This window comes from Pseudophryne corroboree, chromosome 6 (assembly GCF_028390025.1).
Source record: "Pseudophryne corroboree isolate aPseCor3 chromosome 6, aPseCor3.hap2, whole genome shotgun sequence".
Classification (NCBI taxonomy): Eukaryota; Metazoa; Chordata; class Amphibia; order Anura; family Myobatrachidae; genus Pseudophryne; species Pseudophryne corroboree.
Genome location: NC_086449.1, coordinates 700,878 through 772,966, shown reverse-complemented (window position 1 = coordinate 772,966; position 72,089 = coordinate 700,878). Strand labels below are relative to the sequence as shown.

Genomic DNA, 72,089 nt, shown 5'->3' with positions numbered 1-72,089 from the left:
CGTAATTTTCAACAGTACATCCACTCAGGTGTCGACCCCCTAGGTGGTGACATCACTGTTACAGACACTCTGCTCCGTCTCCACATCATTTTTCTCCTCATACATGTCGACACAAACGTACCGACACACAGCACACACACAGGGAATGCTCTGATAGAGGACAGGACCCCACTAGCCCTTTGGGGAGACAGAGGGAGAGTTTGCCAGCACACACCAGAGCGCTATATATATACAGGGATAACCTTATATAAGTGTTTTTCCCCTTATAGCTGCTGTATAGTTAATACTGCGCCTAATTAGTGCCCCCCTCTCTTTTTTAACCCTTTCTGTAGTGTAGTGACTGCAGGGGAGAGCCAGGGAGCTTCCCTCCAACGGAGCTGTGAGGGAAAATGGCGCTTGTGTGCTGAGGAGATAGGCTCCGCCCCCTTCACGGCGGCCTTTTCTCCCGCTTTTTTTAGGAAAACTGGCAGGGGTGAAATGCATCCATATAGCCCAGGAGCTATATGTGATGTATTTCTTTAGCCATATAAGGTTTAAACATGTTGTATTGCGTCTCAGGGCGCTCCCCCCCAGCGCCCTGCACCCTCAGTGACCGGAGTGTGAAGTGTGCTGAGAGCAATGGCGCACAGCTGCAGTGCTGTGCGCTACCTTATTGAAGACAGGAACGTCTTCTGCCGCCGATTTCTCCGGACCTCTTCGCTCTTCTGGCTCTGTAAGGGGGCCGGCGGCGCGGCTCCGGGACCCATCCAGGCTGAACCTGTGATCGTCCCTCTGGAGCTAATGTCCAGTAGCCAAGAAGCCCAATCCACTCTGCAGTCAGGTGAGTTCGCTTCTTCTCCCCTTAGTCCCACGATGCAGTGAGCCTGTTGCCAGCAGGTCTCACTGAAAATAACAAACCTAAACTAAAACTTTCACTAAGAAGCTCAGGAGAGCCCCTAGTGTGCACCCTTCTCGTCGGGCACAGAAATCTAACTGAGGCTTGGAGGAGGGTCATAGGGGGAGGAGCCAGTGCACACCAGTTAGTCCTAAAGCTTTCTTTAGATGTGCCCAGTCTCCTGCGGAGCCGCTATTCCCCATGGTCCTTACGGAGTCCCCAGCATCCACTTAGGACGTTAGAGAAACAGAGTTTCTGTTTTCCTAAGTTGAGCCATTCTGGCGACATAAATCTTCAAGGCCCTGACAACATCGGGAGATTTTGACTCCGCGAAGGCGTCAGTAGCCACTGGTACCACAATAGGCTGGTTCATGTGGAACGATGAAACCACCTTCGGCAGAAATTGTTGACGAGTCCTCAACTCCGCTCTATCCTCATGGAAGATTAAATAAGGGCTCTTGTGAGACAAAGCCGCTAACTCAGACACCCGCCTTGCGGATGCTAAGGCCAATAGCATGACCACTTTCCAAGTGAGAAATTTCAACTCAACCTTCTGTAAAGGTTCAAACCAATGTGAATGAAGAAAATGCAACACCACGTTAAGATCCTGTGGTGCCATTGGGGGCACAAATGGAGGTTGGATGTGCAAAACTCCTTTCACGAAAGTCTGAACTTCTGGAAGGGCGAAATTTGTACTTTAATCGAGCCTAACTTTAGGCCCCCATCCACACCTGCTTGCAGGAAAATAAGAATTTACTTACCGATAATTCTAATTCTCGTAGTCCGTAGTGGATGCTGGGAACTCCGTAAGGACCATGGGGAATAGCGGCTCCGCAGGAGACTGGGCACAAAAGTAAAGCTTTAGGACTACCTGGTGTGCACTGGCTCCTCCCCCTATGACCCTCCTCCAAGCCTCAGTTAGGATACTGTGCCCGGACGAGCGTACACAATAAGGAAGGATTTTGAATCCCGGGTAAGACTCATACCAGCCACACCAATCACACCGTACAACTTGTGATCTGAACCCAGTTAACAGCATGATAACAGAGGAGCCTCTGGAAAGATGGCTCACAACAACAATAACCCGATTTAGTTAACAATAACTATGTACAAGTATTGCAGACAATCCGCACTTGGGATGGGCGCCCAGCATCCACTACGGACTACGAGAAATAGAATTATCGGTAAGTAAATTCTTATTTTCTCTGACGTCCTAGTGGATGCTGGGAACTCCGTAAGGACCATGGGGATTATACCAAAGCTCCCAAACGGGCGGGAGAGTGCGGATGACTCTGCAGCACCGAATGAGAGAACTCCAGGTCCTCCTCAGCCAGGGTATCAAATTTGTAGAATTTAGCAAACGTGTTTGCCCCTGACCAAGTAGCTGCTCGGCAAAGTTGTAAAGCCGAGACCCCTCGGGCAGCCGCCCAAGATGAGCCCACCTTCCTTGTGGAATGGGCTTTTACAGATTTTGGCTGTGGCAGGCCTGCCACAGAATGTGCAAGCTGAATTGTACTACAAATCCAACGAGCAATAGTCTGCTTAGAAGCAGGAGCACCCAGCTTGTTGGGTGCATACAGGATAAACAGGGAGTCAGATTTTCTGACTCCAGCTGTCCTGGAAACATATATTTTCAGGGCCCTGACAACGTCCAGCAACTTGGAGTCCTCCAAGTCCCTAGTAGCCGCAGGTACCACAATAGGCTGGTTCAGGTGAAACGCTGAAACCACCTTAGGGAGAAATTGTGGACGAGTCCTCAATTCTGCCCTGTCCGTATGAAAAATCAGGTAAGGGCTTTTATAAGATAAAGCCGCCAATTCTGACACGCGCCTGGCCGAAGCCAGGGCCAACAGCATGACCACTTTCCACAGATTTAAGCGGTTCAAACCAATGTGATTTTAGGAACCCCAAAACTACATTGAGATCCCAAGGTGCCACTGGAGGCACAAAAGGAGGCTGTATATGCAGCACCCCCTTGACAAACGTCTGAACTTCAGGAACTGAAGCCAGTTCTTTCTGGAAGAAAATCGACAGGGCCGAAATCTGAACCTTAATGGATCCTAATTTTAGGCCCATAGACACTCCTGTTTGCAGGAAATGCAGGAATCGACCCAGTTGAAATTCCTCCGTTGGGGCCTTCCTGGCCTCGCACCACGCAACATATTTCCGCCAAATGCGGTGATAATGCTTTGCGGTCACATCCTTCCTGGCTTTGATCAGGGTAGGAATGACTTCTTCCGGAATGCCTTTTTCCTTCAGGATCCGGCGTTCAACCGCCATGCCGTCAAACGCAGCCGCGGTAAGTCTTGGAACAGACAGGGTCCTTGCTGGAGCAGGTCCCTTCTTAGAGGTAGAGGCCACGGGTCCTCTGTGAGCATCTCTTGAAGTTCCGGGTACCAAGTCCTTCTTGACCAATCCGGAGCCACGAGTATAGTTCTTACTCCTCTCCGTCTTATAATTCTCAGTACCTTGGGTATGAGAGGCAGAGGAGGGAAACACATACACTGACTGGTACACCCATGGTGTTACCAGAGCGTCCACAGCTATTGCCTGAGGGTCCCTTGACCTGGCGCAATACCTGTCCAATTTTTTGTTGAGGCGGGACGCCATCATGTCCACCTTTGGTTTTTTCCAACGGTTTACAATCATGTGGAAGACTTCTGGGTGAAGTCCCCACTCTCCCGGGTGGAGGTCGTGCCTGCTGAGGAAGTCTGCTTCCCAGTTGTCCACTCCCGGAATGAACACTGCTGACAGTGCTATCACATGATTTTCCGCCCAGCGAAGAATCCTTGCAGCTTCTGCCATTGTCCTCCTGCTTCTTGTGCCGCCCTGTCTGTTCACGTGGGCGACTGCCGTAATGTTGTCCGACTGGATCAGCACCGGCTGACCTTGAAGCAGAGGTCTTGCTTGGCTTAGGGCATTGTAAATGGCCCTCAGCTCCAGGATATTTATGTGAAGTGATGTCTCCAGGCTTGACCACAAGCCCTGGAAATTTCTTCCCTGTGTGACTGCTCCCCAGCCTCGCAGGCTGGCATCCGTGGTCACCAGGACCCAGTCCTGAATGCCGAATCTGCGGCCCTCTAGAAGATGAGCACTCTGCAACCACCACAGGAGGGACACCCTTGTCTTTGGTGACAGGGTTATCCGCTGATGCATCTGAAGATGCGATCCGGACCATTTGTCCAGCAGGTCCCACTGGAAAGTTCTTGCGTGGAATCTGCCGAAAGGGATTGCTTCGTAGGAAGCCACCATTTTTTCCCAGGACCCTTGTGCATTGATGCACTGACACTTGGCCTGGTTTTAGGAGGTTTCTGACTAGTTCGGATAACTCCCTGGCTTTCTCCTCCGGGAGAAACACCTTTTTCTGGACTGTGTCCAGGATCATCCCTAGGAATAGAAGACGTGTCGTCGGGATCAGCTGCGATTTTGGAATATTGAGAATCCAACCGTGCTGCCGGAACACTACTTGAGATAGTGCTACCCCGACTACCAATTGTTCCCTGGATCTTGCCCTTATCAAGTACGGGATAACTAAAACTCCCTTCCTTCGAAGGAGTATCATCATTTCGGCCATTACCTTGGTAAAGACCCGGGGTGCCGTGGACAAACCAAACGGCATCGTCTGAAACTGATAGTGACAGTTCTGTACCACAAACCTGAGGTATCCTTGGTGAGAAGGGTAAATTGGGACATGGAGGTAAGCCTCCTTGATGTCCAAAGACACCATATAATCCCCTTCTTCCAAGTTCGCAATCACCGCTCTGAGTGACTCCATCTTGAATTTGAACCTGTGTATGTAAGTGTTCAAGGATTTCAGATTTAAAATAGGTCTCACCGAGCCGTCCGGCTTCGGTACCACAAACAGCGTGGAATAATACCCCTGTCCTTGTTGCAGGAGGGGTATCTTGATTATCACCTGCTGGGAATACAGCTTGTGAATGGCTTCCAATACCGCCACCCTGTCGGAGGGAGACGTCGGTAAAGCAGACTTTAGGGGAGTGCCTGAGTCCGCTTGTAAAGCCCAGCGTCATGCTGAGGACTTGGCAGAAAACGGGAGAGGGCTTCTGTTCCTGGGAACTGGCTGTTTGCTGCAGCCTTTTTCCTCTCCCTCTGCCACGGGGCAGAAATGAGGAGCCTTTTGCCCGCTTGCCCTTATGGGGCCGAAAGGACTGCGCCTGATAATACGGCGTCTTCTTATGTTGAGAGGCTACCTGGGGTAAAAATGTGGATTTCCCAGCAGTTGCCGTGGCCACCAGGTCTGATAGACCTACCCCAAATAACGCCTCCCCTTTGTAAGGCAATACTTCCATATGCCTTTTGGAATCAGCATCACCTGACCACTGCCTCGTCCATAACCCTCTTCTGGCAGAAATGGACAGCGCACTTACTCTTGATGCCAGTCGGCAAATATCCCTCTGTGCATCACGCATATATAGAAATGCATCTTTCAAATGCTCTATAGTCAGTAATATACTGTCCCTATCTAGGGTATCAATATTGTCAGTCAGGGAATCCGACCAAGCCACCCCAGCACCGTACATCCAGGCTGAGGCGATTGCTGGTCGCAGTATAACACCCGTGTGAGTGTATATACATTTTAGGATATTCTCCTGCTTTCTGTCAGCAGGTTCCTTAAGGGCGGCCGTATCAGGAGACGGTAGTGCCACCTGTTTTGACAAACGTGTGAGCGCTTTATCCACCTTAGGGGGTGTTTCCCAACGTGCCCTATCCTCTGGCGGGAAGGGGTATGATGCTAATAACCTTTTAGGAATTATCAGTTTTTTATCGGGGGAAACCCACGCTTCATCACACACTTCATTTAATTCCTCAGATGCAGGAAAAACTACAGGCAGTTTTTTCTCACCAAACATAATACCCTTTTTAGTGGTACATGTATTATCAGAAAAATGTAAAACATTTTCCATAGCATCAATCATGTAACGTGTGGCCCTACTGGAAGTCACATTCGTCTCTTCATCGTCGACACTGGAGTCAGTATCCGTGTCGGCGTCTGTATCTGCCATCTGAGGTAACGGGCGTTTTAGAGCCCCTGATGGCTTTTGAGACGCCTAGACAGGCACGAGCTGAGTAGCCGGCTGTCTCATGTCATCAACCGTCTTTTTAAAAGAGCTGACACTGTCACGTAATTCCTTCCATAAGCTCAGCCACTCAGGTGTCGACTCCCTAGGGGGTGACATCTCCATTACAGGCAATTTCTCTGCCTCCACACCATTTTCCTCCTCATACATGTCGACACAATTGTACCGACATACAGCACACACACAGGGAATGCTCTGATAGAGGACAGGACCCCACTAGCCCTTTGGGGAGACAGAGGGAGAGTATGCCAGCACACACCAGAGCGCAGGGATAACCTTATAGAAGTGTTTTTCCCCTTATAGCTGCTGTTTTATTTATACTGCGCCTAATTAGTGCCCCCCTCTCTTGTTTTACCCCTTTCTGTAGTGCAGGACTGCAGGAAAAAGTCAGGGAGACGTACTTCCAGCGAAGCTGTGAGGGAAAATGGCGCCCGTGTGCTGAGGAGATAGGCTCCGCCCCCTTCTCGGCGGACTTTTCTCCCGCTTTTTGCTGTATTCTGGCAGGGGTTAAAATACATCCATATAGCCCTGGGGGTTATATGTGATGTATTTTCGCCAGCCAAGGTGTTTCTATTGCTGCTCAGGGCGCCCCCCCCCCAGCGCCCTGCACCCTCAGTGACCGGAGTGTGAAGTATGCCAGAGGAGCAATGGCGCACAGCTGCAGTGCTGTGCGCTACCTTGGTGAAGACTGATGTCTTCTGCCGCCGATTTTCCGGACCTCTTCTTGCTTCTGGCTCTGTAAGGGGGCCGGCGGCGCGGCTCTGGGACCGGACTCCGAGGCTGGGCCTGTGTTCGGTCCCTCTGGAGCTAATGGCGTCCAGTAGCCAAGAAGTCCAAGCTGGCTGCAAGCAGGCAGGTTCGCTTCTTCTCCCCTTAGTCCCTCGATGCAGTGAGCCTGTTGCCAGCAGGTCTCACTGAAAATAAAAAACCTAAAACTAAACTTTTACTAAGAAACTCAGGAGAGCCTCGTAGAATGCACCCTTCTCGGCCGGGCACAAAAATCTAACTGAGGCTTGGAGGAGGGTCATAGGGGGAGGAGCCAGTGCACACCAGGTAGTCCTAAAGCTTTACTTTTGTGCCCAGTCTCCTGCGGAGCCGCTATTCCCCATGGTCCTTACGGAGTTCCCAGCATCCACTAGGACGTCAGAGAAATGGAGATAACGCCCTAGCTGAAATTCTTCCGTAGGAGCCTTCTTGGATTCACACCAAGACACATATTTTCTCCAAATACGGTGATAATGGTTAGACGTTACTCCTTTTCTAGCCTAAAGAAGTGTGGAAATGACTTCACTGGGAATACCCTTTCGGGCTAGGATCCGGCGTTCAACCGCCAAGCCATCAAACGTAGCCACGGTAAGTCATTATATACGCACGGCCCCTGCTGTAACAGAACCTCTCGTAGAGGAAGAGGCCAGGGATCTCTTCTGAGTAATTCCTGAAGATCTGGATACCAAGCCCTCCTTGGCCAGTCCGGAACAATGAGGATCGCCTGAACCTTTGTTCTTCTTATGATCTTTAGCACCTTTGGAATGAGTGGAAGCAGAGGAAACACGTACACTGACTGAAACACCCATGGTGTCACCAGCACGTCCACTGCTATTGCCTGAGGGTCCCTCGACCTGGAACAATATCTCAGAAGTTTCTTGTTGAGGCGAGACGCCATCATGTCTATTTGAGGAATTCCCCAAAGACTTGTCACTTCTGTGAAGACCTCTTGATGAAGACCACACTCTCCTGGATGGAGATCGTGTCTGCTGAGGAAGTCTGCTTCCCAGTTATCCACTCCTGGAATGAAGATTGCTGACAGAGCGCGTGTATGTCTTTCCGCCCAGCGGAGAACTTTTGTGGCCTCTGCCATTGCTGCCCTGCTCTTCGTTCCGCCCTAGCGGTTAATGTGCGCTACTGCTGTTATGATGTCTGACTGTATTAGGACGGGCAGGTTGCGAAGAAGACGTTCCGCTTGAAGAAGGCCGTTGCAAATGGCCCTTAACTCTAGAACGTTTATGCGTAAACAAACTTCCTGGCTTGACCATTTTACCTGGAAGCTTTCCCCCTGTGTGACTGCTCCCCAGCCTCGGAGACTCGCATCCATGGTTACTAGGATCCAGTCCTGGATCCCAAATCTGCGTCCCTCTAGGAGGTGAGAGCTGTGCAGCCACCACAGGAGTGAGATTCTGGTCTTGAAGGACAGGATTATTTGCCTGTGCATGTGCAGATGGGATCCGGACCACTTGTCCAACAGGTCCCACTGAAACACTCTGGCATGGAATCTGCCAAATTGAATGGCCTCGTAGGCCGCCACCATCTTCCCCAGCAATCGAGTGCATTGATGGACTGATACTCTCGCTGGTTTCAGAATTAGTTTGACCAAACCCTGAATTTCCAGAGCCTTCTTTTCTGGAAGAAAAACTGTCTGTAATTCCGTGTCCAGAATCATTCCCAAAAACGACAGCCGTTTCGTTGGATTCAACTGTGACTTCGGCAAGTTTAGGAGCCAACCATGTTGCTGCAAAACTGTCAGGGAGAGTGCAATGTCCTGCTCCAGCTTGTCTTTGGATCTCGCCTTTATCAGGAGATCGTCCAAGTAAGGGATAATTGTAACTCCTTGTTTGCGAAGGAGAACCATCATTTCCGCCATTACCTTGGTGAAAATACCTCGGAGCCGTGGACAGACCAAACGGCAACGTCTGAAATTGGTAATGACAATCCTGAATAGCAAACCTCAGGTAAGCCTGATGCTGAGGATATATGGGGACGTGTAAGTAGGCATCCTTTATGTCGACCGACACCATGAAATCCCCTTCCTCCAGACTGGAGATCACTGCTCGGAGAGATTTCATCTTGAATTTGAATTTTCTTAGGTAAAGATTGAGGGATTTGGTTCAGAATTGGTCTGACCGAGCGGTCCGGTTTCGGAACCACAAACAGGCTTGAATAAAAGCCTTCTCCCTGTTGTGACAGGGGAACCCTGATAATGACTTGATTTAGACACAACTTCTGTATTGCATCGCATACAACCTTCCTGTCCAGAAGAGAAACTGGTAAGGCCGATTTGAAAAATCGGTGAGGGGGAACGTCTTGAAACTCCAGTTTGTACCCCTGGGACACTATTTCTAAAACCCATGGGTCCAGGGCCGAAACGAGCCCAGAATTGACTGAAGAGCTTGCGACGTGCCCCCAGCGTCATGCGGTGGATTTGGCAGAAGCCGGGGAGGACTTCTGCTCCTGGGAACCTGCCACGGCCGGAGATCTTTTACCTTTTCCTCTTCCTCTATTGTCAAGGAAGGAATAACCTCTGCCTTTTTTGTATTTATTTGGCCGAAAGGACTGCATCTGAAAGTGGTGAGCTTTCTTTTGTTGTGGAGGAACATAAGGCAAAAATGACGACTTACCCGCGGTAGCAGTAGATACCAAATCAGTGAGTCCCTCACCAAACAAGACACTACCTTTATATGGGAGAGACTCCATAGCTTTCTTAGAGTCAGCATCAGCATTCCATTGATGAATCCACAATGCTCGTCTAGCTGAAATTGCCATGGCATTGGCTCTTGATCCCAAAATGCCAATATCTCTCACCGCCTCCTTTAGGTAGGCCGCAGCGTCCCTGATATAACCCAGAGTTAACAGGATGCTATCCCTATCTAGGGTATCTATATCAGATGACAAGTTATCTGCCCATTTTTCAATAGCAGTACTCACCCACGCTGATGCAATGGTTGGTCTGAGCAGGGTACCTGTGGCGACGTAAATGGATTTTAACGTATTCTCTTGTCTACGATCTGCAGGATCCTTAAGGGCTGCCGTGTCAGGAGACGGTAAAGCCACCTTTTTAGACAACCGTGATAGGGCCTTGTCCACAATGGGGGATGATTCCCACTTATCTCTATCCCCAGAGGGGAACGGATACGCCACCTGAATCCTTTTGGGAATCAGAAATTTCTGTCAGGATTTTCCCACATTTTTTCAAAAAAGGTATTCAGTTCATGAGAGGGCGGAAATGTTACCTCAGGTTTCTTTCCCTTATACATACAGACCCTAGTATCAGGAACAGCAGGGTCCTCAGTAATATGTAACACATCTTTTATTGCCACAATCATGTACTGAATGTTCTTTGCCAATTTTGGGTCTAATCTGGCATCACTATAGTCGAAACTGGAGTCAGTGTCCAAGTCGGTATCTGTGTCTGCCAACTGAGCAAATGAACGTTTATGTGACCTCGAGGGGGTCTGGAACTGTGATAACACATCCTCCACAGATTTCTTCCATGCCTGGTTCTGAGATTCAAATTTATCCAATCTATTATTACTAAGAGCAACATTAGCATTCAAGGCATTCAACACATTTGCCCAATCAGGAGTCGGCGGTGCCGACAGGGTCACTCCCACAGCCGTTTTTGTCCCTACCACAGTCTCCTCCTGGGAAGAGCACTCAGCCTCAGACATGCCGACACACGTGTACCGACATTCACAGACACACTGGGCAAATAGGGGACAGACCCACAGTAAAGCCTGTCAGAGAAACACAGAGGGAGTTTGCCAGCTCACAACCCAGCGCTCAATACCAGATCTGAAACTCTAATATAAAGCCCCAGACCAGTAGCGCTTTTATATTTACACCAAATCATGTGCCCCCCCCACACACGTTTTGCACCCTGCTACTTGTACAGCAGTGTTTGGAGGAGAGGACCAGCGTCTCTGCAGCTTCTGTGAAGAGAAAATGGCGCTGATAAGAGTTGTGAGGGCTAAGCCCCGCCCCCTTAATGGCGCGCTTCAGCCCCGCTATTTTCTAAATATAATATACTGGCAGGGGTTCGGATTTTGTGCCCAGGCACTATATTCCACTTTTGCCAGCCTGAAAATGAGGATTTTATGCTGCCCAGGGCGCACCCCACGCCCTGCACCCTGTAGTGCCTCTGTGTGTGTGGGAGCACGGCGCGCAGCGCGATCGCTGTGCGGTACCTCAGAAAGCCGTCACTGAAGTCTTCTATCTTCTTCTACTCACCTGTCTTCTGGCTCTGCAAGGGGGGTTACGGCGGGCTCTGGGAGTGAACCCTTAGGCGTACCTAGTGTTCCAAACCCTCAGGAGCTAATGGTGTCCTGTAGCCAAAAAGCAGAGCCTTTAAACTCAGCAGTGTCCCTGAAAATAAAAAACCTAACATAGTCTTTTCAGAGAAACTCAGTAGAGCTCCCCTGTGTGTGACCAGTCTCCCTGGGCACAATTCTAAAACTGGAGTCTGGAGGAGGGGCAAAGAGGGAGGAGCCAGTTCACACCCCTTCAAAGTCTTAAAGTGCCCATGTCTCCTGCGGATCCCATCTATACCCCATGGTCCTTGAAGTGCCCCCAGCATCCTCTAGGACGTATGAGAAAGTTTATTTTTATCAATTAACAAAATGTAAAGTGAATGAACAGAAGAGAAATTTATATCAAATCAATATTTGGAGTGACCGCCCTTTTCCTTCTGAAGAGCATCAGTTCTTCTAGGTACACTTGCACACAGTTTTTGAGGGAACTCGGCAGGGAGGTTGTTCCATACATCTCGGAGAACTAACCACAGATCTTCTCTTCATGTAATCCCAAACTCGATGATGTTGAGATCAGGGCTCCGTGGGGGCCATATCATCACTTTCAGGAATCCTTGTTCTTCTTTATGCTGAAGATAGTTCTTAATGACATTGGCTTTATATTTGGGGTCGTTGCTCTGCTGCAGAATTTGGAGCCAATCAGACGCCTCCCTGATGGTATTGCATGATGGATAAGTATCTGCCTGTATTTCTCAGCATTGAAGCAGAAAAAAAACGGGAAATTTGGGGACTGTAGAAGCAGTGGTCGCCATGGAAACTTAGTGCATCAGATGAAAGACACATCATGCTAACTTCCTTTCCAAATCAGAAGATGTCCAGCAGTGCCACCAGCTCAGAACGGGCAGAAACCAGTAGGACCCAGGTACATCCATCTACTGCTCGGAGAAGACTGGCCAGAAGTGGTCTTCATGGAAGAATTGCGCCAGCAGGTCAAGTGATGCATGCGCAGTGTGTCCTGTAGCGATGGGCATTTCATGACTGATCTATTCATGAAGAACCAATCCTCAAGTGAACTAGTTCATTCAGTTCACAGCTCTGGCAATGATTAGTGCATCAGGAAGTAAAGCAGGAGCGGAGCGTGAGGCGCAGACAGATAGAGCAGAGCAGCTGCATTAGGCTCCTCACTGTCTCACTCTCATCTGATGCTGTAAATGGAAAGTAGAAAGTACAACACAGCCCAGCAATACACATCTAATAAACATGACACCAGCGCTGTGTAGCCAGGCCTATGTGTGAGGGAGAATGTGTGTGTACATGCTGCTCACCTATTTTGTGATAAAAGCTCTATCCTATGAGTCCAGACACTTGCTGCTGGTTCTGGGTCCTGAATGTACCTGCTGAGCTAAATATTCTCCCGGGTTTTCTATATAGGCGCTACCGCAGCTGCACTACTTGTCAGCTCCCTCCTGCAATACTCTAATCTACCACAGGGGGCACTGCCCTGCTCAGACAGTGGGGTAGATTAACTAAAATGGGAGTTCTATTTAAGATGGGATGTTGCCCATAGCAATCAATCAGATTCCATGTATTATCTTCTAGAACCTTTGCCCCTCCAGCTGTTGTTGAACTACACATACCAGCAGCCCCTGCTAGTTTTGCTATTTGGCCATGCTAAAACTGTTGCAGGGCATGCTGAGATGTGTAGTTCAACCACAGCTGGAGGGCCGCAGGTTCCACACCCCTGTTCTAGTAGGCGCTAGAAACATGATAAGTAGAACGTGATTGGTTGCTATGGGCAACATCCCATCTTACATAGATCTCCCATCTTAGTAAATGTACCCCAGTGTGGTGACTCTGATAACGGACGGAACTTGGGGCCTAATTCACACCTGGTCGCTCCTGTGGGAATTTGCAGAGGTCTGTGATCGGATAGTCGCCGACCACACAGAGTGAATACCGCCCCGTGCGAGTCTGCGTAGGCCGTGCGAAAAGCTCTGCAGATGCCGGCCAGCTGCAAATCCGCTCGCACCTCACTCACCATGGAATGATTTCCCAGTGTGTGCGCAGCCCAGGCCTCACTCCTACAGTGCGATACACACAGGCTGACCGGCCCCAGAGCTGACGTCACCCCCCCCCCCCGCCCTGACAACGCTTGGGCCTGCGGTTTCCCTGACACTCCCAGAAAACGGCCAGTTACCACCCCCAAACGCCTCTTCCTGTCATTCAGCCTGCGTACGCCTAGCGATCCAAAAGACGGTGGATTTTTTAGCAGTTTGGCCTTGTGCCTGCGCACGGAGATCCGCACGCATGCCCAGTCGTTCCATAATCCGCCGCTGTGCGGTGTGACACAACTGTGACCCATCCACGTGTCATAGACGAGGTCTCTGTTTCCAGTCACACTCACTGACACAACCAACTAGATTTCCCGCCATCCGGCAGCTCAAGGGACGCATGCGCAGTATGTCCCTGTGAGTGCGGACTAGTGACGCATGCGCAGTGTGCCCCGGCAGCTCAGGGGACGCATGCGCAGTATGTCCATGTGTGTGAGGATTGGTGACGCATGCGCAGTGTGCCCCGGCAGCTCAGGGGACGCATGCGCACTACGTCCCTGTGAGTGGGACGCCGGCAGGTCAGGTGAAGCATGCGCAGCGTGTGTCTCCCCGTGCGAGGACAGGCGACGCATGCGCGGTAAGTGCCGGCCGGTCGGGTGACGCATGCGCGGTGTGTGAGGACCGGTGAGCGGAAGTGACGCGGGTGCTCCGCCATGGCGGCTGTCAGTCGGGTCCGCAGCGGTTCTGTTCCCGGGATGTGAGAGACTGAACCCTCCGCCCTCCCCCTGCCTGTCACCCGCCCGGCCCGCACCCCCCCACCGGAGACCCCCCGATCCCTGTCCCGGGATGATGCGGAATCCGGGGCTGCTCGGCCTGCGAGGATTCGTGGCGTTCGCGGCCAAACTGTGGAGCTTCCTCCTGTATATCCTGAGGAGACAGGTCCGCACCGTGAGTATTGTTACTCCGAGTACTATATATACACCCCCTGTGTACTGTGTATACCCCCTGTATACTATATATACCCCCTGTATACTATATATACCCCCTGTATACTATATATACACACCCCTGTGTACTGTGTATATACCCCCTGTATACTATATATACACACCCCTGTGTACTGTGTATATACCCCCTGTATACTATATATACACCCCCTGTGTACTGTGTATACCCCCTGTGTACTGTGTATACCCCCTGTGTACTGTGTATACCCCCTGTGTACTGTGTATACCCCCTGTGTACTGTGTATACCCCCTGTGTACTGTGTATACCCCCTGTGTACTGTGTATACCCCCTGTGTACTGTGTATACCCCCTGTGTACTGTGTATACCCCCTGTGTACTGTGTATACCCCCTGTGTACTGTGTATACCCCCTGTGTACTGTGTATACCCCCTGTGTACTATATATACACCCCCTGTGTACTGTGTGTACCCCCTGTGTACTGTGTGTACCCCCTGTGTACTGTGTGTACCCCCTGTGTACTGTGTGTACCCCCTGTGTACTGTGTGTACCCCCTGTGTACTGTGTGTACCCCCTGTGTACTGTGTGTACCCCCTGTGTACTGTGTGTACCCCCTGTGTACTGTGTGTACCCCCTGTGTACTGTGTGTACCCCCTGTGTACTGTGTGTACCCCCTGTGTACTGTGTGTACCCCCTGTGTACTGTGTGTACCCCCTGTGTACTGTGTGTACCCCCTGTGTACTGTGTGTACCCCCTGTGTACTATATACACACACCCCTGTGTACTATATACACACACCCCTGTGTACTGTGTATATACCCCCTGTACACTATATATACACCCCCTGTGTACTGTGTATACCCCCCCTGTGTACTGTGTATACCCCCTGTGTACTGTGTATACCCCCTGTGTACTGTGTATACCCCCTGTGTACTGTGTATACCCCCTGTGTACTGTGTATACCCCCTGTGTACTGTGTATACCCCCTGTGTACTGTGTATACCCCCTGTGTACTGTGTATACCCCCTGTGTACTGTGTATACCCCCTGTGTACTGTGTATACCCCCTGTGTACTGTGTATACCCCCTGTGTACTGTGTATACCCCCTGTGTACTATGTATACCCCCTGTATACTATATATACACACCCCTGTGTACTGTGTATATACCCCCTGTGTACTATATATACACCCCCTGTGTACTGTGTATACCCCCTGTATACTATATATACCCCCTGTATACTATATATACCCCCTGTATACTATATATATATACACACCCCTGTGTACTGTGTATATACCCCCTGTATACTGTGTATATACCCCTGTATACTATATATACACCCCCTGTGTACTGTGTATACCCCCTGTATACTATATATACCCCCTGTATACTATATATACCCCCTGTATACTATATATACCCCCTGTATACTATATATATATATATATACACACCCCTGTATACTGTGTATATACCCCCTGTATACTATATATACACCCCCTGTGTACTGTGTATACCCCCTGTGTACTGTGTATACCCCCTGTGTACTGTGTATACCCCCTGTGTACTGTGTATACCCCCTGTGTACTGTGTATACCCCCTGTGTACTGTGTATACCCCCTGTGTACTGTGTATACCTACTGTGTATACCCCCTGTGTACTGTGTATACCCCCTGTGTACTGTGTATACCCCCTGTGCACTGTGTATACCCCCTGTGCACTGTGTATACCCCCTGTGTACTGTGTATACCCCCTGTGTACTATATACACACACCCCTGTGTACTGTGTATACCCCCTGTATACTATATATACCCCCTGTGTACTATATATACCCCCTGTGTACTATATATACCCCCTGTGTACTATATATACCCCCCGTGTACTATATATACCCCCCGTGTACTATATATACCCCCCGTGTACTATATATACCCCCTGTGTACTATATATACCCCCTGTGTACTATATATACCCCCTGTGTACTGTGTATACCCACTGTGTACACCCCCTGTGTACTATATATACCCCTTGTATACTAAATATACCCCCTGTATACTAAATATACCCCCTGTATACTAAATATACCCCCTGTATACTATATATATATATATATACACACACCCCTGTGTACTGTGTATATACCCCCTGTATACTGTGTATATACCCCCTGTATACTATATATACACCCCCTGTGTACTGTGTATACCCCCTGTATACTATATATACCCCCTGTGTACTGTGTATACCCCCTGTGTACTGTGTATACCCCCTGTGTACTGTGTATACCCCCTGTGTACTGTGTATACCCCCTGTGTACTGTATATACACACCCCTGTGTACTATATATACCCCCTGTGTACTATATATACCCCCTGTGTACTATATATACCCCCTGTGTACTATATATACCCCCTGTGTACTATATATACCCCCTGTGTACTATATATACCCCCTGTGTACTGTGTATACCCCCTGTGTACTGTGTATACCCCCTGTGTACTGTGTATACCCCCTGTGTACTGTGTATACCCCCTGTGTACTGTGTATACCCCCTGTGTACTGTGTATACCCCCTGTGTACTGTGTATACCCCCTGTGTACTGTGTATACCCCCTGTGTACTGTGTATACCCCCTGTGTATACACCCCCTGTGTACTGTGTATACACCCCCTGTGTACTGTGTATACACCCCCTGTGTACTGTGTATACACCCCCTGTGTACTGTGTATACACCCCCTGTGTACTGTGTATACACCCCCTGTGTACTGTGTATACACCCCCTGTGTACTGTGTATACACCCCCTGTGTACTGTGTATACACCCCCTGTGTACTGTGTATACACCCCCTGTGTACTGTGTATACACCCCCTGTGTACTGTGTATACCCCCCTGTGGACTATATATACACCCCCCCCCCCCCGTGGACTATATCTACACCCCCCCCCCCCCCCGTGGACTATATCTACACCCCCCCCCCCCCCCGTGGACTATATCTACACCCCCCCCTGTGGACTATATCTACACCCCCCCCCTGTGGACTATATCTACACACACACCCCTGTGGACTATATCTACACACCCCCCCCTGTGGACTATATCTACACCCCCCCCTGTGGACTATATCTACACCCCCCTGTGGACTATATATACACCCCCCCCCCTGTGGACTATATATACACCCCCCCTGTGGACTATATATATACACCCCCCCCCCCTGTGGACTATGTATACCCCCCCCCTGTGGACTATATATACACCCCCCCTGTGGACTATATATACACCCCCCCTGTGGACTATATATACACCCCCCCTGTGGACTGTATATACACCCCCCCTGTGGACTGTATATACACCCCCCCTGTGGACTGTATATACACCCCCCCTGTGGACTGTATATACACCCCCCCTGTGGACTATATATACACCCCCCCTGTGGACTATATATACACCCCCCCTGTGGACTATATATACACCCCCCCCCCCCTGTGGACTATATATACACCCCCCCCTGTGGACTATATATACCCCCCCCCCCCCCTGTGGACTATATACCCCCCCCCCCCTGTGGACTATATACACACACCCCCTGTGGACTATATATACACACCCCCTGTGGACTATATATACACCCCCCCTGTGGACTATATCTACACCCCCCCCCCTGTGGACTATATCTACACCCCCCCCTGTGGACTATATCTACCCCCCCCCCCCTGTGGACTATATATACACCCCCCCCCCTGTGGACTATATATACACCCCCCCCCTGTGGACTATATATACACCCCCCCTGTGGACTATATATATACACCCCCCCTGTGGACTATATATATACACCCCCCCTGTGGACTATATATACACCCCCCCTGTGGACTATATATACACCCCCCTGTGGACTATATATACACCCCCCCTGTGGACTGTATATACACCCCCCCTGTGGACTGTATATACACCCCCCCTGTGGACTATATATACACCCCCCCTGTGGACTATATATACACCCCCCCTGTGGACTATATATACACCCCCCCTGTGGACTATATATACACCCCCCCTGTGGACTATATATACACCCCCCCTGTGGACTATATATACACCCCCCCTGTGGACTATATATACACCCCCCCCCTGTGGACTATATATACACCCCCCCCCTGTGGACTATATATACACCCCCCCCCCCCTGTGGACTATATATACACCCCCCCCCCTGTGGACTATATACACCCCCCCCCTGTGGACTATATACACACACCCCCTGTGGACTATATACACACACCCCCTGTGGACTATATATACACCCCCCTGTGGACTATATATACACCCCCCTGTGGACTATATATACACCCCCCTGTGGACTATATATACACCCCCCCCCCTGTGGACTATATATACACCCCCCTGTGGACTATATATACACCCCCCCTGTGGACTATATATACACCCCCCCTGTGGACTATATATACACCCCCCCCTGTGGACTATATATACACCCCCCCCCCCTGTGGACTATATATACACCCCCCCTGTGGACTATATATACACCCCCCCCTGTGGACTATATATACACCCCCCCCTGTGGACTATATATACACCCCCCCTGTGGACTATATATACACCCCCCCTGTGGACTATATATACACCCCCCCTGTGGACTATATATACACCCCCCCTGTGGACTATATATACACCCCCCCTGTGGACTATATACACCCCCCTGTGGACTATATATACCCCCCGTGGACTATATATACCCCCCGTGGACTATATATACCCCCCGTGGACTATATATACCCCCCGTGGACTATATATACCCCCCGTGGACTATATATACCCCCCGTGGACTATATATACCCCCCGTGGACTATATATACCCCCCGTGGACTATATATACCCCCCGTGGACTATATATACCCCCCCCCTGTGGACTATATATACGCCACCCCCCCCCCCCCCACCCCCGTGGACTATATATACACCCCCCCCTGTGGACTATATATACACCCCCCCTGTGGACTATATATACACCCCCCCCTGTGGACTATATATACACCCCCCTGTGGACTATATATACACCCCCCCCCTGTGGACTATATATACACCCCCCCTGTGGACTATATATACACCCCCCTGTGGACTATATATACACCCCCCTGTGGACTATATATACACCCCCCTGTGGACTATATATACACCCCCCTGTGGACTATATATACACCCCCCTGTGGACTATATATACACCCCCCTGTGGACTATATATACACCCCCCTGTGGACTATATATACACCCCCCTGTGGACTATATATACACCCCCCTGTGGACTATATGTACACCCCCCTGTGGACTATATGTACACCCCCCTGTGGACTATATGTAGCCCCCTGTGCACTGCATGTAGCCCCCTGTGCACTGCACTGTATGAATACCCCCCTGTGCACTGTAAAAAAAAAAACCCTGTATAATATATATATATATCTATCTATCCCCTGTATACTATGTATATATCCCCTGTATACTATGTATACCCCCTGTGTTGTATATATAGCCACTGTATACTGTGTGTGTGTGTGTGTGTGTGTGTATATATATATATATATATATATATATACACACACACTGTATATATACCCCGGGTCTTCCTCCTTTATATCCTGAGGAGACAGGTCCATACCGTGGGTATTTAATCCAAGTACTACATACCCCCTCTATACTGTATATACCCCCCTCCCCGTGTACTGTGTGTATATACCCCCCCCCCCCCCCCTGTGTACTATATATATACCCCGGGGCTTCCTCTTGTATATTCTGAGTGGACAGGTCCGCTCCGTGAGTAGTGTTACTCCGAGTACTACATAGTATTTTCCCCCCTTCTGTGTACTGTGTATATATACCCCGGGGCTTCTTCCTGTATATCCTGAGGAGACAGGTCCGCACTGTGGGTATTGTTAATCCGAGTACTACATACCCCCTGTATACTGTGTATATATCCCCCCTCCCCATGTACTGTGTGTATATACCCCCCTGTGTACTGTATGTATGTATACATACATACATACATACATACATACATACATACTTACCCCGGGGCTTCCTCCTGTATATCCTGAGAAGACAGGTCCGCACCGTGATTATTGTTACTCCAAGTACATAGTATATACCCCCTTGCGTCCTGTATTTATATATAGATATATACATACACAGTATATTTATATATATCCCCCGGTGTACTGTATGTATACCCCCTATTTACTGTATATATACCCCCTATGTACTATATATATACCGCCCCCCGTGTGCTGTGTATATATACCGCCCCCGTGTGCTGTGTATATGTACTCCCCCCCCCCACCGCCAGGTGTAAATCCTCCTGCATATCCTTAGGAGACAGGTTTACACCATGAGTGGTGTTAATCCGTATACTACATAGTATATACCCCCCTATGTACTCTACTTATACCCCCCCCACCATGTACTGTATTACTACTGCTGTGTGCTGTTGTTACTCCCAGTACTCCAGTATACTGTATATATACTCCTTTTATACTGTGTATGTACCTAGGGTTCTCCTCCTGTATACCATGAGGAGACAGTGTGTCCGGTCCACACTTAGTATTACAAGTAGTTCTGAGCCGCCTCCTGTATGTCCTGAGGAGACAGGTCTGCAGCATAGATATTAATACTTTGCACACTCCCTGTATACTGTATTACTACTTCTGGTACTCCCTATATACTGTATATCTACTCACTGTGGCCGGCCCGTGCATGCAGCATCTGACGATATTGTCAGATTGAGCTGCGTGCACAGCCAATGGAGGGAGACGATAATGATGCGCGGGACCGCATACACACTGGGCGATGTCGCTCAGAAGGCTGAAAATGTGTGATATCGTGTGTGATATCCCCTAGTGTGTACGGGCCTTATGGCTATCCTAAAAACCTGGAGTTCAGTGTGCCTTGAGGACAGATTGTGGAAAATACTGCTAAGGCAACTGTACAGTACATCTGTGTGTAACGTGAGACTGTTCCCAGCTCCTATACATCTCCTGTTATTACTGTAGCTGCTGTACAGTACATCTGTGTGTAACGTGAGACTGTTCCCAGCTCCTATACATCTCCTGTTATTACTGTAGCTGCTGTACAGTACATCTGCGTGTAACGTGTGACTGCTCCCAGCTCCTATACATCTCCCGTTATTACTGTAGCTGCTGTACAGTACATCTGTGTGTAACGTGAGACTGCTCCCAGCTCCTATACATCTCCTGTTATTACTATAGCTGCTGTACAGTACATCTGTGTGTAACGAGAGACTGCTCCCAGCTCCTATACATCTCCTTATATTACTATAGCTGCTGTACAGTACATCTGTGTGTAATGTGTGACTGCTCCCAGCTCCTATACATCTCCTGTTATTACTGTAGCTGCTGTACAGTACATCTGTGTGTAATGCGAGACTGCTCCCAGCTCCTATACATCTTCCGTTATTACTGTAGCTGCTGTACAGTACATCTGTGTGTAATGTGTGACTGCTCCCAGCTCCTATACATCTCCTGTTATTACTGTAGCTGCTGTACAGTACATCTGTGTGTAACGTGAGACTGCTCCCAGCTCCTATACATCTTCCGTTATTACTGTAGCTGCTGTACAGTACATCTGTGTGTAACGTGTGACTGCTCCCAGCTCCTATACATCTCCTGTTATTACTGTAGCTGCTGTACAGTACATCTGTGTGTAACGAGAGACTGCTCCCAGCTCCTATACATGTTCTGTTATTACTGTAGCTGCTGTACAGTACATCTGTGTGTAACGAGAGACTGCTCCCAGCTCCTATACATGTTCTGTTATTACTGTAGCTGCTGTACAGTACATCTGTGTGTAACGTGTGACTGTTCCCAGCTCCTATACATCTCCTGTTATTACTATAGCTGCTGTACAGTACATCTGTGTGTAATGTGATTCTGCTCCCATCTACTATACATCTCCCGTTATTACTGTAGCTGCTGTACAGTACATCTGTGTGTAACGTGTGACTGTTCCCAGCTCCTATACATCTCCTGTTATTACTGTAGCTGCTGTACAGTACATCTGTGTGTAACGTGTGACTGCTCCCAGCTCCTATACATCTCCTGTTATTACTATAGCTGCTGTACAGTACATCTGTGTGTAATGTGTGACTGCTCCCAGCTCCTATACATCTCCCGTTATTACTGTAGCTGCTGTACAGTACATCTGTGTGTAACGTGTGACTGTTCCCAGCTCCTATACATCTCCTGTTATTACTATAGCTGCTGTACAGTACATCTGTGGTTAACGTGTGACTGTTCCCAGCTCCTATACATCTCCTGTTATTACTATAGCTGCTGTACAGTACATCTGTGGTTAACGTGAGACTGCTCCCAGCTCCTATACATCTCCTGTTATTACTATAGCTGCTGTACAGTACATCTGTGTGTAACGTGAGACTGCTCCCAGCTCCTGTACATCTCCTGTTATTACTGTAGCTGCTGTACAGTACATCTGTGTGTAACGTGTGACTGCTCCCAGCTCCTATACATCTCCTGTTATTACTATAGCTGCTGTACAGTACATCTGTGTGTAACGTGAGACTGCTCCCAGCTCCTGTACATCTCCTGTTATTACTATAGCTGCTGTACAGTACATCTGCGTGTAACGTGAGACTGTTCCCAGCTCCTATACATCTGTTATTACTATAGCTGCTGTACAGTACATCTGTGTGTAACGTGAGACTGTTCCCAGCTCCTATACATCTCCTGTTATTACTATAGCTGCTGTACAGTACATCTGCGTGTAACGTGAGACTGTTCCCAGCTCCTATACATCTCCTGTTATTACTGTAGCTGCTGTACAGTACATCTGTGTGTAACGTGAGACTGCTCCCAGCTCCTATACATCTCCTGTTATTACTGTAGCTGCTGTACAGTACATCTGTGTGTAACGTGAGACTGCTCCCAGCTCCTATACATGTTCTGTTATTGCTGTAGCTGCTGTACAGTACATCTGTGTGTAATGCGAGACTGTTCCCAGCTCCTATACATCTCCTGTTATTACTGTAGCTGCTGTACAGTACATCTGTGTGTAATGCGAGACTGTTCCCAGCTCCTATACATCTCCTGTTATTACTATAGCTGCTGTACAGTACATCTGTGTGTAATGTGTGACTGCTCCCAGCTCCTATACATCTCCCGTTATTACTATAGCTGCTGTACAGTACATCTGCGTGTAACATGAGACTGCTCCCAGCTCCTATACATCTCCTGTTATTACTATAGCTGCTGTACAGTACATCTGTGTGTAACATGAGACTGTTCCTATCTCCTATACATCTCCCGTTATTACTGTAGCTGCTGTACAGTACATCTGTGTGTAACGTGTGACTGTTCCCAGCTCCTATACATCTCCTGTTATTACTGTAGCTGCTGTACAGTACATCTGTGTGTAACGTGTGACTGTTCCCAGCTCCTATACATCTCCTGTTATTACTGTAGCTGCTGTACAGTACATCTGCGTGTAACATGAGACTGCTCCCAGCTCCTATACATCTCCCGTTATTACTGTAGCTGCTGTACAGTACATCTGCGTGTAACGTGAGACTGCTCCCAGCTCCTATACATGTTCTGTTATTACTGTAGCTGCTGTACAGTATATCTGCGTGTAACGTGTGACTGTTCCCAGCTCCTATACATCTCCTGTTATTACTGTAGCTGCTGTACAGTACATCTGCGTGTAACATGAGACTGTTCCCAGCTCCTATACATCTCCTGTTATTACTATAGCTGCTGTACAGTACATCTGTGTGTAACGTGAGACTGTTCCCAGCTCCTATACATCTCCTGTTATTACTGTAGCTGCTGTACAGTACATCTGCGTGTAACATGAGACTGTTCCCAGCTCCTATACATCTTCCGTTATTACTGTAGCGGCTGTACAGTACATCTGCGTGTAACATGAGACTGTTCCCAGCTCCTATACATCTCCCGTTATTACTGTAGCTGCTGTACAGTACATCTGTGTGTAACGTGTGACTGTTCCCAGCTCCTATACATCTCCCGTTATTACTGTAGCTGCTGTACAGTACATCTGTGTGTAATGCGAGACTGCTCCCAGCTCCTATACATCTCCCGTTATTACTGTAGCTGCTGTACAGTACATCTGTGTGTAATGCGAGACTGCTCCCAGCTCCTATACATCTCCCGTTATTACTGTAGCTGCTGTACAGTACATCTGTGTGTAATGTGATACTGCTCCCAGCTCCTATACATCTCCCGTTATTACTGTAGCTGCTGTACAGTACATCTGTGTGTAACGTGTGACTGTTCCCAGCTCCTATACATCTCCCGTTATTACTGTAGCTGCTGTACAGTACATCTGTGTGTAACGTGAGACTGCTCCCAGCTCCTATACATCTCCCGTTATTACTGTAGCTGCTGTACAGTACATCTGCGTGTAACGTGAGACTGCTCCCAGCTCCTATACATGTTCTGTTATTACTGTAGCTGCTGTACAGTATATCTGCGTGTAACGTGTGACTGTTCCCATCTCCTATACATCTCCTGTTATTACTGTAGCTGCTGTACAGTACATCTGCGTGTAACATGAGACTGTTCCCAGCTCCTATACATCTCCTGTTATTACTATAGCTGCTGTACAGTACATCTGTGTGTAACGTGAGACTGTTCCTATCTCCTATACATCTCCTGTTATTACTGTAGCTGCTGTACAGTACATCTGTGTGTAACGTGAGACTGTTCCCAGCTCCTATACATCTCCTGTTATTACTATAGCTGCTGTACAGTACATCTGTGTGTAACGTGAGACTGTTCCCAGCTCCTATACATCTCCTGTTATTACTGTAGCTGCTGTACAGTACATCTGCGTGTAACATGAGACTGTTCCCAGCTCCTATACATCTCCTGTTATTACTGTAGCTGATGTAGAGTACATCTGTGTGTAACGTGAGACTGTTCCCAGCTCCTATACATCTCCTGTTATTACTGTAGCTGCTGTACAGTACATCTGTGTGTAATGCGAGACTGCTCCCAGCTCCTATACATCTCCCGTTATTACTGTAGCTGCTGTACAGTACATCTGTGTGTAACGTGTGACTGTTCCCAGCTCCTATACATCTCCCGTTATTACTGTAGCTGCTGTACAGTACATCTGTGTGTAACGTGAGACTGCTTCCAGCTCTTATACATCTCCCGTTATTACTGTAGCGGCTGTACAGTACATCTGTGTGTAACATGAGACTGTTCCCAGCTCCTATACATCTCCAGTTATTACTGTAGCTGCTGTACAGTACATCTGTGTGTAATGCGAGACTGTTCCCAGCTCCTATACATCTCCTGTTATTACTGTAGCTGCTGTACAGTACATCTGTGTGTAATGCGAGACTGTTCCCAGCTCCTATACATCTCCTGTTATTACTGTAGCTGCTGTACAGTACATCTGTGGTTAACGTGAGACTGCTCCCAGCTCCTATATATCTCCTGTTATTACTATAGCTGCTGTACAGTACATCTGTGTGTAATGTGTGACTGCTCCCAGCTCCTATACATCTCCTGTTATTACTGTAGCTGCTGTACAGTACATCTGTGTGTAACGTGTGACTGCTCCCAGCTCCTATACATCTTCCGTTATTACTATAGCTGCTGTACAGTACATCTGTGTGTAACGTGTGACTGTTCCCAGCTCCTATACATCTCCTGTTATTACTGTAGCTGCTGTACAGTACATCTGTGTGTAACGTGTGACTGTTCCCAGCTCCTATACATCTCCTGTTATTACTATAGCTGCTGTACAGTACATCTGTGTGTAACGTGTGACTGCTCCCATCTACTATACATCTCCCGTTATTACTATAGCTGCTGTACAGTACATCTGCGTGTAACATGAGACTGTTCCCAGCTCCTATACATCTCCTGTTATTACTATAGCTGCTGTACAGTACATCTGTGTGTAATGTGTGACTGCTCCCAGCTCCTATACATCTCCCGTTATTACTATAGCTGCTGTACAGTACATCTGCGTGTAACATGAGACTGCTCCCAGCTCCTATACATCTCCTGTTATTACTATAGCTGCTGTACAGTACATCTGTGTGTAACATGAGACTGTTCCTATCTCCTATACATCTCCCGTTATTACTGTAGCTGCTGTACAGTACATCTGTGTGTAACGTGTGACTGTTCCCAGCTCCTATACATCTCCTGTTATTACTGTAGCTGCTGTACAGTACATCTGTGTGTAATGCGAGACTGCTCCCAGCTCCTATACATCTCCCGTTATTACTGTAGCTGCTGTACAGTACATCTGTGTGTAATGTGATACTGCTCCCAGCTCCTATACATCTCCCGTTATTACTGTAGCTGCTGTACAGTACATCTGTGTGTAACGTGTGACTGTTCCCAGCTCCTATACATCTCCTGTTATTACTGTAGCTGCTGTACAGTACATCTGTGTGTAACGTGTGACTGTTCCCAGCTCCTATACATCTCCTGTTATTACTGTAGCTGCTGTACAGTACATCTGCGTGTAACATGAGACTGCTCCCAGCTCCTATACATCTCCCGTTATTACTGTAGCTGCTGTACAGTACATCTGCGTGTAACGTGAGACTGCTCCCAGCTCCTATACATGTTCTGTTATTACTGTAGCTGCTGTACAGTATATCTGCGTGTAACGTGTGACTGTTCCCAGCTCCTATACATCTCCTGTTATTACTGTAGCTGCTGTACAGTACATCTGCGTGTAACATGAGACTGTTCCCAGCTCCTATACATCTCCTGTTATTACTATAGCTGCTGTACAGTACATCTGTGTGTAACGTGTGACTGTTCCCAGCTCCTATACATCTCCTGTTATTACTGTAGCTGCTGTACAGTACATCTGTGTGTAACGTGAGACTGTTCCCAGCTCCTATACATCTCCTGTTATTACTGTAGCTGCTGTACAGTACATCTGTGTGTAACGTGAGACTGTTCCCAGCTCCTATACATCTCCTGTTATTACTGTAGCTGCTGTACAGTACATCTGCGTGTAACATGAGACTGTTCCCAGCTCCTATACATCTCCTGTTATTACTATAGCTGCTGTACAGTACATCTGCGTGTAACATGAGACTGTTCCCAGTTCCTATACATCTCCTGTTATTACTGTAGCTGATGTAGAGTACATCTGTGTGTAATGCGAGACTGCTCCCAGCTCCTATACATCTCCCGTTATTACTGTAGCTGCTGTACAGTACATCTGTGTGTAACGTGTGACTGTTCCCAGCTCCTATACATCTCCCGTTATTACTGTAGCTGCTGTACAGTACATCTGTGTGTAATGCGAGACTGCTCCCAGCTCCTATACATCTCCCGTTATTACTGTAGCTGCTGTACAGTACATCTGTGTGTAATGCGAGACTGCTCCCAGCTCCTATACATCTCCCGTTATTACTGTAGCTGCTGTACAGTACATCTGTGTGTAATGTGATACTGCTCCCAGCTCCTATACATCTCCCGTTATTACTGTAGCTGCTGTACAGTACATCTGTGTGTAACGTGTGACTGTTCCCAGCTCCTATACATCTCCCGTTATTACTGTAGCTGCTGTACAGTACATCTGTGTGTAACGTGAGACTGCTCCCAGCTCCTATACATCTCCCGTTATTACTGTAGCTGCTGTACAGTACATATGCGTGTAACGTGAGACTGCTCCCAGCTCCTATACATGTTCTGTTATTACTGTAGCTGCTGTACAGTATATCTGCGTGTAACGTGTGACTGTTCCCATCTCCTATACATCTCCCGTTATTACTGTAGCTGCTGTACAGTACATCTGTGTGTAACGTGAGACTGTTCCCAGCTCCTATACATCTCCTGTTATTACTGTAGCTGCTGTACAGTACATCTGCGTGTAACATGAGACTGTTCCCAGCTCCTATACATCTCCCGTTATTACTGTAGCTGCTGTACAGTACATCTGTGTGTAATGTGATACTGCTCCCAGCTCCTATACATCTCCCGTTATTACTGTAGCTGCTGTACAGTACATCTGTGTGTAACGTGTGACTGTTCCCAGCTCCTATACATCTCCCGTTATTACTGTAGCTGCTGTACAGTACATCTGTGTGTAACGTGAGACTGTTCCCAGCTCCTATACATCTCCTGTTATTACTGTAGCTGCTGTACAGTACATCTGTGTGTAACGTGTGACTGCTCCTATCTCCTATACATCTCCCGTTATTACTGTAGCTGCTGTACAGTACATCTGTGTGTAACGTGTGACTGCTCCTATCTCCTATACATCTTCCGTTATTACTATAGCTGCTGTACAGTACATCTGTGTGTAACATGAGACTGTTCCCAGCTCCTATACATCTCCTGTTATTACTATAGCTGCTGTACAGTACATCTGTGTGTAACATGAGACTGTTCCCAGCTCCTATACATCTTCCGTTATTACTATGGCTGCTGTACAGTACATCTGTGTGTAACGTGTGACTGCTCCCATCTCCCATACATCTCCCGTTATTACTGTAGCTGCTGTACAGTACATCTGTGTGTAACGTGAGACTGCTTCCAGCTCCTATACATCTCCAGTTATTACTGTAGCTGCTGTACAGTACATCTGTGTGTAATGTGAGACTACTCCCAGCTCCTATACATCTCCCGTTATTACTGTAGCGGCTGTACAGTACATCTGTGTGTAACATGAGACTGCTCCCAGCTCCTATACATCTCCCGTTATTACTGTAGCTGCTGTACAGTACATCTGTGTGTTACGTGTGACTGTTCCCAGCTCCTATACATCTCCCGTTATTACTGTAGCTGCTGTACAGTACATCTGTGTGTAACGTGAGACTGCTCCCAGCTCCTATACATGTTCTGTTATTACAGTAGCTGCTGTACAGTACCGTTGTGTGTAACGTGTGACTGCTCCCAGCTTCTATACATGTATTACTGTAGCGGCTATACAGTACATCTGCGTGCAACGCGAGACTGCTCCCATCTCCTATACTTGTTCTGTTATTACTGTATCGGCTGTACATTACATCTGTGTGTAACGTGAGACTGCTCCCATGTCCTATACATGTTCTGTTATTACTGTAGCTGCTGTACTGTACCGTTGTGTGTAACGTGAGACTGCTCCCATGTCCTATACATGTTCTGTTATAACTGTAGCTGCTGTACTGTACCGTTGTGTGTAACGTGAGACTGCTCCCATCTCCTATACATGTTCTGTTATTACAGTAGCTGCTGTACAGTACCGTTCTTTGTAACATGTGATTGCTCCCAGCTCCTATACATGTTCTGTTATTACTGTAGCTGCTGTACAGTACATCTGTGTGTAACGTGTGACTGCTCCCATCTACTATACATCTCCCATTATTACTGTAGCGGCTGTACAGTACATCTGTGTGTAACGTGTGACTGCTCGCAGCTCCTATACATGTTCTGTTATTACTGTAGCGGCTGTACGGTACATCTGTGTGTAACGTGTGACTGCTCCCATCTACTATACATCTCCCATTATTACTGTAGCGGCTGTACAGTACATCTGTGTGTAACGTGTGACTGCTCCCAGCTCCTATACATGTTCTGTTATTACTGTAGCGGCTGTACAGTACATCTGTGTGTAACGTGTGACTGCTCCCATCTACTATACATCTCCCATTATTACTGTAGCGGCTGTACAGTACATCTGTGTGTAACGTGTGACTGCTTCCAGCTCCTATACATCTTCCGTTATTACTGTAGCGGCTGTACAGTACATCTATGTGTAACGTGTGACTGTTCTCAGCTCCTATACATGTTCTGTTATTACTGTAGCTGCTGTACAGTACATCTGTGTGTAACGTGTGACTGCTCCCAGCTCCTATACATGTTCTGTTATTACTGTAGCTGCTGTACAGTACATCTGTGTGTAACGTGTGACTGCTCCCAGCTCCTATACATCTCCCGTTATTACTGTAGCGGCTGTACAGTACATCTGTGTGTAACGAGAGACTGCTCCCAGCTCCTATACATCTCCCGTTATTACTGTAGCTGCTGTACAGTACATCTGTGTGTAACGTGTGACTGCTCCCAGCTCCTATACATGTTCTGTTATTACTGTAGCTGCTGTACAGTACATCTGTGTGTAACGTGTGACTTTTCCCAGCTCCTATACATCTCCTGTTATTACTATAGCTGCTATACAGTACATCTGTGTGTAACGTGTGACTTTTCCCAGCTCCTATACATGTTCTGTTATTACTGTAGCTGCTGTACAGTACATCTGTGTGTAACGTGAGACTGTTCCCAGCTCCTATACATCTGTTATTACTGTAGCTGCTGTACAGTACATCTGTGTGAAACGCGAGACTGCTCCTATCTCCTATACATCTTCCGTTACTGCTGGGATATGGGACTACATTATAATTATTATAAAGGTATTACACTGGCTGTACCTTACGCAGTCAGACTGGGAGACACTGATTAGCCGGAAGTACAGTATTTTCATGTCTCATAGCAGTTTGACCATTAATTGGAATGGTCATTGATGGAGGTTTTCCTGTTTCAGTGGCGCTTAAATATCATTGAAATGAATGAAGTTTTGGGATTTGTAAATAGACAGAAATCTGTTTTATGGGTGATGGATTTTTGCCGTTTCCGTTCCGATCACCGGGGTTTAAAGAAGCCTTTAGAAAATGTATATAATGTGAAAGAAACCTTTAGCTAGATTCCTCCTCGCAGGTTGTACATTGGTTTAGGGCAGGGGTCTTCAACCCATGGCCCGCGGGCCACAGGTGGCCCGCTGCTATGGTTTCCATGGCCCGCCAACGCGCCCGCCCGCAGCGCACATATGAACACAAAAAAAAAATTTTTTTTTTTTTTCCCTTTCCCGGAGTCATGTGACTCCCCCGCACTGTCACTGGTTGCCTGTGAAGAAGGGGAGTAGCTCCTCTTAGGCTGGTCAGTGGTCTGGTCACCCTTACTGTGTCTCCCTCCCTGTGTCTCCCTCCGCCTGCAGTGTTGAATAGGTGGGTGAGAGCGGCGGGGACCCGGCTGGGGGGGGGTGCGGCAAGTTACCATTGAGAGCAGGGGGCAGTGCGGGAACCCGGCGGGCGGGAGCGGAGGGGGTGCGGCAGCATGTATGCAGCCTGAGCATGGCTGTGTGCGGCGGGGACCCGGCGCGGGGGGGGGGGGGGGGGGCTGCGGCAGGAGAATAAAAGTGTATAAGTGTTGAGGGCAGGGGGCAGTGCAGGAACCCGGCGTGCGGGAGCGGCGGGGACGGGGGTGCGGCAGCCTGAGCATGGCAGTGAATAAATTAGTATTGAGGGCAGGGGGCGTGGCGGGGGACCCAGCAGGGGGTGTATTAAGTATTAAGAGCAGAGATGGCAGGGAGCATGCTTTGACAATGCTGCTGTCTGTCTGTGATGGGGAGGAGGGAGGGTATGATAGCACCTATGTCTTGACATAGGCGCTATCATACCCTCCCTCCCCCCATCACAGACAGACAGCAGCAATATTGTGAAAGCATGCCCACATTATACCCACCAGTCCAGTGATACTGCCGTATGAGTCCAGTTCAGTGCTTACAGACCAACATCTTGAGAATACTCTGCGCATAGCGACTTCTAACATTGATGCCAACATCGACAAGCTGGCCAAGCAAAAACAATGCCAAGTTTCCCACTGATATGAACTTATTATAATAACAAAGGTAAAGTAGACCATGTTTCATTCATTAAATTACAATAATTATCTTTTGAAGTCTTTTTTATGGTCTTATGAGTCTAGAAAAGGTCTCATTACAATCATAAATTAAAATTTAGATTCTAAATACCGCAGTATAGCTTAGTGGCCCTCGGCTTCGTTTCATTTTTTTATGTGGCCCACACTGTCTTAAAGGTTGAAGACCCCTGGTTTAGGGTAACAGTTGGAGTTGAGTAAGGGCTGTTTTTTTGTCGCGTCACTAGGGTTTTGTAGATTGGGATCGGGACCTTTGGGGTTGGTGGTGTTAGTAGGAGAGTTGACTAAGCCTTGATGCTACTAGTTGGTATTGGGTGGACTAAGTGTGGACAGATAGGGTCATCTGGATCCCTGAGAGAGACGGAGCACACACTAGAAGCAGTGTATAGGAGATGCTGGTGCCGGGCCCGCAGTACAGACTGATGTAGAAGCGGAGGGGCTGCCTGCTGGCGCACATGCATCCAATATTCCCATGATGAGAGCTGATATAACATAAACTCAGTGATACGTGGAAACGAATGCTCTGTATTTCAGTAGGTTGAAGTTTTATGACCGTCACCGTTAAGGTTTTCTGTATTTCTTTGTCTTTATCACCAGGTTATACAGTATCAGACTGTGAGGTACGACGTCCTTCCACTGTCTCCTGCATCCAGGAACCGGCTCAGTAAGTGCTTTCCCAGATTGTGGCTGCATCTGTTCCCTGCTGTCTCCCGCCTTCCCTGACCTCTGCCCTCTTGTCCCCACCTTTCCTGGCCCTGACCCCTGCCCTGCTGTCTCCCGCCTTTCCTGACCATGACCCCTGCCCTCATGTCCCCGCCTTTCCTGACCATGACCCCTGCCCTGCTGTCTCCCGCCTTTCCTGACCATGACACCTGCCCTGCTGTCTCCCGCCTTTCCTGGCCATGACCCCTGCCCTGCTGTCTCCCGCCTTTCCTGACCATGACCCCTGCCCTGCTGTCTCCCGCCTTTCCTGGCCATGACCCCTGCCCTGCTGTCTCCCGCCTTTCCTGGCCATGACCCCTGCCCTGCTGTCTCCCGCCTTTCCTGACCATGACCCCTGCCCTGCTGTCTCCCGCCTTTCCTGGCCATGACCCCTGCCCTGCTGTCTCCCGCCTTTCCTGGTCATGACCCCTGCCCTGCTGTCTCCCGCCTTTCCTGGCCATGACCCCTGCCCTGCTGTCTCCCGCCTTTCCTGGCCATGACCCCTGCCCTGCTGTCTCCCGCCTTTCCTGGCCATGACCCCTGCCCTGCTGTCTCCCGCCTTTCCTGGCCATGACCCCTGCCCTGCTGTCTCCCACCTTTCCTGGCACTGACCCCTGCCCTCATGTCCCCGCCTTTCCTGGCATGACCCCTGCCCTCATGTCCCAGTCTTTCCTGGCCCTGACCCCTGCCCTCATGTCCCCGCCTTTCCTGGCATGACCCCTGCTCTCATGTCCCAGTCTTTCCTGGCCCTGACCCCTGCCCTCATGTCCCCGCCTTTCCTGGCATGACCCCTGCTCTCATGTCCCAGTCTTTCCTGGCCCTGACCCCTGCCCTCATGTCCCCGCCCATATTCTGGCTCCTGCCGTACTTGCTTGTCCTGACCCTGTGTTTTATTTCCTCAGATCAAGTGAAGAGGAAGGTTCTTGTTTTGGATTTAGATGAAACTCTGATCCACTCCCATCACGATGGAGTATTGCGGCCAACAGTCCGTCCAGGAACACCTCCTGATTTTATACTAAAGGTCATTGCGATGCGTGTCTGCGTTGCCCCATCTCGCTGTACCCTCCTCCGACCTACTAACATGGATGCTCCTCTCTCTGCAGGTCGTTATAGATAAACATCCTGTGCGATTCTTTGTACATAAAAGACCACATGTTGACTTCTTCCTTGAAGTGGTGAGTTCCCTACCACCGGTTAGTGGGGCACGGTGTCTGCAGTGGGTGATCTGTGCCTCTACTGCCTCAGTTTTGGGGTGGGTAAGGTGTAGGGTTGCCCCTGGTAGGTTATGGTATAGGGGTCTTCATGATGGCCTCAACATAATTTGTCTATAATATAGGTGGGTTCTGATTTATGCCTTAGCCCAGAGGTTCCCTCAAGGCCTCCTAACAGTCCAGGAACGCTGTGATATCAGCTGAGACACCTATTGATTGTCCCACTCCCAGAGCTCTCTGTCCTGCACATTGAGTGTTACACCTCTCTATAGAGGCATCCATCGCTCCTAGTTCTTCTTCTGAGGTCGTATGTAATTCTGGAGCTGCCGGCGTATATCTCCTCTGTACACACAGTAATGAATGTTCCTCCTCCAGGTCAGCCAGTGGTACGAGCTCGTGGTGTTCACAGCCAGTATGGAGATTTACGGTTCTGCTGTGGCCGATAAACTAGATAATAACCGAGGGGTCCTGCGCAGACGCTTTTACCGACAGGTGAGTCTGGAGGCTTCTGTCATGTCACTGCTGTGTGTCTACACTACAAATCACTTGTCATGTACATGCTAGTATCACGCGTGGCTCCCATTACTGCGTCTTATAGGACGCTGCTTCGGTAAGCCGCAGTATGGTGCCCCATGAAAGTGCAGGCCCAGCCGGACGCTGGCTCATCTAGACCTATAGGCTTGTGGCCAGATTTCAGTTCCACATCATGGAAATGTCTCCACGCACTCGCTGGGAATGGCGACGGTCTCACCTCTGCGAATAAGTGCACTGCCATAATTGAATTGATCCCTCTGTTACTGCAAGCGCTACTTTCAAAATCAGCAAAACTAGGGTGAGATGAGAATGTTGTAAAGCTGGAGGACTGTCGGATTTCCCCATAACGGGAGAGAGATATATATATATATATATATATATATATATATATATATATTTATCTATCTATTACACATACACATACACAGTGCCTTGCTAAAGTATTCACACCCCGTGGATTTTTTTTTTATCTGAATTTTATGTGATGGATCTGCACAAAATAGTCTAAGTTGGTGAAGTAAAATGAGAAAAAATTTTTATATAAAAAAATAATTTTTATAAATAAAAATTTTAAAATTGGCATGTGCATATGTATTCACCCTCTTTGCTATGAAGCCCCTCAAAACTTCTGGTGCAACCAATTACCTTCAGAAGTCACATAATTAGTGAAATGAAGTCCACCTGTATGCAATCTAAGTGTCACATGATCTGTCAGTATAAACACACCTTTTCTGAGAGGGCCCAGAGGCTGCAACACCACTAAGCAAGAGGCATCACTATGAAGACCAAGGAGCTCTCCAAACAAGTCAGGGACAAAGTTGTTAAGAAGTACAAGTCAGGGTTGGGTTATAAAAAAATATCCAAATCTCTGGTGATTCCCCGTAGCACCATCAAAATCCTTCATCTTCAAATGGAAAGAACATGGTACCACAACAAACCTGCCAAGAGAGGGCCACCCTCCAAAACTCACAGACCGGGCAAGGAGGGCATTAATCAGAGAGGCAGCACAGAGACCAAAGGTAACCCTGAAGGAGCTGCAGAGTTCCACAGCAGAGACTGGTGTATCTGCGCACGTGACCACAATAAGCCGTACACTCCATAGAGCTGGGCTTTATGGAAGAGTGGCCAGAAAAAAAGCCATTACTTAGTGTTACAAATAAGAAGGCACATTTAGAGTTTGCCAAAAGGCCTGTGGACGACTCCCCAAATGTATGGAGGAAGGTGCTCTGGTCAGATGAGACTAAAATTTAACTTTTCAGCCACTAAGGAAAACGCTATGTCTGGCGCAAACAAAACATCCCATCACCCCAAGAACACCATCCCCAAAACATGGTGGTGGCAGCATCATGCTGTGGGGATGTTTTTCAGCAGCAGGGACTTGGAAACTGTTTTGAGTCGAGGGAAAGCTGGATGGTGCTAAGTACAGGGATATTCTTGAGCAAAACCTGTGTGTCTGCCTGTGATTTGAGACTGGGACGGAGGTTTACCTTCCAGCAGGACAATGACCTGAAGCATACTGCTAAAGCAACACTCCAGTGGTTTAAGGGGAAACATTTAGATGTGTTGGAATGGCCTAGTCAAAGACCAGATCTCAATCCAATTGAGAATCTGTGGTCAGACTTGAAGATTGCTGTTCACAAGTGGAAACCATCCAACATGAAGGAGCTGGAGCAGTTTTTCCTTGAGGAATGGGCAAAATTCCCAGTGGCAAGATATGGCAATCTCATAGAGACTTATCCAAAGCAACTTGCAGCTGTAATTGGTGCAAAAGGTGGCTCTACAAAGTACTGACTGTAGGGGGGTGAATAGTTTTATGCACACTGACGTTTTCTGTTGTTCTGTCCTATTTGTTGTTTGCCTCACAATAATAAAAAAAAATCTTCAAAGTTGTAGCCATGTTCTGTGAATGAAAGGATGCAAACCTTCAAACAATCCATTGTAATTCCAGGTTGTGAGGCAACAAAGCATGAAAAATGCAAAGGGGGGGTGAATACTTGAGCAAGGCACTGTATGTATATGGAGCTAGTCGTTTTTCCCCATAATGGGATATATATATGGAGCTAATCTAATTACCCCATAATGGTATACATATGGAGCTAGTCGGGTTTCCTCAGCACGGGGTATATTTGGAGCTAGTCGAGTTTTCCCATCATGGGATATATATGGAGCTAGTCGAGTTTCCTCAGCACGGGATATATAGTGTTCACTCTAGGAGTGAAAAGGGGCAGGGCGCCGGACTCCGGGGGCACATGTGCTTCGCTGCGCGCGCGTCCGAAACGGGTGCGCGGCCACGCAAACTAGGGGGCGTGGCCATGCCTACGCCATTTTAGGGGGCGGTGCGGCCCACAGACGCTACTATAGAGAGCGTCTGTGGACGGCGACATCACTGTTGGGGGCGTGCCCAGCACCTCCGTCGGTGCTGTGCTTCCCCCAGCCCTCTCCCAATGCGTGAATGGATGCCTCGCGCATGCGCACGGCATCTATACACGCCGGGAGGGCAGGAAGCGGGCGGCTGTTCTAGCAGGGCGCCGCAAAAGGGGCAGGGCGGGTTTTGCCTGCTAAAAAACGGGCAGGGCGCGGCGCCCTGCTAAAACAGCCTAGAGTGAACACTAGATATATTTGGAGCTAGTCGAGTTTCCCAATAATGAGATATATTTGGAGCTGGTCGGGTTTCCCGGCACGGGATATATATGGAGCTAGTCGAGTTTCCTCAGCACGGGATATATATGGAGCTAGTCGAGTTTCCCCAGCACGGGATATATATGGAGTTAGTCAGGTTTCTCCATAATAGGATATATTTGGAGCTAGTCGGGTTTCCCCAGCACGGGATATATTTGGAGCTAGTCGGGTTTCCCCAGCACGGGATATATATGGAGCTGGTCGTGTTTCCCCAGCACGGGATATATATGGAGTTAGTCAGGTTTCTCCATAATAGGATATATTTGGAGCTAGTCGGATTTCCCCAGCACGGGATATATTTGGAGCTAGTCGGGTTTCCTCAGCACGGGATATATTTGGAGCTAGTCGGGTTTCCTCAGCACGGGATGTATTTGCAGCTAGTCGAGTTTTCCCATCACGGGATATATTTGGAGCTAGTCGAGTTTTCCCAGCACGGGATATATTTGGAGCTAGTCGAGTTTTCCCATCACGGGATATATTTGGAGCTAGTCGAGTTTTCCCATCACGGGATATATTTGGAGCTAGTCGAGTTTCCTCAGCACGGGATATATTTGGAGCTAGTCGAGTTTTCCCATCACGGGATATATTTGGAGCTAGTCGAGTTTCCTCAGCACGGGATATATTTGGAGCTAGTCGAGTTTTCCCATCACGGGATATATTTGGAGCTAGTCGAGTTTTCCCAGCACGGGATATATTTGGAGCTAGTCGGGTTTCCTCAGCACGGGATATATTTGGAGCTAGTAGAGTTTTCCCATCACGGGATATATTTGGAGCTAGTCGAGTTTCCTCAGCACGGGATATATTTGGAGCTAGTCGAGTTTTCCCATCACGGGATATATTTGGAGCTAGTCGTGTTTCTCCAGCACGGGATATATTTGGAGCTAGTTGGGTTTCCCAGAACAGGATATATATGGAGCTAGTCGAGTTTTCCCAGCACGGGATATATTTGGAGCTAGTCGGGTTTCCCAGAACAGGATATATATGGAGCTAGTCGAGTTTCCCCAGCACGGGATATATATGGTGCAAGTCGGGTTTCCCAGCACGGGATATATTTTGGAGCTAGTCGAGTTTCCCCAGCACGGGATGTATTTGGAGCTAGTCGAGTTTCCCCAGCACGGGATGTATTTGGAGCTAGTCGAGTTTCCCCAGCACGGGATGTATTTGGAGCTAGTCGAGTTTCCTCAGCACGGGATATATTTGGAGCTAATCAGGTTTCCCCAACACGGGATATATTTGGAGCTAGTCAGGTTTCCCCAGCACGGGATATATATGGAGCTAGTAGAGTTTCCCCAGCACGGGATATATATGGAGCTAGTCGAGTTTCCCCAGCACGGGATGTATTTGGAGCTAGTCGAGTTTCCCCAGCACGGGATGTATTTGGAGCTAGTCGAGTTTCCCCAGCACGGGATGTATTTGGAGCTAGTCGAGTTTCCCCAGCACGGGATGTATTTGGAGCTAGTCGAGTTTCCCCAGCACGGGATGTATTTGGAGCTAGTCGAGTTTCCCCAGCACGGGATGTATATGGAGCTAGTCGAGTTTCCCCAGCACGGGATATATATGGAGCTAGTCGAGTTTCCCCAGCACAGGATGTATTTGGAGCTAGTCGAGTTTCCCCAGCACGGGATGTATTTGGAGCTAGTCGAGTTTCCCCAGCACGGGATGTATTTGGAGCTAGTCGAGTTTCCTCAGCACGGGATGTATTTGGAGCTAGTCGAGTTTCCTCAGCACGGGATATATTTGGAGCTAGTCGAGTTTCCTCAGCACGGGATATATTTGGAGCTAGTCCGGTTTCCCCAGCACGGGATATATATGGAGCTAGTCGAGTTTCCCCAGCACGGGATATATATGGTGCAAGTCGGGTTTCCCAGCACGGGATATATTTTGGAGCTAGTCGAGTTTCCCCAGCACGGGATATATTTGGAGCTAGTCAGGTTTCCCCAGCACGGGATATATATGGAGCTAGTCCGGTTTCCCCAGCACGGGATATGTATGGAGCTAGTCAGGTTTCCCAGCACGGGATACATTTGGAGCTAGTCGGGTTTCCCCAGCACAGGATATATTTGGAGCTAGTCGGGTTTCCCCAGCACAGGATATATTTGGAGCTAGTCGAGTTTCCCCAGCACGGGATATATTTGGAGCTAGTCGAGTTTCCCCAGCACGGGATATATTTGGAGCTAGTCGAGTTTCCCCAGCACGGGATATATTTGGAGCTAGTCGAGTTTCCCCAGCACGGGATATATTTGGAGCTAGTCGAGTTTCCCCAGCACGGGATATATTTGGAGCTAGTCGAGTTTCCTCAGCACGGGATATATTTGGAGCTAGTCGAGTTTTCCCAGCATGGGATATATTTGGAGCTAGTCGAGTTTCCTCAGCACGGGATATATTTGGAGCTAGTCGAGTTTCCCCAGCACGGGATTGATAGGCAGAGACACACACACACACGGGATCCGCAGCACGCAATTACAGAGTACATAAACAAATAATCAAAGCAGGAAAACAGTGACTTACAGCTGTAGACAATATAGGACATGTACAGGGTATATATACATAGCTACATCAGCAGACGACACTGACATTAGTATCAGGTGGCAGAAAACTGCGGGACTTGGTGCTGTCAAATCAGGATTTTGGTACTTACCGATAAATCCCTTTCCGAATCCACAGGGGACACTGGAGCGCAGTTACAATGGGATACAGTAGGCAGTAACTGGGAGCTGGCACTTTAAAACTCAAACACTGTGGCTAGCTCCTCCCCTACTATGTCCCCCCTCCAAGCCAGTCTACGTAAAACTGTGCCCGAGGAGAGCTGGAAGAGACCAACGTTAAAGTAGAGGCATCCAGTGCCTCTGGGTGGGCGTCCAGTGTCCCCTGTGGAATCGGAGAAAGGGATTTATCGGTACGTACCAAAATCCTGATTTCTCCTTCATCCACTAGGGGACACTGGAGCGCAGTTACAATGGGGACGTCCCAGAGCTCCCAAGACGGGCGGGAGAGCGCTGAAAGTCCTGTAAAACCGCTCGGCCAAACTGTGATGCAGAGGCCGCAAAAGTGTCAAACCTGTAGAATTTGACAAACGTATGTCGGCCCGACCAACTAGCTGACCGACATAAAGTAGTCATGGAGACCCCATGGGCAGTCGCCCACGAAGGTCCCACAGAGCGCGTAGAGTGCGCTGAAATTGAAGACTGAGGTTCCCGAGAAGCCGCCAAATAAGCTTGTCTGATGGTCAGCCGAATCCATCGTGACAAAGTCTGCTTAGAAGCCGGCCAACCACGGCAGGTAGCATCGTATAGAACAAATAAGGAATCAGACTTACGAATAGCTGAAGTCCTATCCACATAGATCTTGAGCGCCCTGACAACGTCCAATGATCTTGAATCTGGAGAGTCCACCGAGAGGGCCGGAACCACAAGTGGCTGATTGATGTGAAAATCGAACACCACCTTAGGTAGAAAAGACATGCGAGTACGGAGCTCGGCCCTATCAGCGTGAAACACCAGGTAAGGAGAACGACAAGAGAGAGCCCCAAGTTCCGACACCTGTCTGGCCGAAGCGAGAGCCAGGAGAAGAACCACCTTCCAGGTGAGATATTTCATCTCCACTGACTCCAGAGGCTCAAACAACGAGAATTGCAAAAAAGAGAGGACCAGATTGAGGTCCCATGGTGCTGTCAGAGGGCGAAACGGAGGCTGTATTAGTAAAACCCCTGAAAGAAAGTCTGAACTTCCGGCATCAAGGCTAACTTTTTCTGGAAGAAAACCGAAAGAGCAGAGACCTGCACCTTTAGTGAACCCAGTCTTAAGCCTGCCGAGAAACCCGCCTGCAAAAAACTGAGAAGGCGGGCCAAGCGAAAAACTGAAGGAGAGAACTCTCGACGTTCACACCAGGCTACATAAGCCTTCCAAATACGGTAGTAGTGAGACGATGTTACTGACTTTCTAGCCTGGAGCATAGTAGGTATAACCGTAAGAGGAATCCCTTTCCTTTTCAAGATGGCCTTCTCAACAGCCACGCCGTCAAACGTAGACTGCGTAAGTCTGGATTAAGAAAAGGATCCTCTTGCAGTAGATCGTCCTGTAGTGGCAGGGGCCAAGGCTCGGCTACTGACAACAGGTGTAGGGTGGAGTACCAAGCCCTGCGTGGCCAATCCAGAGCCACCAGGAGGACCATAGCGTTTTCTCTCTTGATGCGTTGTAGAACCCAAGGCAACAGTGGGAAGGGAGGAAAGCGGTAAACGTACCGGAAATTCCAAGGAGCCCTGGTCTCTCGTTCGAGAGTAATAAAGAGGCAGCTGATGGTTCAGGCGGGACGCCATGAGGTCGATCTGTGGTTTTCCCCACTGGCGGACCAGCTGATAAAACACCTGGGGATGGAGTGACCACTCTCCCGGTGCATGTCCTGTCGGCTGAGGTAATCGGCTTCCCAATTGTCCACTCCTGGAATGAATATCGCCGAGAAGGACAGAGCATACTCCTCCGCCCAGAGAAGTATGTTGGTGACCTCCCTCATCGTCGCACGGCTGCGAGTGCCGCCCTGACGATTGATGTACGCTACCGTCGTGGCGTTGTCGGACTGAACCCTGACCGCTCAGCAGGTGATGCGCCTGAAGTAGGACATTGTATACCGCCCGTAGTTTGAGAATGTTTGTTTATCGGGAGAGCGGATTCATGGATCGACCAGCGTCCCTGGAACCGATGTTCGAGGGTCACTGCCCCCCAGCCTTGCAGACTTGCGTCCATGGTGAGAAGAGTCCAATCCCACACTCCGAACCACCTTCCTTCCAACAGATGTGCCGACTGGAGCCACCAGAGAAGCGACAACCTTGCCTTTGGAGATAGCGTCACCCGCTGATGAAGGAACAGATGAGATGCTGACCACTGATGTAGAAGACCCAACTGAAACGGCCGCGAGTGGAAGCGACTGTACGGAGAGTCATTCCCAAAAACAGCAACTGTTGTGAGGGGCATAAGTGAGACTTCGGGAAGTTCAGGATCCACCTGTGCCGAATCAGAAGGTCCTGCGTTATCCGGATATTCTGAAGTAACAGGTCTGCCGAGCGTGCCTTTATTAGCAGATCGTCCAGATAGGGAACAATCGTCACACCCTGCATCCGAAGTAGGGCCATCATGACCTCCAAGATTTTTGTGAACACTCTGGGAGCAGAAGAGAGACCGAACGGAAGGGCCTGGAACTGGAAATGAGCGTCCTGTATCGCCAACCGGAGAAAAGCCTGATGAGGAGGCCAAATGGGAACATGTAAGTATGCATCCTTGATGTCTAAGGATGCCAGAAACTCGTTTTGCTCCAAACCTGCAATAGCAGACTGGAGGGACATCTTGAACTTGAATACCCTCAAATACGGATTGAGATCCTTCAAGTTCAGGATTGGCCTGACCGAGCCGCCCGACTTCGGTACGAGAAACAGGCTTGAGTAATAGCCCTGTTTCCGATGATGAGAGGGAACAGGGATCAGTACCCTTGCGGCTAGAAGCTTCTGGACCGCTGCCTGCAAAGCAACTCCTCTGTCGGAAACTGGTAAACCCGTGGTAAAAAAAACGCTGGGGTGGTCGGGCCTGAAAATCGAGCTTGTAACCGCAAATGATGAGATCCCTGACCTAAGCATCTGGACAGGACTGTACCCAGACTTCCTTGAAGTCCCACAGACGAGCTCCCACCCCGTGGTCTCCCAGGTGTGAGGGAAGCCCGTCATGCGGTGGTAGTGGTGGAGGATTTAACCTCTGACTGGGTTGAGGCTGTGGAACCTCTGCCTCTACCTCTATGGCCACGGGAGGCGGAAGCTCCCCCCCTGGCCTGGCCTCGAAACCTGGAAGGGGCACGAAAGGAGGGACCCCTATATGGCCTGCGAGGGGCTGGAGAAGCAGAAGGAAGATTAGTCGACTTACCTCCGGTGGCCTGAGAGATCCAGGCATCCAGACCCTTACCGAACAGGACCTCTCCCGTAAAGGGCAACGCTTCTGCTGCCCGCTTGGACTCCGTATCCGCCTGCCACTGCCGCAGCCAAAGAGCTCTGCGGGACGAATTGCTAAAGCGGAAATCCTAGGTCCGAGAATAGATGTCCTTGGAAGCCTCGCAAAGATAAAGGGCTGATTCACGGATGTGTTCCGCCAACTGCATCAGTTGATCCGCCGGCAAATCGTCCCGAATTCCAGAGGACAATTGCTCCGCCCAAGCCTCCATCGCCTTGTTGACCCAACAACCTACCTGCGCCGGGCGATGTAATACCCCCGCCGAGTAAAACGTCTTCAAGGTGGATTCAAATTTCCTATCTGACGCCTCTTTAAGCGAAGTCGCTCCCGGAACCGGCGGAAAAGTCTTCTTGGACAGATGAGACACCACCGGATCCACAATCGGAGAGGTCTCATAACGCGTCCTGCTATCTGCGGGAAAGGATAGGAAGACAACATTTTTCTTGATACCTGAAACTTTGCGTCTGGATGTTTCCAGGCTGCTGTTATGAGTGCATCTAGCTCCTCCGAAACTGGAAATGTCACCAGCAGGCATTGGTTGGTGCCAAACCTTGAAGGGCGTAAGGCGTCCTGCTCCATCTCTTCCACCTGTAAGACTGAGCGAACAGCAGTAATAAGAGCCTCTATACCCTGAGCTACTGGTTGAGAGTCCCCGTATACCTGATCGTCAGTATCCTGTATATCTACCACCACCTCATCTAATAGAGGCATATCATCGTCAGAGTCCTGCAACACAGGGGCTAGCAATCTCTTCTTAGAAGCCTGTGGGGGGGGGGGGACTAAAGGACGGGGCTTGGGAAGGGATTACAGCCCTAGAGAGCCCTTCCACTGATTTCACCAGGGAAACAGCCCATGCTGGCTCCGGTACCGAGCCGCCTCTCTATCTTCCCGAGAGGCCTCCAGTTCCCTAGTCAGCAGGGACATAACCTCTGTGAGCTGTGATGTCCATGGCGGGGTGCTCTGGGGTTCTGATGAGAGCTGAGCAGATGGCTCTGACCCACCATCCTCACATAAAGGGGAATTATAAGCCTGGCCCTGGGAGAATTTTACAGAACACTTCTGGCATAGTAAAACTTTCTGTGCTGCCTTTGAGCCTTTACCAGCCATGGCAGCACCTGTCACCTTCCCCCACACACACAGCAATAGGCAGAAGGGGGGGGGGGGGGGGGGGGGGGGGGGGGAGCAGGGAGAGCGCAGACACAGCAGCCCTATAAATCCTGCACAATACTGTGCAGAGTAAGGGGCTATGCATAAACTACAGTGCCACTCTAATTTGCCCCCTTCCCCACTGAAACAACTCACTGTGTCCGATTGGGTTCCGGTATGAATGGTCGCCCATGTTATGGTCGACAGTCATTAGGTCGACCACTATTGGTCGACATTGACATGGTCGACATGGACGCATGGTCGACACATGAAAATGGTCGACATATGAAAAGGTCGACATGAGTTTTTTAACTTTTTTTTGGTGTCGTTTTTTGCGTAAAGTGACTGGGAACCCCAATTAGTGCACCGCGTCCCCTTGCATGGCTCGCTTCGCTCGCCATGCTTCGGGCATGGTGCCTTCGCTCCGCTACCGCTTCGCTCGGCACAGATTACCGTTCCAATCGTAGTCCATGTGGATCGTAAAGTATGGAAAAGTTCCCCAAAAGAAAAAAAAGTTAAACTCATGTCGACCTTTTCATGTGTCGACTATTTTCATGTGTCGACCATGTGTCCATGTCGACCATGTGTCCATGTCAACCATGTCAATGTCGACCACTAGTGGTCGACCTAATGACTGTCGACCATAACATGGTCGACCATGTGAACGGATACTGTCCGATTGTCCCCCTTCTCCGTGCTGCAGCGTTGGAAAATGGCTGCCAGCGTGCGCTGAGCCCTGCGGTAGAGAGCGGGATTAAGCTCATACCCCTCCCGTAATGGCGCCAGATTTGAATGTGCAGCGCGACTCCAGCGGTATCTCCGTGCCGGCTCTGTGAGCCGCACCGAGACGGGAGCTGCAAGGGGCGGGCGGGCGGCCCCGGAAAAAATAAGATTTTACTCACCGGTAAATCTATTTCTCGTAGTCCGTAGTGGATGCTGGGAACTCCGTAAGGACCATGGGGGATAGCGGCTCCGCAGGAGACTGGGCACAACTAAAGAAAGCTTTAGGACTACCTGGTGTGCACTGGCTCCTCCCTCTATGACCCTCCTCCAGACCTCAGTTAGGATACTGTGCCTGGAAGAGCTGACACAATAAGGAAAGGATTTGGAATCCCGGGTAAGACTCATACCAGCCACACCAATCACACCGTATAACTCGTGATACTATACCCAGTTAACAGTATAAAATATAACTGAGCCTCTCAACAGATGGCTCAACAATAACCCTTTAGTTAACCAATAACTATATACAAGTATTGCAGACAATCCGCACTTGTGACGGGCGCCCAGCATCCACTACGGACTACCAGAAATAGATTTACTGGTGAGTAAAATCTTATTTTTTCTAACGTCCTAAGTGGATGTTGGGAACTCCGTAAGGACCATGGGGATTATACCAAAGCTCCCAAACGGGCGGGAGAGTGCGGATGACTCTGCAGCACCGAATGAGCGAACTCTAGGTCCTCCTCAGCCAGGGTATCAAACTTGTAGAATTTAGCAAATGTGTTTGCCCCTGACCAAGTAGCTGCTCGGCAAAGTTGTAAAGCCGAGACCCCTCGGGCAGCCGCCCAAGAAGAGCCCACCTTCCTTGTGGAATGGGCTTTTACAGATTTAGGATGCAGCAGTCCAGCCGCAGAATGTGCAAGTTGAATCGTGCTACAGATCCAGCGAGCAATAGTCTGCTTTGAAGCAGGCGCACCCAACTTGTTGGGTGCATGCAGGATAAATAGCGAGTCAGTCTTTGACTCCAGCTGTCCTGGAAACATAGATTTTTAGGGGCCGGACTACGTCCAGCAACTTGGAATCCTCCAAGTCACGAGTAGCCGCAGGCACCACAATAGGCTGGTTCAAATGAAAAGCTGAAACCACCTTTGGGAGAAATTGGGGACGAGTCCTCAATTCTGCCCTGTCCATATGGAAGATCAGATAAGGGCTTTTACATGACAAAGCCGCCAATTCTGACACACGCCTGGCCGAAGCCAAGGCCAACAGCATGACCACTTTCCACGTGAGATATTTTAAATCCACGGTTTTAAGTGGTTCAAACCAATGTGACTTTAGGAAATTGAACACCACGTTGAGATCCCAAGGTGCCACTGGGGGCACAAAAGGGGGCTTAATATGCAGCACTCCCTTAACAAATGTCTGAACTTCAGGTAGTGAAGCCAGTTCTTTCTGGAAGAAAATCGATAGAGCCGAAATCTGGACCTTAATGAAACCCAATTTTAGTCCCATAGTCACCCCATGACTGTAGGAAGTGCAGACAACGGCCCAGCTGAAATTCCTCCGTTGGGGCCTTCCTGGCCTCACACCACGCAACATAATTTTCGCCATATGCGGTGATAATGGTTTGCGGTCACTTCTTTCCTAGCTTTAATCAGCGTAGGGATGACTTCCTCCGGAATACCCTTTCCTTCAGGATCCGGCGTTCAACCGCCATGCCGTCAAACGCAGCCGCGGTAAGTCTTGGAACAGACAGGGCCCCTGCTGCAGCAGGTCCTGTTTGAGCGGCAGAGGCCATGGGTCCTCTGAGATAATTTCTTGAAGTTCTGGGTACCAAGCTCTTCTTGGCCAATCCGGAACAATGAGTATAGTTCTTACTCCTCTTCGTCTTATTATCCTCAGTACCTTGGGTATGAGAGGAAGAGGAGGGAACACATAAACCGACTGGTACACCCACGGTGTCACTAGAGCGTCCACAGCTATTGCCTGAGGGTCTCTCGACCTGGCACAATATCTTTCTAGCTTTTTGTTGAGGCGGGACGCCATCATGTCCACCTGTGGCCGTTCCCAGCGATTTACAATCATCTGAAAGACTTCTGGATGAAGTCCCCACTCTCCTGGGTGGAGGTCGTGCCTGCTGAGGAAGTCTGCTTCCCAGTTGTCTACTCCCGGAATGAACACTGCTGACAGTGCTAACCCCTTGTTTTTTCGCCCATCGGAGAATCCTTGTGGCTTCTGCCATCGCCGTCCTGCTTCTCGTGCCGCCCTGTCGGTTTACATGGGCGACCGCCGTGATGTTGTCTGACTGGATCAGTACCGGCTGGTTTTGAAGCAGGGGTCTTGCCTGACTTAGGGCATTGTAGATGGCCCTTAGTTCCAGAATATTTATGTGTAAGGAAATCTCCTGGCTTGACCATAGTCCTTGGAAGTTTCTTCCCTGTGTAACTGCCCCCCAGCCTCGAAGGCTGGCATCCGTGGTCACCAGGATCCAGTCCTGTATGCCGAATCTGCGGCCCTCTAGAAGATGAGCACTCTGCAGCCACCACAGCAGAGACACCCTGGTCCTTGGAGACAGGGTTATCAGCCGATGCATCTGAAGATGGGATCCGGACCACTTGTCCAACAGATCCCACTGAAAGATTCTTGCATGGAACCTGCCGAATGGAATTGCTTCGTAGGAAGCTACCATTTTTCCCAGGACTCGCGTGCAGTGATGCACCGAGACCTATTTTGGTTTCAGGAGATCTCTGACTAGAGACGACAACTCCTTGGCTTTCTCCTCCGGGAGAAACACCCTTTTCTGGTCTGTGTCCAGAACCATCCCCAGAAACAGTAGACGTGTCGTAGGAACCAGCTGTGACTTTGGAATATTCAGAATCCAACCGTGCTGTTGTAGCACCTCCCGAGATAGTGCTACCCCGACCAACAACTGCTCCCTGGACCTCGCCTTTATAAGGAGATCATCCAAGTATGGGATAATTAAAACTCCCTTTTTTCGAAGGAGTATCATCATTTCGGCCATTACCTTGGTAAATACCCTCGGTGCCGTGGACAGACCAAACGGCAACGTCTGGAATTGGTAATGACAGTCCTGTACCACAAATCTGAGGTACTCCTGGTGAGGAAGGTAAATGGGGACATGTAGGTAAGCATCCTTGATGTCCAGTGATACCATGTAATCCCCTTCCTCCAGGCTTGAAATAACCGCCCTGAGCGATTCCATCTTGAACTTGAACCTTTTTATATAGGTGTTCAAGGATTTCAAGTTTAAAATGGGTCTCACCGAACCGTCCGGTTTCGGTACCACAAATATTGTGGAATAGTAACCCCGTCCTTGTTGAAGTAGGGGCACCTTGACTAACACCTGCTGCGAATACAGCTTGTGAATTGCCTCCAGCACTGCCTCCCTGTCCGGGGGAGCTGTTGGCAAGGCAGATTTGAGGAAACGGCGAGGGGGAGACGTCTCGAATTCCAGCTTGTACCCCTGAGATACTACTTGTAGAATCCAGGGATCCACCCGTGAGCGAGCCCACTGGTCGCTGAAGTTCTTGAGACGGGCCCCCACCATACCTGGCTCCGCCTGTGGAGCCCCAGCGTCATTCGGTGGACTTAGAGGAAGCGGGGGAGGGCTTTTGTTCCTGGGAACTGGCTGTATGCTGCAGCTTTTTTCCTCTACCTCTGCCTCTGGGCAGAAAGGACGCGCCTTTAACCCGCTTGCCTTTCTGGGGCCGAAAGGACTGTACCTGATAATACGGTGCTTTCTTTGGCTGTGAGGGAACATGGGGTAAAAATGCTGACTTCCCAGCTGTCACTGTGGAAACGAGGTCCGAGAGACCATCCCCAAACAACTCCTCACCCTTGTAAGGCAATACTTCCATGTGCCTTTTAGAATCTGCATCCCCTGTCCACTGCCGAGTCCATAACCCTCTCCTGGCAGAAATGGACATTGCACTTATTTTAGTTGCCAGCCGGCAAATATCCCTCTGTGCATCTCTCATGTATAAGACTGCGTCTTTAATATGCTCTATGGTTAGCAATATAGTGTCCCTGTCTAAGGTATCAATATTTTCTGACAGGGAAACTGACCACGCAGCTGCAGCACTGCACATCCATGCTGAAGCAATAGCTGGTCTCGGTATAATACCTGTGTGTGTGTATATACAGACTTCAGGATAGCCTCTTGCTTCCTATCAGCAGGCTCCTTTAGGGCGGCCGTGTCCGGAGACGGTAGTGCCACCTTCTTTGACAGGCGTGTGAGCGCTTTATCTACCCTAGGGGATGTCTCCCAACGTGACCTATCCTCTGGCGGGAAAGGGTACGCCATTAGTAACTTTTTAGAAATTACTAGTTTCTTATCGGGGGAAGCCCACGCTTCTTCACACACTTCATTTAATTATTCAAAAGGGGGAAAAACCACTGGTAGTTTTTTCTCCCCAAACATAATACCCTTTTTTGAGGTACCAGGGGTAATATCAGAAATGTGCAACACATTTTTCATTGCCGTAATCATGTAACATGTGGCTCTATTGGAATGTACACTAGTCTCATCATCGTCGACACTGGAGTCCGTATCTGTGTCGACATCTGTGTCTGCCATCTGAGGTAGCGGGCGTTTTAGAGCCCCTGATGGCTTTTGAGACGTCTGGGCAGGCACGGGCTGAGAAGCCGGCTGTCCCACATCTGCTATGTCGTCAAACCTTTTATGTAAGGAGTTGACACTGTCGCGTAATTCCTTCCACATATCCATCCACTCAGGTGTCAACCCCGCAGGGGGTGACATCACATTTATCGGCACCTGCTCCGCCTCCACATAAGCCTCCTCATCAAACATGTCGACACAGCCGTACCGACACACCGCACACACACAGGGAATGCTCTGACTGAGGACAGGACCCCACAAAGCCCTTTTGGGGAGACAGAGAGAGAGTATGCCAGCACACACCAGAGCGCTATATAAAACAGGGATACACACTACACAGTGATTTTACCCCTTATAGCTGCTTATATATCACAGATTGCGCCTAAATTTAGTGCCCCCCCCTCTCTTTTTTTACCCTATGTAGTCTGGAACTGCAGGGGAGAGCCTGGGGAGCGATCCTTCCAGCGGAGCTGTGAGGGAAAATGGCGCCAGTGTGCTGAGGGAGATAGCCCCGCCCCTTTTTCGGCGGGCTTCTCCCGCTTTTTTTATACAGTTATGGCAGGGGATTTTACACATATATAGTCTTAAAGGCTATATTATGTGTTAATTTGCCAAGTAAGGTACTTATATTGCAGCCCAGGGCGCCCCCCCCCCCCCCCCCCCAGCGCCCTGCACCCATCAGTGACCGGAGTATGTGGTGTGCCTGGGAAGCAATGGCGCACAGCTGCAGTGCTGTGCGCTACCTTAATGAAGACCGAAGTCTTCTGCCGCCGATTTCCAGGAACGTCTTTTTGCTTCTGGCTCTGCTAGGGGGAAGGCGGTGCTGCTCCGGGACCGGACGACCGAGGCTGGGCCTGTGTTCGATCCCTCTGGAGCTAATGGTGTCCAGTAGCCTAGAAGCCCAAGCTAGCTGCAAGCAGGTAGGTTCGCTTCTCTCCCCTAGGTCCCTCGTAGCAGTGAGTCTGTTGCCAGCAGATCTCACTGAAAATAAAAAACCTAAATATTACTTTCTTTCTAAGAGCTCAGGAGAGCCCCTAGTGTGCATCCAGCTCGGCCGGGCACAAAATTCTAACTGAGGTCTGGAGGAGGGTCATAGAGGGAGGAGCCAGTGCACACCAGGTAGTCCTAAAGCTTTCTTTAGTTGTGCCCAGTCTCCTGCGGAGCCGCTATCCCCCATGGTCCTTACGGAGTTCCCAGCATCCACTTAGGACGTTAGAGAAAAAAATAAAAATAAATGAAAGTGAGCAGCGGGAGGCAAGCGGGGAGGGGAGAAAAGAACACAGAGAGGTATTTGAACCCAGTCAGACTGCAAGCCAACAGCTCTATGCTGGCCACCATAAAAAGTAAATTAAGCAGTTACATACTCACCGCTGCTGGTCTGACCGACGGAGTGGCCCCGACACGCGCCGCACGCAGCGGTGTCCGGCCACTATACTTACCGTTGCCGTGCTGCCGGAATCTTCTGCCGACGGAGCGGCCCCGACACACGGTGCACGCAGCGGTGTTGGGCCAGCTCAGTGTCTCCTTCAGCCGGGGCCCATCCTGAGCCGCACACAGCTGCGATGGGACCCCGCCGGCAGCTTCCCGCGGTGCAGACTGGCAGTGGCAGAGAATTCCGGTCTGTGAGTGTAAGTAAGAAAAATAAAAATTCTTCAGAGGAAACCCAAGAGTGACCAGCTCCCTTGGGCACAAAACAAAGACTGGCTTGGAGGGGGGACATAGTAGGGGAGGAGCTAGTCACAGTGTTTGAGTTTTAAAGTGCCAGCTCCCAGTTACTGACTACTATCTCCCCATTGTAACTGCGCTCCAGTGTCCCCTAGTGGATGAAGGAGAAAAATGATTAAAGTAAAAGGATAAGCACATGAGGGAAGAGGGCCCTGCTCATGAGAGCTTACATTCTATATTCTGTTTTTGCGTGGAGGCTGCTCGCAGACCCGCTGTGGCTGTAGCCTGGGTAAATAAAACTGCGGATTCGTGGCCTGAGCAGAGGTGTAAGGCACTGACGTCTGGTAAACCTGAGTTGCGTGTTTGCTCTGCCATCTCATGGAGGCAGCTGAATGTTTGATGATGTCGTTGATGTGGGTCACAGTTTGGTGTCTGGCGAAGATCCTGGAAGCAGAGAAACACTCCTGTCACTTCCTTATGAAGGGAACGGCCATTATGAGCCTGACTTAGACAATATCATAAGTTAGACGGGAGGAGAAAGCTAACATTACCAGAAGGAGAGGCCTGAGGTAGATTTTATGTCAGGTCCAGGGGCTTCCATACCAGAGGACAGTTGTCCTTCTCGTGTGGATAATGACCTAGTGGGTAACAGTCCGATATAAACTCTCTGCATGAATGGCTCTTGGCCTACCCAGTCAGAGGGCTAACATAGCAAGTCTACGTCTTTGGCCTCCTGGAATTCATTCCTAAAAGGCTTTGCCACCAGTCTACAAAAGACTGCAAAAAGATAGACTAATGAATGCCCACCTGCTGATCATAGTGGGATATTCTCCCCTTCTCCAGACCATCTTACATTGGACAACCCATCACTGGAGTCACGTGGGTGACTAATAGATGTCAGACTTTACCCGGTCCCTTCGAGGGATACCTTCAGAGTATTATTGCTAACATACAAGATTCTGTAGATCACCAGTCTCACCAAGAATGGTTGTGACCTGAAACCGGAAAGTTGTAGCAGCGTACGTGTCACCTGCAGGTTCTCCGGGATAGGGAGCAATCAAAGGTCCCCATCCATGCTGTACAGCTACTCGGAATGGTGGTCACGCTGCTGAGGATCCCTTGGAAGTTTCTGCTAGTTCACCTCTTCCCTCACTGCCACCACCAGGGTATAGCTATGGCGGAACCTGGATCCGCATACGTCTAGGTAGTGTGGTCATGTGACACTTCCTGGATCCGCTGGGATGGGGGGACACTCAGTACTTAGGAATGGGGAGCAGATTAGCAGACACCCCGCGGGGGGACCACCAGGGTAAATACTACCTTACATATGAGCCTGCAGCTACAGTGCATTGTAAGTACGGCATATTTCTAATAACCCGCAGTAGCCTGTTATCACACTTGCCTAGGCGGCTGGCATGGGGACTTTAGCGAGGGGAGGATACTGGGAGTTTGCGCTGTATGGGCTGCCGGGTAAATAGAATATAATGTACACTGGTTCTCTGATATCAGTCATAACGCCGGGACTTACCTTGCTGGGTGCGTCGGAGATTAGACCCTGCGCTGTCTCCAGAACAATAAGCACTTCTCCTCCTCCTGATAGAGGCTGCAAGGATCCAGTGACCGCAGCCACTGTGTGACTATCCCTGTATCTCTGTCCCTCCTGTATCTCTGCCCCTCCTGTATCTCTGCCCCTCCTGTATCTCTGTGTCACTGTCCCTCCTACGCAGACATCACTGTATGTAACGGTGTTCCTCCCTCCTGTATCTCTGTCCCTCCTGTATCTCTGTCCGTCCTGTATCTCTACAAGTCAAAGAGGTGCACCAATATCTCTGTGCGCACTATGCAGCTGGTGATAAGTCTCTCAAAACAGAGGTTTTCCCAGCCCTCCACCAGAAAGTCAAAGATGCAACAGAATAGAGAAACCAATCCACCAGCGCAAATTCAAATAAATAATAATGAATACTTATATTCGTATTGGAGTAAATATTGTCACTCTTTTCTCCCAGTAGGATGTCACAGATATTATAGGAGAGATAATAAAGGTGACATAGTGTAATTCCGTTTTTTTATTACAAATACACATTTAAAACAATTAAAAAAATGACCCATCAAGGGTAATAAACAATTGGACACACACAGATTAAAAACAATGAACAATTGGCCACATGAAGCTGATTAATCGATGTAATTACCGCGGCACCTAATAACAAGGTCAATTACGTCCCTGGGTGTAATAACAAGGTCAATTACGTCCCTGGGTGTAATAACAAGGTCAATTACGTCCCTGGGTGTAATAACAAGGTCAATTACGTCCCTGGGTGTAATAACAAGGTCAATTACGTCCCTGGGTGTAATAACAAGGTCAATTACGTCCCTGGGTGTAATAACAAGGTCAATTACGTCCCTGGGTGTAATAACAGGGTCAGTTACGTCCCTGGGTGTAATAACAGGGTCAGTTACGTCCCTGGGTGTAATAACAGGGTCAGTTACGTCCCTGGGTGTAATAACAGGGTCAATTACGTCCCTGGGTGTAATAACAAGGTCAATTACGTCCCTGGGTGTAATAACAAGGTCAATTACGTCCCTGGGTGTAATAACAAGGTCAATTACGTCCCTGGGTGTAATAACAAGGTCAATTACGTCCCTGGGTGTAATAACAAGGTCAATTACGTCCCTGGGTGTAATAACAGGGTCAGTTACGTCCCTGGGTGCAATAACAGGGTCAGTTACGTCCCTGGGTGTAATAACAGGGTCAGTTACGTCCCTGGGTGTAATAACAGGGTCAGTTACGTCCCTGGGTGTAATAACAGGATCAGTTACGTCCCTGGGTGTAATAACAGGGTCAATTACGTTCCTGGGTGTAATAACAAGGTCAATTACGTCCCTGGGTGTAATAACAAGGTCAATTACATCCCTGGGTGTAATAACAAGGTCAATTACGTCCCTGGGTGTAATAACCAGGTCAATTACGTCCCTGGGTGTAATAACAAGGTCAATTACGTCCCTGGGTGTAATAACAAGGTCAATTACGTCCCTGGGTGTAATAACAAGGTCAGTTACATCCCTGGGTGTAATAACAAGGTCAGTTACGTCCCTGGGTGTAATAACAAGGTCAGTTACGTCCCTGGGTGTAATAACAAGGTCAGTTACGTCCCTGGGTGTAATAACAAGGTCAGTTACGTCCCTGGGTGTAATAACAAGGTCAGTTACGTCCCTGGGTGTAATAACAAGGTCAGTTACGTCCCTGGGTGTAATAACAAGGTCAGTTACGTCCCTGGGTGTAATAACAAGGTCAGTTACGTCCCTGGGTGTAATAACAAGGTCAGTTACGTCCCTGGGTGTGGTGCGTGGCCTGGTGACTGGACCATCGGGAAGGCGGATTGGGCAGAGAGACTAGGAGCTGCAGCATTGGACTCCCTTGATTCCTGTGCTAATACGATTCCAGCATTGCCATTTCTTTACATCTATATGGTAATTATCCACCTGACCGTTTGATGCAGGATATCGTGGCTTTTTGATATACCACATGCTGCTGTTTTACACAAAGTGATTGTGATTCATGTGTGTTAGAGGACCAATGAGAGAGTCCTCATAATCTTTCGGTAATTATATCGATTAATCAGCTTCATGTGGCCAATTGTTCAATGTTTTTAATCTGTGTGTGTCCAATTGTTTATTACCCTTGATGGGTCATTTTTTTAATTGTTTTAAATGTGTATTTGTAATAAAAAAACGGAATTACACTATGTCACCTTTATTATCTCTCCTGTAATATCTGTGACATCCTACTGGGAGAAAAGAGTGACAATATTTACTCCAATACGAATATAAGTATTCATTATTATTTATTTGAATTTGCGCTGGTGGATTGGTTTCTCTATTCTGTTGCATCTTTGACGTCCTGTATCTCTGTCCCTCCTGTATCTCTGTCCCTCCTGTATCTCTGTCCCTCCTGTATCTCTGTCCCTCCTGTATCTCTGTCCCTCCTGTATCTCTGCCACTCCTGTATCTCTGTCCCTCCTGTATCTCTGTCCCTCCTGTATCTCTGTCCCTCCTGTATCTCTGTCCCTCCTGTATCTCTGCCACTCCTGTATCTCTGTCCCTCCTGTATCTCTGTATCTCTGTCCCTCCTGTATCTCTGTCCCTCCTGTATCTCTGTATCTCCTGTATCTCTGTATCACTGCCCCTCCTGTATCTCTGTATCACTGCCCCTCCTGTATCTCTGTATCACTGTCCCTCCTGTATCTCTGTATCTCTGTCCCTCCTGTATCTCTGTCACTCCTGTATCTCTGTATCACTGCCCCTCCTGTATCTCTGTATCACTGCCCCTCCTGTATCTCTGTATCACTGTCCCTCCTGTATCTCTGTATCACTGTCCCTCCTACGCACACATCACTGTATGTAACGGTGTTCCTCCCTCCTGTATCTCTGTCCCTCCTGTATCTCTGTCCCTCCTGTATCTCTGTCCCTCCTGTATCTCTGTCCCTCTTGTATCTCTGTCCCTCTTGTATCTCTGTCCCTCTTGTATCTCTGTCCCTCCTGTATCTCTGTCCCTCCTGTATCTCTGCCCCTCCTGTATCTCTGTCCCTCTTGTATCTTGTATCTCTGCCCCTCTTGTATCTCTGCCCCTCTTGTATCTCTGCCCCTCTTGTATCTCTGCCCCTCTTGTATCTCTGCCCCTCCTGTATCTCTGCCCCTCCTGTATCTCTGCCCCTCCTGTATCTCTGCCCCTCCTGTATCTCTGTCCCTCCTGTATCTCTGCCCCTCCTGTATCACTGTCCCTCCTAAGCAGACATCACTGTATGTAACGGTGTTCCTCCCTCCTGTATCTCTGTCCCTCTTGTATCTCTGCCCCTCCTGTATCTCTGCCCCTCCTGTATCTCTGCCCCTCCTGTATCTCTGCCCCTCCTGTATCTCTGCCCCTCCTGTATCTCTGTCCCTCCTGTATCTCTGTCCCTCCTGTATCTCTGCCCCTCCGTCCCTCTTGTATCTTGTATCTCTGCCCCTCTTGTATCTCTGCCCCTCTTGTATCTCTGCCCCTCTTGTATCTCTGCCCCTCTTGTATCTCTGCCCCTCCTGTATCTCTGCCCCTCTTGTATCTCTGCCCCTCCTGTATCTCTGCCCCTCCTGTATCACTGTCCCTCCTAAGCAGACATCACTGTATGTAACGGTGTTCCTCCCTCCTGTATCTCTGTCCCTCTTGTATCTCTGTCCCTCTTGTATCTCTGCCCCTCCTGTATCTCTGCCCCTCCTGTATCTCTGTCCCTCCTGTATCTCTGCCCCTCCTGTATCTCTGTCCCTCTTTCTGTCCCTCTTGTATCTTGTATCTCTGCCCCTCTTGTATCTCTGTCCCTCTTGTATCTCTGCCCCTCTTGTATCTCTGCCCCTCTTGTATCTCTGCCCCTCCTGTATCTCTGCCCCTCCTGTATCTCTGCCCCTCCTGTATCTCTGCCCCTCCTGTATCTCTGCCCCTCCTGTATCTCTGCCCCTCCTGTATCTCTGCCCCTCCTGTATCTCTGTCCCTCCTGTATCTCTGTCCCTCCTGTATCTCTGTCCCTCCTGTATCTCTGTCTCTCCTGTATCTGTCTCTCTGTCTCTCCTGTATCCCTGTCTCTCCTGTATCTCTGTCCCTCCTGTATCTCTGCCCCTCCTGTATCTCTGCCCCTCCTGTATCTCTGTCCCTCCTGTATCTCTGTCCCTCCTGTATCTCTGTCTCTCCTGTATCTCTGTCTCTCCTGTATCTCTGTCTCTCCTGTATCTCTGTCTCTCCTGTATCTCTGTCTCTCCTGTATCTGTCTCTCCTGTATCCCTGTCTCTCTGTCTCTCCTGTATCTCTGTCTCTCCTGTATCTCTGTCTCTCCTGTATCTCTGTCTCTCCTGTCTCTCTGTCTCTCCTGTATCTCTCTCTCCTGTCTCTCCTGTATCTCTGTCTCTCCTGTATCTCTGTCTCTCCTGTATCTCTGTCCCTCCTGTATCTCTGTCCCTCCTGTCTCTCTGTCTCTCCTGTCTCTCTGTCTCTCCTGTATCTCTGTCTCTCCTGTATCTCTGTCTCTCCTGTATCTCTGTCTCTCCTGTATCTCTGTCTCTCCTGTATCTCTGTCTCTCCTGTATCTCTGTCTCTCCTGTATCTCTTATCACTGTGCCTCCTACGCAGACATCACTGTATGTAACGCTATGTTCCTCCCTCCTGTATCTCTGTCCCTCCTACGCAGACATTACTGTATGTAACTCTATGTTCATCCCTCCTGTATCTCTATCCCTCCTACGCAGACATCACTGTATGTATCTCTGTCCCTCCTACGCAGACATCACTGTATATAACTGTTCCTCCCTCCTGTATCTCTGACCCTCCTGTGTCTCTGTCCCTCCTGTATCTCTGTCCCTCCTACACAGACATCACTGTATGTAACTCTGTTCCTCCCTCCTGTATCTCTGTCACTCCTATGCAGACATCACTGTATGTATCTCTGTCCCTCCTGTGCAGACATCACTGTATGTAACTCTGTTCCTCCCTCCTGTATCTCTGTCCCTCCTACACAGACATCACTGTATGTAACTCTGTTCCTCCCTCCTGTATCTCTGTCACTCCTGTATCTCTGTCCCTCCTGTGGAGACATCACTGTATGTATCTCTGTCCCTCCTGTGCAGACATCACTGTATGTATCTCTGTTCCTCCCTCCTGTATCTCTGTCCCTCCTGTGCAGACATCACTGTATGTATCTCTGTTCCTCCCTCCTGTATCTCTGCCCCTCCTGTGCAGACATCACTGTATGTATCTCTGTTCCTCCCTCCTGTATCTCTGTCCCTCCTGTGCAGACATCACTGTATGTATCTCTGTTCCTCCCTCCTGTATCTCTGTCCCTCCTGTGCAGACATCACTGTATGTAACTCTGTTCCTCCCTCCGCAGCACTGTACCCTAGAGCTGGGCAGTTACATTAAGGATCTCTCTGTAGTGCACAACGATCTGTCCAGTGTGGTGATACTGGACAACTCGCCGGGGGCCTACCGGAGTCATCCAGGTACCAGTCTCCTGCCGTCCCTCCCCCACATCCCAACACGGAGTCTAAATCCCTCCAAAGCCCTCTGCCCCCTCACCTGCCCAATCCCTCTCCTCACCAGCCCAATCCCCCCTCCAAACCCGCTCAATCCCCCCTCCACACCCACTCAATCCCCCCTCCACACCCGCTCAATCTCCCCTCTTCACCCACCCATTCCCCCTGCTTCTCACCTGCCTGTTCCCCCTCCCCTTCTCACCTGCCTGTTCCCCCTCCCCTTCTCACCTGCCTGTTCCCCCTCCCCTTCTCACCTGCCTGTTCCCCCTCCCCTTCTCACCTGCCTGTTCCCCCTCCCCTTCTCACCTGCCTGTTCCCCCACCCCCATTCTCACTCGTCCCGTCCTGCTGATCTATGCCCATACTGTAACGCTTTCCATGTTTTCCAATAAGGACATTTTTTCTCTTCTAGATAATGCCATACCTATCAAATCCTGGTTCAGTGACCCCAGTGACACCGCTCTCCTCAACCTGCTCCCAATGCTGGACGCCCTGAGGTATAATCTCCTACACACACACCCTATAACAGTCCTGTAGTGTACATGTGATATATGAGGGGTCTCCATCCGATACACAGACCCTATAACAGTCCTGTAGTATACATGTGATATATGAGGGGTCTGAGTCCTATACACTGATACACAGATTCTATAACAGTACTGTAGTATACATGTGATATATGAGGGGTCTCCGTCCTATACACTGATACAGACCCTATAACAGTCCTGTAGTATACATGTGATATATGAGGGGTCTCCATCCTATACACTGATACACAGACCCTATAACAGTCCTGTAGCGTACATGTGATATATGAGGAGTCTCCGTCCTATACACTGATACACAGACCCTATAACAGTCCTGTAGTATACATGTGATATATGAGGGGTCTCCGTCCTATACACTGATACACAGACCCTATAACAGTCCTGTAGTATACATGTGATATATGAGGGGTCTGAGTCCTATACACTGATACACAGACCCTATAACAGTCCTGTAGTATACATGTGATATAAGAGGGGTCTCCGTCCTATACACTGATACACAGACCCTATAACAGTCCTGTAGTATACATGTGATATATGAGGGGTCTCCGTCCTATACACTGATACACAGACCCTATAACAGTCCTGTAATATACATGTGATATATGAGGGGTCTCCGTCCTATACACTGATACACAGACCCTATAACAGTCCTGTAGTATACATGTGATATATGAGGGGTCTCCGTCCTATACACTGATACACAGACCCTATAACAGTCCTGTAGCATACATGTGATATATGAGGGGTCTCCGTCCTATACACTGATACACAGACCCTATAACAGTCCTGTAGTATACATGTGATATATGAGGGGTCTCCATCCTATACACTGATACACAGACCCTATAACAGTCCTGTAGTATACATGTGATATATGAGGAGTCTCCATCCTATACACTGATACACAGACCCTATAACAGTCCTGTAGTATACATGTGATATGAGGGGTCTCTGTCCTATACACTGATACACAGACCCTATAACAGTCCTGTAGTATACATGTGATATATGAGGGGTCTTCATCCTATACACTGATACACAGACCCTATAACAGTCCTGTAGTATACATGTGATATGAGGGGTCTCCATCCTATACACTGATACACAGACCCTATAACAGTCCTGTAGTTTACATGTGATATATGAGGGGTCTCCGTCCTATACACTGATACACAGACCCTATAACAGTCCTGTAGCATACATGCGATATATGAGGGGTCTCCGTCCTATACACTGATACACAGACCCTATAACAGTCCTGTAGTATACATGTGATATATGAGGGGTCTCCGTCCTATACACTGATACACAGACCGTATAACAGTCCTGTAGTATACATGTGATATATGAGGGGTCTCCGTCCTATACACTGATACACAGACCCTATAACAGTCCTGTAGTATACATGTGATATATGAGGGGTCTCCGTCCTATACACTGATACACAGACCCTATAACAGTCCTGTAGTATACATGTGATATGAGGAGTCTCCGTCCTATACACTGATACACAGACCCTATAACAGTCCTGTAGCATACATGTGATATATGAGGGGTCTCCGTCCTATACACTGATACACAGACCCTATAACAGTCCTGTAGTATACATGTGATATATGAGGAGTCTCCGTCCTATACACTGATACACAGACCCTATAACAGTTCTGTAGTATACATGTGATATATGAGGGGTCTCCGTCCTATACACTGATACACAGACCCTAATTCAGTCCTGTAGTGTACATGTGATATATGAGGGGTCTCCGTCCTATACACTGATACACAGACCCTATAACAGTCCTGTAGCATACATGTGATATATGAGGGGTCTCCGTCCTATACACTGATACACAGACCCTATAACAGTCCTGTAGCGTACATGTGATATATGAGGTGTCTCCGTCCTATACACTGATACACAGACCCTATAACAGTCCTGTAGTATACATGTGATATATGAGGGTCTCCGTCCTATACACTGATACACAGACCCTATAACAGTCCTGTAGTATACATGTGATATATGAGGGGTCTCCATCCTATACACTGATACACAGACCCTATAACAGTCCTGTAGCATACATGTGATATATGAGGGGTCTCCATCCTATACACTGATACAGACCCTATAACAGTCCTGTAGTATACATGTGATATATGAGAGGTCTCCATCCTATACACTGATACACAGACCCTATAACAGTCCTGTAGTGTACATGTGATATATGAGGGGTCTCCGTCCTATACACTGATACACAGACCCTATAACAGTCCTGTAGTATACATGTGATATATGAGGGGTCTCCGTCCTATACACTGATACACAGACCCTATAACAGTCCTGTAGTATACATGTGATATATGAGGGGTCTCTGTCCTTTACACTGATACACAGACCCTATAACAGTCCTGTAGTATACATGTGATATATGAGAGGTCTCCATCCTATACACTGATACACAGACCCTATAACAGTCCTGTAGTATACATGTGATATATGAGGGGTCTCCGTCCTATACACTGATACACAGACCCTATAACAGTCCTGTAGTATACATGTGATATGAGGAGTCTCCGTCCTATACACTGATACACAAACCCTATAACAGTCCTGTAGTATACATGTGATATATGAGGGGTCTCCGTCCTATACACTGATACACAGACCCTATAACAGTCCTGTAGTATACATGTGATATGAGAGGTCTCCGTCCTATACACTGATACACAGACCCTATAACAGTCCTGTAGTATACATGTGATATATGAGGGGTCTCCGTCCTATACACTGATACACAGACCCTATAACAGTCCTGTAGTATACATGTGATATATGAGGGGTCTCCGTCCTATACACTGATACACAGACCCTATAACAGTCCTGTAGCATACATGTGATATATGAGGGGTCTCCGTCCTATACACTGATACACAGACCCTATAACAGTCCTGTAGTATACATGTGATATATGAGGGGTCTCCGTCCTATACACTGATACACAGACCCTATAACAGTCCTGTAGCGTACATGTGATATATGAGGGGTCTCCGTCCTATACACTGATACACAGACCCTATAACAGTCCTGTAGCATACATGTGATATATGAGGGGTCTCCATCCTATACACTGATACACAGACCCTATAACAGTCCTGTAGTATACATGTGATATATGAGGGGTCTCCGTCCTATACACTGATACACAGACCCTATAACAGTCCTGTAGTATACATGTGATATATGAGGGGTCTCCGTCCTATACACAGACCCTATAACAGTCCTGTAGCGTACATGTGATATATGAGGGGTCTCCGTCCTATACACTGATACACAGACTCTATAACAGTCCTGTAGTATACATGTGATATATGAGAGGTCTCCGTCCTATACACTGATACACAGACCCTATAACAGTCCTGTAGTATACATGTGATATATGAGGGGACTCCGTCCTATACACTGATACACAGTCCCTATAACAGTCCTGTAGCATACATGTGATATATGAGAGGTCTCCGTCCTATACACTGATACACAGTCCCTATAACAGTCCTGTAGCATACATGTGATATATGAGGGGTCTCCGTCCTATACACTGATACACTGATCCTATAACAGTCCTGTAGCATACATGTGATATATGAGGGGGTCTATGTCCTATACACTGATACACTGACCATATAACAGTCCTGTAGTATACATGTGATATTTGAGGGGTCTCCGTCCTATACACTGATACACAGACCCTATAACAGTCCTGTAGCATACATGTGATATATGAGGGGTCTCCATCCTATACACCGATACACAGACCCTATAACAGTCCTGTAGTATACATGTGATATATGAGAGGTCTCTGTCTTATACGCTGATACACAGACCCTATAACAGTCCTGTAGTATACATGTGATATATAAGGGGTCTCCGTCCTATACACTGATACAGACCCTATAACAGTCCTGTAGTATACATGTGATATATGAGGGGTCTCCGTCCTATACACTGATACACAGACCCTATAACAGTCCTGTAGCGTACATGTGATATATGAGGGGTCTCCGTCCTATACACTGATACACAGACCCTATAACAGTCCTGTAGCGTACATGTGATATATGAGGGGTCTCCGTTCTATACACTGATACACAGACCCTGTTACAGTCCTGTAGTATACATGTGATATATGAGGGGTCTCCGTCCTATACACTGATACACAGACCCTATAACAGTCCTGTAGTATACATGTGATATATGAGAGGTCTCCGTCCTATACACTGATACACAGACCCTATAACAGTCCTGTAGTATACATGTGATATATGAGGGGTCTCCGTCCTATACACAGATACACAGACCCTATAACAGTCCTGTAGCATACATGTGATATATGAGGGGTCTCCATCCTATACACTGATACACAGGCCCTATAACAGTCTTGTAGCGTACATGTTATATATGAGGGGTCTCCGTCCTTATACACTGATTTACAGACCCTATAACAGTCCTGTAGTAAACACAGACCCTGTAACAGTCCTGTAGTATACATGTGATATATGAGGGGTCTCCGTCCTATGCACTGATACACAGACCCTATAACAGTCCTGTAGTATACATGTGATATATGAGGGGTCTCCGTCCTATACACTGATACACAGACCCTATAACAGTCCTGTAGTATACATGTGATATATGAGGGGTCTCCGTCCTATACACTGATACACAGACCCTATAACAGTCCTGTGGTATACATGTGATATGAGAGGTCTCCGTCCTATACACTGATACACAGACCCTATAACAGTCCTGTAGCATTCATGTGATTTTTGAGGGATCTCCGTCCTATACACTGATACACAGACCCTATAACAGTTCTGTAGTATACATGTGATATATGAGGGGTCTCCATCCTATACACTGATACACAGACCCTATAACAGTCCTGTAGTATACATGTGATATATGAGGGGTCTCCATCCTATACACTGATACACAGACCCTATAACAGTCCTGTAGTATACATGTGATATATGAGGGGTCTCCGTCCTATACACTGATACACAGACCCTATAACAGTCCTGTAGTGTACATGTGATATATGAGGAGTCTACGTCCTATACACTGATACACAGACCCTATAACAGTCCTTTAGCGTACATGTGATATATGAGGGGTCTCCGTCCTATACACTGATACACAGACCCTATAACAGTCCTGTAGTATACATGTGATATATGAGGGGTCTCCGTCCTATACACTGATACACAGACCCTATAACAGTCCTGTAGTATACATGTGATATATGAGGGGTCTCCGTCCTATACACTGATACACAGACCCTATAACAGTCCTGTAGCGTACATGTGATATATGAGGAGTCTCTGTCCTATACACGGATACACAGACCCTATAACAGTCCTGTAGCGTACATGTGATATATGAGGGGTCTCCGTCCTATACACTGATACACAGGCCCTATAACAGTTCTGTAGTATACATGTGATATATGAGGGGCCTCCATCCTTTACACTGATACACAGACCCTATAACAGTCCTGTAGTGTAAGTGTGATATATGAGGGGTCTCCATCCTATACACTGATACACAGACCCTATAACAGTCCTGTAGTGTATATGTGATGTATGAGGGGTCTGCATCCTATACACTGATACACAGACCCTATAACAGTCCTGTAGTATACATGTGATATATGAGAGGTCTCCGTCCTATACACTGATACACAGACCCTATAACAGTCCTGTAGCATACATGTGATATATGAGGGGTCTCCGTCCTATACACTGATACACAGACCCTATAACAGTCCTGTAGTGTACATGTGATATATGAGGAGTCTCCGTCCTATACACTGATACACAGACCCTATAACAGTCCTGTAGCATACATGTGATATATGAGGGGTCTCCGTCCTATACACTGATACACAGACCCTATAACAGTCCTGTAGTATACATGTGATATATGAGGGGTCTCCATCCTATACACTGATACACAGACCCTATAACAGTCCTGTAGTGTACATGTGATATATGAGGGGTCTCCGTCCTATACACTGATACACAGACCCTATAACAGTCCTGTAGTATACATGTGATATATGAGGGGTCTCCGTCCTATACACTGATACACAGACCCTATAACAGTCCTGTAGTGTACATGTGATATATGAGGGGTCTCCGTCCTATACACTGATACACAGACCCTATAACAGTCCTGTAGCATACATGTGATATATGAGGGGTCTCCGTCCTGTAAACTGATACACAGACCCTATAACAGTCCTGTAGCATACATGTGATATATGAGGGGTCTCCGTCCTATACACTGATACACAGACCCTATAACAGTCCTGTAGCGTACATGTGATATATGAGGGGTCTCTATCCTATACACTGATACACAGACCATATAACAGTCCTGTAGTATACATGTGATATATGAGGGGTCTCCGTCCTATACACTGATACACAGACCATATTACAGTCCTGTAGTATACATGTGATATATGAGGGGTCTCCGTCCTATACACTGATACACAGACCCTATAACAGTCCTGTAGTATACATGTGCTATATGAGGGGTCTCCATCCTATACACTGATACACAGACCCTATAACAGTCCTGTAGCATACATGTGATATGAGTGTATCTTGTTGGTACATATTACATATGACGTCCTTTGTTTCCAGGTTCACCGCTGATGTCCGCTCTGTCCTAAGTCGCAATCTTCACCAGCATCGGCTTTGGTGACAATGAGCCCCCGCGACCCCCAGTCCTGATTCCTCCACCCCATCATCACCTCTTCCTCTGCCTTATTTCGTCTCCCCGGCTACAGACAGAGACTGTACCCCCTTACTGAGGAAGGACGATGCAGGACTCCCCCTACTCTACCTCTAGAACACTCATCAATGGGGGGAGCGTGATGAAAACGAACTTTATTCCCCTCCACCCCTTTTTTTCAGGGGCTGGTGCATATGGGGAGAAACGGGGGTTTGTTTTTAATTGTAGACTTTCTTGTATAAAGAGAATTATTTCAAAGTGTGTGTAAGTAGATTTGTGTGTCTGCTGGTGGCGATACCGGCTCTCACCCCCGGGAGGTGCTGTGCCAGGAGAGCTGTCCTGATCGCTGGTCCCAGGACCGACGAGAGGTTCTGCCAGTACTATGGCCCGGCTCCCTTCCTGCTGGCGCTCACAGGTGTATATATACATTCATACCTATACACACACGTGTGTAGATTATTTCCTTTGCGGAAGCATCTGTGAGAAACCAAATGGCGACCATTTTGTTTGGTGCAGAAAAGGAGCTCTCATGTAAGTAATGTGGTAGTTGTGTCCGCAGGTCATAGGCTGATCCTTCATTGTGCACAGAACGCAAATCCTGGACAAAATTCAAGTTTTATAACAATCGGAAGTCCCAGACACACAGAATGTGATGGCGGATAAGAACCACTATATAGGAGAACGTGGTTCTAGTCCTTACCCGTAGTACCGGTTTATAGGAGAAAGTGGTTCTAGTCCTTACCCGTAGTACCGGTATATAGGAGAAAGTGGTTCTAGTCCTTACCCGTAGTACCGGTATATAGGAGAAAGTGGTTCTAGTCCTTACCCGTAGTACCGGTATATAGGAGAACAGTGGTTCTAGTTCTTACCCGTGGTACTAATACATAGGAGAAAGGGGTTCTAGTCCTTACCCGTAGTACCGGTATATAGGAGAACAGTGGTTCTAGTTCTTACCCGTAGTACCGGTATATAGGAGAAAGTTGTTCTAGTCCTTACCCGTAGTACCGGTATATAGGAGAAAGTGGTTCTAGTCCTTACTCGTAGTACCGGTATATAGGAGAACAGTGGTTCTAGTTCTTACGCATAGTACTGGTATATAGGAGAAAGGGGTTCTAGTCCTTACCCGTAGTACCGGTATATAGGAGAACAGTGGTTCTAGTTCTTACTCATAGTACTGGTTATATAGGAGAAAGTGGTTCTAGTCCTTACCCGTAGTACCGGTATATAGGAGAAAGTGGTTCTAGTCCTTTCCCGTAGTACCGGTATATAGGAGAAAGTGGTACAAGTCCTTACCCGTAGTACCGGTATATAGGAGAAAGTGGTTCTAGTCCTTACCCGTAGTACCGGTATATAGGAGAAAGTGGTTCTAGTCCTTACCCGTAGTAACAGTATGTAGCAGAAAGTGGTTCTAGTCCTTACCCGTAGTACCGTTATATAGGAGAAAGTGGTTCTAGTCCTTACCCGTAGTACCGTTATATAGGAGAAAGTGGTTCTAGTCCTTACCCGTAGTACCGGTATATAGGAGAAAGTGGTTCTAGTCCTTACCCGTAGTACCGGTATATAGGAGAAAGTGGTTCTAGTCCTTACCCGTAGTAACAGTATGTAGCAGAAAGTGGTTCTAGTCCTTACCCGTAGTACCGTTATATAGGAGAAAATGGTTCTAGTCCTTACCCGTAGTACCGTTATATAGGAGAAAGTGGTTCTAGTCCTTACCCGTAGTACCGGTATATAGGAGAAAGTGGTTCTAGTCCTTACCCGTAGTAACGGTATATAGCAGAAAGTGGTTCTAGTCCTTACCCGTAGTAACAGTATATAGCAGAAAGTGGTTCTAGTTCTTACCCATAGTACTGGTATATAGGAGAAAGTGGTTCTAGTCCTTACACGTAGTACCGGTAAATAGGAGAAAGTGGTTCTAGTCCTTACACGTAGTACCGGTATATAGGAGAAAGTGAGAAAGTGGTTCAAGTCCTTACCCGTAGTACTGGTATGTAGGAGAAAGTGGTTCTAGTCCTTACCCGTAGTACCGGTATATAGGAGAAAGTGGTTCTAGTCCTTACCCGTAGTAACAGTATATAGCAGAAAGTGGTTCTAGTCCTTACCCGTAGTAACAGTATATAGCAGAAAGTGGTTCTAGTTCTTACCCATAGTACTGGTATATAGGAGAAAGTGGTTCTAGTCCTTACACGTAGTACCGGTATATAGGAGAAAGTGGTTCTAGTCCTTACACGTAGTACCGGTATATAGGAGAAAGTGGTTCAAGTCCTTACCCGTAGTACTGGTATGTAGGAGAAAGTGGTTCTAGTCCTTACCCGTAGTACCGGTATATAGGAGAAAATGGTTCTAGTCCTTACCCGTAGTAACAGTATTTATCTGACGTCCTAAGTGGATGCTGGGGACTCCGTCAGGACCATGGGGATTAGCGGCTCCGCAGGAGACAGGGCACAAAAGTAAAAGCTTTAGGATCAGGTGGTGTGCTGGCTCCTCCCCCTATGACCCTCCTCCAAGCCTCAGTTAGATTTTTGTGCCCGGCCGAGAAGGGTGCAATCTAGGTGGCTCTCCTAAAGAGCTGCCTAGAATAAAAGTTTGTTAGGTTTTTTATTTTCAGTGAGTCCTGCTGGCAACAGGCTCACTGCTACGAGGGACTTAGGGGAGAGAAGTGAACTCACCTGCGAGGATGGATTGGCTTCTTAGGCTACTGGACACCATTAGCTCCAGAGGGAGTCGGAACACAGGTCTCACCCTGGGGTTCGTCCCGGAGCCGCGCCGCCGACCCCCCTTGCAGATGCCGAAAAGTGAAGGTCCAGAAACGGCGGCAGAAGACTCTTCAGTCTTCATAAGGTAGCGCACAGCACTGCAGCTGTGCGCCATTGTTGTCAGCACACTTCATAGCAGCGGTCACTGAGGGTGCAGGGCGCTGGGGGGGGGCGCCCTGGGCAGCAATGATAGTACCTTTATTCTGGCTAAAAATACATCACATATAGCCCCTGGGGGCTATATGGATGTATTTAACCCCTGCCAGGTCTCAGAAAAACGGGAGAAGAAGCCCACCGAAAAGGGGGCGGGGCCTATTCTCCTCAGCACACAGCGCCATTTTCCCTCACAGAAAGGCTGGTGGGAAGGCTCCCAGGCTCTCCCCTGCACTGCACTACAGAAACAGGGTTAAAACAGAGAGGGGGGGCACTTATTTGGCGATATGTGTGTATATATATATATATATATATATATATATATATATTAAAATGCTATAAGGGAAAAACACTTATATAAAGGTTGTCCCTGTATAATTATAGCGTTTTTGGTGTGTGCTGGCAAACTCTCCCTCTGTCTCCCCAAAGGGCTAGTGGGGTCCTGTCCTCTATCAGAGCATTCCCTGTGTGTGTGCTGTGTGTCGGTACGTGTGTGTCGACATGTATGAGGACGATGTTGGTGAGGAGGCGGAGCAATTGCCTGAAATGGTGATGTCACTCTCTAGGGAGTCGACACCGGAATGGATGGCTTATTTAAGGAATTACGTGATAATGTCAACACGCTGCAAGGTCGGTTGACGACATGAGACGGCCGGCAAACAAATTAGTACCTGTCCAGGCGTCTCAAACACCGTCAGGGGCTGTAAAACGCTCATTTACCTCAGTCGGTCGACACGGACACTGACTCCAGTGTCGACGGTGAAGAAACAAACGTATTTTCCTTTAGGGCCACACGTTACATGTTAAGGGCAATGAAGGAGGTGTTACATATTTCTGATACTACAAGTACCACAAGAAGGGTATTATGTGGGGTGTGAAAAAACTACCTGTAGTTTTTCCTGAATCAGATAAATTAAATGAAGTGTGTGATGATGCGTGGGTTTCCCCCGATAGAAAATTATTGGCGGTATACCCTTTCCCGCCAGAAGTTAGGGCGCGTTGGGAAACACCCTTTAGGGTGGATAAGGCGCTCACACGCTTATCAAAACAAGTGGCGGTACCGTCTCCAGATAGGGCCGCCCTCAAGGAGCCAGCTGAGAGGCTGGAAAATATCCTAAAAAGGTATATACACACATACTGGTGTTATACTGCGACCAGCGATCGCCTCAGCCTGGATGTGCAGCGCTGGGGTGGCTTGGTCGGATTCCCTGACTGAAAATATTGATACCCTTGACAGGGACAGTATTTTATTGACTATAGAGCATTTAAAGGATGCATTTCTATATATGCGAGATGCACAGAGGGATATTTGCACTCTGGCATCAAGAGTAAGTGCGATGTCCATATCTGCCAGAAGATGTTTATGGACACGACAGTGGTCAGGTGATGCAGATTCCAAACGGCACATGGAAGTATTGCCGTATAAAGGGGAGGAGTTATTTGGGGTCGGTCCATCGGACCTGGTGGCCTCGGCAACAGCTGGAAAATCCACCTTTTTTACCCCAAATCACATCTCAGCAGAAAAAGACACCGTCTTTTCAGCCTCAGTCCTTTCGTCCCCATAAGGGCAAGCGGGCAAAAGGCCAGTCATATCTGCCCAGGGATAGAGGAAAGGGAAGAAGACTGCAGCAGGCAGCCCATTCCCAGGAACAGAAGCCCTCCACAGCTTCTGCCAAGTCCTCAGCATGACGCTGGGGCCGTACAAGCGGACTCAAGTGCGGTGGGGGGTCGTCTCAAGAGTTTCAGCGCGTAGTGGGCTCACTCGCAAGTGGACCTCTGGATCCTACAAGTAGTATCCCAGGGGTACAGACTGGAGATTCGAGACGTCTCCCCCTCGCAGGCTCCTGATGTCTGCTTTACCAACGTCTTCCTCCGACAGGGAGGCAGTATTGGAAACAATTCACAAGCTGTATTCCCAGCAGGTGATAATCAAAGTACCCCTCCTACAACAAGGAAAGGGGTATTATTCCACACTATATTGTGGTACTGAAGCCAGACGGCTCGGTGAGACCTATTCTAAATGGGAAATCTTTGAACACTTACATACAAAGGTTCAAATCAAGATGGAGTCACTCAGAGCAGTGATAGCGAACCAGGAAGAAGGGGACTATATGGTGTCCCTGGACATCAAGGATGCTTACCTCCATGTCCCAAATTGCCCTTCTCACCAAGGGTACCTCAGGTTCGTGGTACGGAACTGTCACTATCAGTTTCAGACGCTGCCGTTTGGATTGTCCACGGCACCCCGGGTCTTTACCAAAGTAATGGCCGAAATGATGATTCTTCTTCAAAGAAAAGGCGTCTTAATTATCCATTACTTGGACGATCTCCTGATAAGGGCAAGGTCCAGAGAACAGTTGGAAGTCGGAGTAGCACTATCTCAAGTAGTTCTACGACAGCACGGGTGGATTCTAAATATCCAAAATCGCAGCCGTTTCCGACGACACGTCTGCTGTTCCTAGGGATGGTTCTGGACACAGTCCAGAAAAAGGTGTTTCTCCCGGAGGAGAAAGCCAGGGAGTTATCCGAGCTAGTCAGGAACCTCCTAAAACCAGGAAAAGTGTCAGTGCATCATTGCACAAGAGTCCTGGGAAAAATGGTGGCTTATTACGAAGCGATTCCATTCGGCAGATTCCACGCAAGAACTTTTCAGTGGGATCTGCTGGACAAATGGTCCGGATCGCATTTTCAGATGCATCAGCGGATAACCCTATCTCCAAGGACAAGGGTGTCTCTCCTGTGGTGGTTACAGAGTGCTCATCTTCTAGAGGGCCGCAGATTCGGCATTCAGGATTGGATGCTGGTGACCACGGAGGCCAGCCTGAGAGGCTGGGGAGCAGTCACACAGGGAAAAAATTTCCAGGGAGTGTGATCAAGTCTGGAGATTTTTCTCCACATAAATATACTGGAGCTAAGGGCAATTTACAATGCTCTAAGCTTAGCAAGACCTCTGCTTCAAGGTCAGCCGGTATTGATCCAGTGGGACAACATCACGGCAGTCGCCCACGTAAACAGGGCGGCACAAGAAGCAGGAGGGCAATGGCAGAAACTGCAAGGATTTTTCGCTGGGCGGAAAATCATGTGATAGCACTGTCAGCAGTGTTCATTCCGGGAGTGGACAACTGGGAAGCAGACTTCCTCAGCAGGCACAACCTCCACCCGGGAGAGTGGGGACTTCATCGGGAAGTCTTCCACATGATTGTGAACCGTTGGAAAAGACCAAAGGTGGACATGATGGCGTCCCGCCTGAACAAAAAACTGGACAAGTATTGCGCCAGGTCAAAAGACCCTCAGGCAATAGCTGTGGACGTTCTGGTAACACCGTGGGTGTACCAGTCGGTGTATGTCTTCCCTCCTCTGCTTCTCATACCCAAGGTATTGAGAATTATAAGACGTAGAGGAGTAAGAACTATACTCGTGGCTCCGGATTGGCCAAGAAGGACTTGGTACCCGGAACTTCAAGAGATGCTCACAGAGGACTCATGGCCTCTGCCGCTAAGAAGGGACTTGCTTCAGCAAGTACCATGTCTGTTCCAAGACTTACCGCGGCTGCGTTTGACGGCATGGCGGTTGAACGCCGGATCCTAAGGGAAAAAGGCATTCCGGAAGAGGTCATTCCTACCCTGGTCAAAGCCAGGAAGGAGGTGACCGCACAACATTATCACCACATGTGGCGAAAATATGTTGCGTGGTGTGAGGCCAGGAAGGCCCCATGAAGAAATTTCAACTCGGTCGTTTCCTG

General features: G+C 48.5%; 1 protein-coding gene across 2 annotated transcripts; it reads left to right on the top strand.

The window, feature by feature from the left end:
• The first annotated feature begins 13,654 nt into the window (after positions 1-13,654).
• Positions 13,655-65,699, top strand: CTDNEP1 (CTD nuclear envelope phosphatase 1). Of its 2 annotated transcripts, none has more exons than XM_063930656.1 (8): positions 13,655-13,984; positions 32,351-32,417; positions 33,358-33,476; positions 33,559-33,630; positions 34,042-34,158; positions 57,948-58,059; positions 58,504-58,588; positions 65,351-65,699. In XM_063930656.1, exons 1-8 carry the CDS (start codon positions 13,892-13,894, stop codon positions 65,409-65,411), a joined length of 726 nt encoding a protein of 241 aa, XP_063786726.1. In that variant the 5' UTR covers positions 13,655-13,891; the 3' UTR covers positions 65,412-65,699. The 2 variants fall into 2 exon arrangements, with proteins under 2 accessions (XP_063786726.1, XP_063786725.1); XM_063930655.1 differs by having other exon boundaries at positions 13,657-13,993.
• Positions 65,700-72,089: the final 6,390 nt, after the last annotated feature.

Bases quoted from the DNA above. Each gene is read 5' to 3' on its own strand.
- CTDNEP1 (XM_063930655.1), top strand. From the start codon at position 13,892: ATGATGCGGAATCCGGGGCTGCTCGGCCTGCGAGGATTCGTGGCGTTC. The intron at 33,631-34,041 runs GTGAGTTCCCTA...TTCCTCCTCCAG, and splicing joins TTGACTTCTTCCTTGAAGTG to GTCAGCCAGTGGTACGAGCT. The intron at 58,060-58,503 runs GTACCAGTCTCC...TTTCTCTTCTAG, and splicing joins GGCCTACCGGAGTCATCCAG to ATAATGCCATACCTATCAAA.